Genomic DNA, 72089 nt, shown 5'->3' on the forward strand with positions numbered 1-72089 from the left:
TCTATTAGGCATAGTGCTGCTTTAAATTAAATATATTCCAAGGCCTTTTGAGAGAGCATCCTTGCGTATCTTGTAAATAAAAAGATCCCGAGCTGACCCTTCGAGTAATTTTATAAGGTCCTTCCCACCGAGCTTCCAATTTTCCAATATCCCCAACAGGGTTGACTTTTTTCATGAGTAGATCCCCCACTTGGAAGTCTCGGATTCGGACCTTCTTGTTATATGATTTCATGATCCGACCTCGGTATGCTTCCATTCGAATCATTGCTCGATCTCTTCTTTCCTCCACCAAATCCAATTCCATGGCCCGACTTTGAACATTACTGTCCGGGTAAGATTCTACCCGGGAAGAAGTTTGTCCGATCTCAACTGGTAAGACTGCTTCAGCACCATATACCAAGTTGAAAGGAGTTTCTTGAGTAGGTGCTCGAGGAGTAGTTCTGTATGCCCAGAGAACACTGGGTAATTCTTCCACCCAATATTTTCCTTTGCTTTGTAACCTGGTTTTCAATGCTTGTACAATAATTCTATTGACAACTTCTGTTTGACCATTAGCTTGAGGGTAGGCAACGGAAGTAAAAGACTGAGTGATTTTCATTTCCCGGCACCAAGATGTAATCTCCCTTCCCTGGAATTGTCGTCCATTATCTGAAATCAGCCTTCTGGGTATTCCAAATTGGCATACTATGTTTTTCCACAAAACCTTTAACATTTTTTCTTCAGTGATCCTGGACAATGGCTCGGCTTCTACCCATTTGGAAAAGTAATCCACAGCCACCAGTAAGAATTTCTTTTGAGCCCGGGCAGTCGGGAAAGGGCCCACAATATCTATACCCCATTGATCAAAAGGGCAAGATGCCCAGATAGGCTTCATAGGAGTGGCCGGGCTATGCCGAAAGTTTGAATGATGTTGACATCCCTCACAAGCCTGGACCACTCGAGCAGAATCTTGGCTAAGAGTTGGCCACCAGAACCCGACAAGCATTGTCTTCCAGGTCAAAGCTATTCCCCCGAGATGCTCAGCGCAACATCCTTCATGAATCTCCCGGAGGACATAATCCACTTCTCCCTTAGATAAGAATTTTAATAAAGGTCCCTGGAATGATCTTCTGTACAAGATATTATTTAAAAGAACAAACCTGGGAGCTTGTCTCTTGATTTTTTGAGCCCGAATTTTTTCTTCAGGTAATTCATTTGTTGCAATGAATTTAATCAATGGCATCATCCAGGAGTCCTCGGGCACTGGTAACATTTCTTCCTCGGTGGAAAGGACCAACCGGGAAACATGCAAGATTTCCCGGGTTCTGACTTCTGATAATGAAGCAGCCATTTTTGCCAGAGCGTCCGCCTCTCCATTCTCCTCCCGGGGTATTTGTTCGATACTCCAATCCACAAAGATTGCTGCCTGGGTTTTTATGAGCTGTAAATATTTGAGCATCCTGTCATCCTTAGCTTCATAAGCACCTTTTATCTGCTGAGTGATTAATTGTGAATCAGAATACAAAATAACACGAGAAGCTCCAATCTCTTGAGCAGCTCGGATTCCGGCAAGGACAGCTTTATACTCGGCTTCATTGTTAGTCACCTGAGAATCAATCCTTAAAGCTAATTTAATCTTCTCTCCTCGAGGAGATATTATTACAACCCCTACCCCACACCCCGCAAGGCTAGATGCCCCGTCCACAAACACCCTCCATACTTCCTCTTCATCAGGCTGCACCATCTCGGATAGAAAGTCTGATAAGGCTTGTGCTTTGATGGCCACCCGGGGTTTGTACTCGATATCATACTCTCCTAATTCCACTGCCCATTTGATCATTCGCCCAGATACTTCAGAATGAGTCATGATCCTACCTAGAGGACTATTAGTAAGGACAATTATTCGATGCGACAGGAAGTAAGGCCTTAGCTTCTGGGCAGTCATGATCAAGGCCAAAGCAATCTTCTCCACTTCACTGTACCGGAGCTCAGGTCCTCTCAGAGCATGGCTGACATAATAAACAGGCTTTTGATCGGATCCTTCTTCTTTTATTAGAACCGAGCTGACACCATACTCTGTGGTGGATAGATAAACAAATAATTTCTCCCCGGGCTCTGGTTTTACCAACACAGGGAGCTCTGCAAGATGGAGCTTCAAGTCCTGAAAGGCCTGTTCACATTTATCATCTCATCCAAATTGCTGGGCCTTCCTCAAGACTTGAAAGAAAGGATAACTCCTGTGTGCTGATCAGGAAATAAATCGAGAGAGGGAAGCAATCCTCCTGGTCAGCTTCTGTACCTCTTTGACAGATCGAGGAGATGGCATGCACAACACGGATTGACTTTCTCTTGATTCACCTCAAACCCCCGATCTGTCACTATGAATCCCAAGAATTTGCCACTCTTTACGCCAAAAATGCACTTGGCCGGGTTAAGTTTGATTCCGTAATGCACGAGAGTGGCAAAGGTTTCTTCTAGATCAACAATAAAGCTTGCAACCTCCCGGGTCTTGCCCAGGATATCATCCACATAAACTTCCACGTTTCGTCCCAGCTGCTTCTCGAAGACTTTGTTCATCAAACGCTATTAAGTAGCTCCTGCGTTCTTTAACCCGAAAGGCATTACAATATAACAAAATGTACCTCCCGAGGTGATGAAGCTGGCTTTATCCTGATCACTCTTGGCCAGGGAGATTTGATGATACCTCTGGTATGCGTCCATGAAACTCAGTAATTCGAAGCCCGAGGTGGAATCTACCAATTGATCAATACGGGGCAGAGGATAATGATCCCTGGGACAAACCTTATTGAGATCGCGGAAGTCTACACACATGCGCAACTTCCCGGTAGATTTGGGCACTAATACCACATTCGAGAGCCATGTAGGGAATTGAATTTCCCGAATGTGGCCGGCTTTCAAAAGCTCTTTTACTTGCTCATCAATAACTTTGTCCTTTTCAGGACCAAAGTGTCTCTTTTTTTGCTTTATCGGGTGAGATCCCGAGAGAATATTCAGTTGGTGCTCCGATATCAGGGGAGAGATCCCCTTCAACTCCTGTTGGGACCAAGCAAAAACATGAATATTAGCTTTCAAACAGTTAAGTAAACTGACCCGGTTGGGTACATTGAGATCCCGGACCACCCGGATCTGCTGGCCTGGTCCAATCTCCACAACTTCCTGCTCTTCTTCTGCCACGAAATGCACTTCTCCCTTCTCAACTGATCTTTCACCTACTTCATCAGTTCGGGCCTTCTTCCCTTCCTTATTAGCTTTGCTCTGATCTACCCGGACAGCTTCTACATAACATTTTCGGTAGGAAGGTTGGTCTCCCCGGACTTCACCCACTCGGGCTACCACAGGAAACTTTATCTTTTGGTGATAGATAGATGCCACAGCCCTCAGCACATTCATGGCCGGCCTACCTAGTATGATGTTATAAGATGATGGGGAGTCCACCACAGTGAAAGAAGTCATCACCGTTTTCTTGAGATCCTGGGAGCCCATGGTTAGTAGTAAGACAATTTCCCCTTCCGGGTAGACCACATGGCCAGCAAAGCCAAAGAGGACAGTTTCCACAGCTTCCTAACCCTGAAAGTCCATCTGCACGAAGGCATCTTTAAAAATTACATTTACAGAGCTGCACGAGTAAACAAAGACATAATTTGCCACCCGGACTTGGATAACCAGGGCATCATTGTGGGGTAGATTCACCCCCTTCAAATCCTCTGGGCCAAAATTGACGACCGCCTCGCTCATTCTCTCTACCTCCATACACTCCCTCCTACTCCTCGATTTCCTCGCCCGGTTGGAGTCTCCATCAGTAGAGCCTCCTGATATCATTTTTATCAACCCCGTAGCAGGGGGTGAATTCTTTTTTGTCTCAAGCTCGTGCTCTCTTCTCCTCCCGGGATCCCCTCTCGGTACATTCCTCATACCTCCTCCCCGGGCGCTGGACCCTCGCTGTGGAGATGTCTATGGCAATCTCGGCCTCTTATTGGCTTGACTTTGTTCCGGGGCGGCAGGGGAGGAATAGTTTCCCTTCAATGTTTTGCAGTCCTCGGTGTTGTGATAACACACCTTATGGAGCGTACAAAATCCTCTTTTCTCAGGCCGGGATAATTGATGGTCCGGGGCCAGATCCCTACTGCACTCCTGGACCTCTCTGTCCCGGGCAATCTTAAGAGGCACATGGTGAGAGAAGTGTCCTGGATTATTCCTTCTCTGTCCTTTCTCCTCGGGCCTCGCTACCCGATCTCCTCTTTCTTTCCTTACAGCTTCCCTCTTTTGCTTCTGGGCTTCCTCCATGTTGATGTATTTTTCTGCCCGGGATAATAAGTCCTCGAAATCCCCGGGCACTTTTTTGGTCAACGACTTGAAAAATTCACCCTCTCTCAAGCCTGGTGTGAATGCCCTAGTTTTTGTTTCAGTGGCACAGGTGGAGACATGCAAAGCCACTCTGTTGAATCTTCTGATATAAGCCCTTAAGCTCTCTTCCAGGCTCTGCTTGACTTCGAAAAAACTGAAAGCAATCTTTTTGTACTTTTTGCTGCTGCTAAAATGATGTGAGAACACCTTTTGAAAGTCCTTGAAGGAATGTATGCTTTGAGGGGACAATTCTTCTAACCATCTCTGGGCTGAATCTACCAGCGTTGTTAGGAACACTTTACACTTTATGCTGTCAGTGTAACAGTGCAGCATGGCCATGTTCTCGAATCTGGCCAAATGTTCTTCAGGGTCTGCGTTGCCATCGTAATCTTTTACTTTGGCGGATTTGAAGTTTCCGAGAAGAGGTTCCCGGACGATGATATCAGCAAATGGGCAACCCTTAGCAATAGCTCGAGAAATACTACGACTCTCCAACTGTCCTTCCAGAACCTTCATTTTCTTCCTTAGTTCCAACAATTCCTCAGCCACAGTAGGCGATTTGGATCCAGCACTGGACTCCTCATCCTCTCCTCCTACCTCCTCTTCCCTCCTCACTTCTTGCTCTTGCTCCTGCTCTCGCTCCTGTCTGTTCCCAGGTGGGGTAACATGCTGAGAAACTTCTTTCATGGCCATAGCTTGCTTTACGGCATCTGATGCAATCTTCGTCAACCCTTCCGGGGTCATGGTGATGAGATTTGGCCCAGTATTATTAACTTCAACTTGTCTCGAAGTTTGCCCTCCATCTCCCTGGGCCCGAGAATTATCTTGGTTAGTTCTTCTGCTACGAGCCATATCAACGTCTTGAACTCAAGTTTCCCACAGACGACGCCAATGATGTGATATCGTTGAAATAGATGAGCCGGGTAAGGAGCTCCAACGGGTCAAATCAATAATTTATAATGTTTGGGGAATTTGAGTGAAAGAATGACTGTAACAATCACCTGCAAACAAGAAAGGAGCTCGTGAATGGGCGCCGGAGGAGTATCCGGCGTAGCCACTCCGATGCTAAAGTCAGCAGGTTTTTAGATGAATACAAGCAATATTTGAGAGAAAAGATGTAAATGCTTAAAAGTTCAAAGATTTCAGAATCTGTAAATGTCATTAATACCTGCTATTTATAGTAGAAAATGAGGTAGGTACCTTGATTCCAGTGCCACCTACTAAGTATGGCAAGTCGGTTGCCCATACCCTAGCTTCTGATGACTTCTAGGACACTCCAAGCCCAATTTGTTCTGACAGATTAGACGGCCTGTATCAATCATACTCGAGTGTGGTTCAATTCTCGAGGTGGCTCGGGTGGTCGGTTACCCGGGTGCTTGTATAAGAGCCCGGACTACGATAACTGCCCGGGAAGAGGAGAAGTGTCCGGGAAGAAGTGAAATGCCCGGGAAGCTGACCTCTATTCTGGGCTTTCCAATTGGGCCCAGGCCTTTACAGGGGTATCAGATCATTTAATACTAATTTTTTTAAAAACAAAAAAATTAACAACTCGAATGATCTGTGTAAATGTCATGTGTACCAAAATAAACCGTGGTTTTGAGCTATTGGCATCAACGTCCCAATAATCTCAAGTTGCAATGCTAGTTTCCAAATTTTTTTTTAAAAAAATAATAATAAACTGTAATAAGAAAAATAAGAGGAAATTAAAGAAAAAACAATAATACTGTAATAAGAAAAATAAGAGGAAATTAAAGAAAAAGGAAAAAAATGAAATGCGAGATATTCGTTTGTGCAGCGAAGAATTGGCGTACGTAGACCACTCCGTTTCCATGGAGATGACTTCTTACTCTCGCCCCCCCTGTTTTCTTATATNTAGCAGCGCATAGACATGAATTTCTGATGAAACCGAGGAAGACGACTGTGAGCTAGAGTTGAAGATTGAGTTATTCCCTGGTATGAACCCTTTCTTTACCAAACTCAAAAAGGAGATATGAATTTTGGAGATTGTGGTTATAGGAAAAGGATCTTTGTTGGGTCATGCTTAGTTGGTTGCTGCGTTTTTCTCGATTGCTTCCTTTTTTTTTATTTCAACACCTGAAGTATATATTTAACCATTCGACCAGAAGTAGTAGTGGATCGTTGCCGTTAAAATGGGGATAGCCAAGGACTATGTTTTATTATCCATACTAAAGTTACTATAAAACTTGGTTCTATTAGTTTTCTCTGTATTCCAAGCTTATGGCAACGGCAGAGATTTCAGCTTATATATATTTTTTGTCATCAATATTCTAGGAAAATGGCTGGACAAGTTGCTAATCGACCAGCATCTCCATTTGATTTTGAGATTATTGAAGGAGATCCCGGTGACAGCAGTACCGTCATAAGATCATCTAACAGGATAAATCCATGGATTGACCCTGCCAAAATCAAACTCGGGCACAGGATTGGTAGAGGGCCTTTTGGTGATGTTTGGCTGGCAACTCATCATCGTTCATCAGAGGACTATGAAGAGTATCATGAAGTTGCTGTTAAAATGTTACGGCCCATCAAGAAAGATAGCATCGGAGATGCCTTGAACAAGTTGGATTATCTGATGTCCAAATGCCAAGGACTCGAAACAGTTTGTTGGCTTTATGGACTTTCTGTTATAAATAAGAAAGTGAGTTTGTTGATCGAATTTGCATTATAATGCCTAGAATCTGGTTAGTCACGATATAATGTTCAGTGTGTTAATTTCTTCTAGATATGCATCGTAATGAAATTTTACGAGGGCTCACTTGGAGACAAAATGGCTCGACTTAAAGGGGGAAAGCTGTCATTAAGTGATGTTTTGAGGTTATATCTATATTATTAGGAAATAATCTTTTAATAGTGTTGCATGATAGTGTTTTGAAACTTTTCCGTCTTTCCCCGTTATTATTTCTATAGATATGGAGCAGATCTTGCTCAAGGAGTAATGGACCTGCACACTAAAGGGGTTATTATTCTGAATCTTAAACCTTGTAATTTCCTTTTAAATGGGAATGACCAGGCCATTGTTGGGGATGTTGGTATACCATATGCGCTGTTAGGGATATCATTGCCAAGTTCAGACATGGCTCGAAGACTTGGTACTTCCAATTACATGGCTCCAGAACAATGGGAGCCGGAAGTAAGAGGTCCTATATCTGTTGAAACTGATTCATGGGGATTTGGTTGTAGCATATTGGAGATGCTAACTGGAGTTCCACCTTGGAATGGCAAATCTGTTAATGAAATGTACAAATTGGTTGTAAACAAGCAAGAAAAACCTCCTATTCCCAGTGGGCTTCCTCCTGCAGTTGAGAATGTCATTATAGGTTGCTTTGAGTATGATTTCAGGGGTCGCCCTGTAATGGCAGATATTTTGCATGCATTTAAAAGGTATCTTCTGTTATTGTTGTTTTGCAATTAATCTAACGAAAGAAAATATTCCTCTAGGGCTTTCAAAGTACCTTACATGTGCTAAGATAATTATCAATCTCTTTTATACAACATTGAAGTGCCACTCATGCAAGGAGTCTGGTAGTAGAGTTTTAATGTCAAGTAAATCTGTAGGACCTTTTTTTTTATTAACTTTCAGATTCATGTACTTGCGTGAGCCGATCTCTGCTAAATTTTTTTCTCTTTCTGGTGATTTTTTGAGACCAACTTCTATTTTGCTGAATTAACAGCTCACAGAATGCAGTCTATCAGGATGGAGTCTGGACAGGAATTGGAAGTAGAATGATTAGGGATAAACCAGGTGGTGTTGGTTATACTGAATGGTTTCTTGCGAAGGATCACCTTCAAGTGCTTGACACCGTTCGATCTAGGAAATCACCTAACTCCCACGACCTGGTTAATATGAATATCCCAGAGGGGTCTGTAGTTGGTCTGGAACATGACAGTGACCAAGATGGTTATGTTTTAGTGAGGGTGCATGGCATCCATGACCCGATAAGAGTTCATGTTTCCACATTAGAAAGGGTCACATTTGGACTGGCTGCTGGAGATTGGGTTCGATTGAAGAAAGAAGATAAGAAGCATTTACGTGTGGGTGTTCTTCATTCCATCAACCGTGATGGAAGAGTAGACGTTGCATTTATAGGATTAGAGACTCTTTGGAAGGGTAACTACTCGGAATTACAGATGGCAAAACCTTATTGCGTGGGGCAGTTTGTGAAGCTGAAATCCAGTGTGTTTAGCCCTCGGTTTGAATGGCCTCGAAAAAGAGGTGGGGAGTGGGCAACAGGGAGAATTTGTCGAGTGCTTCCGAATGGCTGCCTCATAGTCAAGTTTCCTGGTAGATTGACAATCGGTGATGAGAAGAGCAGTTTCTTGGCTGATCCAGCTGAAGCAGAACTAATTTCATTTGACACTTGCCCCACCGTGGTTAAGAAGTATCAACATCTAGAAGATTTTCACTGGGCTATCAGGCCTATACTGATTGCATTAGGTCTATTTACTGCAATGAAGTTCGGCTTTTTCGTTGGTAAGAAAGTGGGGAGATCAAAGGCAAAGAAAGAAAAAGCTGGGGTTCAAAATGAGAATCAAACTCTGGATGGACAGAATTCCAGCAACACTGCATGGCGTCCTCCAAAGGTTGCTAACATTTTCAGATAAGGTGTCACCATATCTGAAAAACGTCACTTATTGTACAGTTCTTATATATTTTTACAATGAACCTTCTCTGCTTCCGACCCCGGTTCCCTTTTCTCTGCGGTTCTTTACTTTGGACTGGAGTGGTCGAAATAGTGAAGTTGTAAATTGAATATGTGTGTTTCCTTTACCTCTACTATGTCAGCTTGTGGTAGTTCGTGTGCGCCTTTTTCGATTTCCTGTTAGTTACTGTCAGCTTTATTATACACGTACACGACTAAAATAAACGAATTACAGTATGTATTCGGACGTTTTGGAGCCCAATATACAATAGCTTCTGTAAAAATTAAGTCAATAGATTTTCATATGCATGTAATCTCATTTCCCTCGAGATTCTTATGTCGAGGATATTATTGCGTATACTGACACATGGAGTAATTGCCTATTTGGTTTTCAATGTTTAGGAAATTTTCAGTTTAGGCCTTTTCTTTCGCAGTGTTCTAATTTAGTCCTTTCCGTTCCCAGTTATGTCCAAATTCTCATTTTACTCTTTGTTTTTATTTTTTAAATTTTAGTACGTGACGTTACACTTATCGAACATGTCCAAAAGCATAAGACTACGTAAAGTTTTCAACTTATATATTACGGAGCTTTATGATACATCATGCTTCTAAAGATAAAATAAATTTTGTACTTTTTTAACCAAAATGTTATTGGGTCGTGTCTACCGGGTTTTACAGGCGGTTTCTCACAGTCCTACCACATAGTCGCAACTGATGGTTCTTGATGCAGATTCTTTCAACAACATCTAGCACAACCTTGTTTCGTTTCGTACCTCAAAGTGTATGATAATGAAATTAATTTTTAAAATAATATGAGGGGGTAAAAAGTTTGGTAATTTTATTCGGATATATTAATATTATTAAAATAGTAACCTCATATAAAAAGAGAGAAACTTGTTTAGTTATTTATCGGACAAAGAGAAATACTACACATTTATTTGGAAGAAATGAAGAAATGGCCAGGAACTTCAACTTCTTTATGCCTTCATTTATAGAAGTTCCATCGGATTTGAAATTCAGACTTCAAATTTGTGAATATTTTTTTGAATTATTGATGCAATTTGTGGCCGACAATATCTTGTAGTGAGCATACCACTTAGTTAGTGGTTCATCCACCATTTAGTGGAGTTGTTGGCTCATATGTCACCTTTAACTTTGTTGAGGAGTCTTTTGCTTTGTTGTGGTCATTGAGGAAAGTGTAACTTATGTGGTTCCTCACTATTTGGATTTGTATCCGTATTATGTTTTCGGTCTAATCTGGACCGAAAACCCTTCCCAAATTCTGGCTTTTTTGGTTCGGGCATTATAGGCAGATTATTTTTGTTCATCTTCCCACATCAGTAATGTTACATAATTTCCAGCGATTTTTTTCTCTACGCGACAGCTTGCTATTCCACAGAAGATTATTTTCTTTTCATATATATATTATGCAAAATTTGTAGTCTTACTATCATAATATTCAAATTTTGATAAAACTTTATTCAAATTTTGATAAAACTTAGATGGAAACTTGACTTTGTCAATTTCAGTGAGGCAGACTCATAATCCTCATACTCTTCTAGTGGAGATTTCGTCTTTAGTGAGTGGTGAAGCAAGATATGTTTCATTCTCTGGAGGACTTTTGATGAAATTCTGAATATTCGTGTATGTTCTACTTATCTTGATGAAGTGCAAAGCTTCATGTGAGCCTTTTCTCGCGGATTCTAGTGCTGCCTAAAAAAATAGAGTTCCAGAATATCTCATCTGGACAAATAATCATTATTTGCCCATATTTCATAACAACTTCCAGAATCCACTTACATAGTGCATATATTTATGGAGAAACTGGGTGATGTGGTATAGAGTGAGGTAAGAGCTCCAAATTCATACCATAGATTGCCCTCCTTAGCATATGAATTTGTTTTCATCCATACCCTCATATGTTTTCCTGCTATATCAACCCAAATTTTGGTTGTGTTGATTTCTATTCTGATTTTTAATTTCTCTCAGTTCTGCTGATATGTTTGAAATGGAGAAACTGAAAACTCATTTGTATTAACCTTAGATTTTTCCTCGTCTATTTGAGGTCTAAGGTTGATCTCTCTCTCTTCAATCCCGAGGTGAAGGATTGACCGAAAGCTCAAGATAAGGATCCGAAGATTCAATTCTTCCTCGAGCCGACTTATCTAAGGATGATCCCGACTTAAAACTTATGCAAGGGGTACTTGAATTCCCTGCTCCTGTAATATAACTCTGTACTAGAAAACTCTTTTTTTTAGAAGCCAATGATTTATGTAAACATGTAATTCGATCAGAGATAGTGCTCTTACCAACTTGTTGTAGCCTACCTGCAACTTCTGCATTTATGAAAAGCTTATTAAACTCGTTTTGGCATACTTAGTAAGCTACGTGAGTAGCTTCATAGTCAATCCAGGGTCAGATCATTGGCATGATCTTAAATGGATATTTTGATATCTCAAGGGCTCTCTTAATCTTGGTCTCGGATTTAAAGACATGAATGATGAATCAAGAACAATCACTGCTTTATTGACTCAGACTTTGCCGACATTATTGATTAAAGAAAATATCTTATTGGATATATCTTTACATTGAATGATACCGCCGTTAGTCAGAAAGCCATGTCGCAACCGGTTGTAGCACTATCGACTACATAGACATAATATATAGTCGTCATTGAGGCAATTAAAGAAGAAATATGGTTTAAGAGGTTCATGAAGGATCTGGGACTAAATGAGGATAATAATGATATTCATTGTGACAATTAAAGTGTTGTCCATCTATCAAATAACCATAAATAATACTAGAATGAAATGTTAAGCCTCATTGTATATGCACGCAAATAATTGTGTAAAGCGTAGAAGAGAAAACAAGATTTTACTCGTAAAGCAATTAAAGCAACAAACTTTGTACTAAAGTATAAATAGTGAAATAAAAAGAAAAAAAAGAGAGAGAATAATTGTTGACTCTACTCTCATATCTTCTTTGTTCTTCTTCCAAAATTATCTACTCCCACTGTGAAGTCTTTTTCCTTATCGTGTTAACCGCTCGAGATCGAATCAACTGAAGTGGTGCTCTAAGATTGGTGCTCTCGTCTTCAATGGCGGAACGAACTAGGATTGCTCGATTGGAGGAAAATCTAGGGAAGCTCGCTGCACTTCAGGAATCGTAGGCGATTCTTATTGAAAAACAGAATTTGAGTCTCGATTCATTGACGACTTCGGTGAAGGAGCTTATAGTTGGATTACATGCACTCGACGGTAAGGTTGAGAAACAATGGAGATGACATCCTTCGATGTCGATGTAGACTCCACAACCACCTCCTTAGTCCCGATCGGACATTGCTCATGAGTTTCCACAATTCTATAAGTCGATGAGTGCGGATATTCGGCGGTTTTCTTGAGAAAATCCCTCAGCTTGGGTTGCGTGAATCCAGAGGTACTTTGGTTACTACCAAACACCCGTACCTCAACGCTTAATTGTTTCTTATTTTCATTTGGATGGGGATTCTTTGTATTAGTTTGATTGGATGAGTCGAAATGGTTTGGTCCACGGATGTTCGGAATTTTTAGTTGCGATCACCACTTTTGGTCCGTCCGAGTATGAGGATCATTTCGAGAAGCTTAGTAAGCTCACACAAAAAAGAACTTTGGCTACCTATCAACATCAATTCGAACAACTTGCTAACAATATTCTAGGAGTGCCAGAATATGTATTGATTAGTTGTTTTTGTTGGAAAATTTTGATGCTTAGTGAATGAAAATTAAGCAAATTAATCAATGCGTTTGATTGAAAAAATTCGAAATGAAGAACGAAGCTTAATGAACGAATATTAAGTTCGATGGTTCTGAATTAAACTCGAAACAAGTTCATCGAATGTTGAAAAAACTTCAGATGAGTAGTCGGAACACGTAAGGGACAAAAAAAATCGATTGTGAACAGTAGCAGGCGCGCATGTGCGCGCGCGCGCGCATGCCAGTGGCAGGCGCGCGGAGCTCAGGGATCTTGGCAGGCGCTGCCAAGAGAGCTCGGCAGCGCGCGCGCAGGGGTGCCTGCACGCACCCCTTCGTGCTGTTTCGTGTCCCTTCGGATTTTTCAGCCATGTTTTCATTTCCTTGGCATTTTTTGATGATTATGGTCAGTTACAATGGTCAAGGGTCACCAATATGAATGAAAGACCATGTCTTTTCACATGTAAAACATTAAATATTGGTTTATTGAAAATCAAAAACACATATAACATCATTTTGCATCTTCTTCCTTCTTCAACAAGAGAGAGTTCATTCATTTCCTTGTGATAGAACTTGAATATTTGAGTGCTCATTATTCAAGTATTGTAGTTATATCTTGGTAGAAGATTGCCACCAACTCTAGCACATTGTGAGGGAAAATTCTTCTTAAGGTGAAAGTGTTCAACACTTGCATCTACAAAGCCATTTTCTTTGTTTTCTTCTTGCTTTCCTCTCAAATTTGAATACCAAAAACAACAATCTTAAGAAGAATTTTGGATTTTTATTCATTTGCAAGAAGAATCTCAATGGCATCATCATCTACAACATCACATGCAACCGTTGCACCAGGAGAGAAACCGGAAAAGTTTTCTGGTGCGGATTTCAAAATATGGCAACAAAAGATGCTCTTCTATCTCACAACCTTGAGTTTGTCAAGGTTCTTGAAGGAGGATCATCCCACCGTTGCTGAAAACGAGACAGACACCAATAAGAGGGCCGCTTTGGATGCTCGGAACCAAAGTGATTTTTTGTGCAAGAGCTACATCCTTAATGGACTTGACAATGCATTGTACAATGTGTATTGTCAAGTCATGACCGTCAAAGAACTTTGAGATATGCTTGACAAGAAATACAGGGCGAAGAATGCGGATTTGAAGAAGTTCATTGTTGAGAGATTTTTGGATTCAAGATGGTGGACTCAAAATCTGTGATGAGTCAAGTGCCAGAATTGCAACTTATCTTGCACGAGATTAATGCGGAAGCAATGAGTCTAAGCGAGTCCTTCCAAGTTGCTGCTTTGATCGAGAAACTCCCTCCGTTGTGGAAGGATTTCAAGAATTATTTGAAGCACAAAAGAAAGGAGATGAGATTGGAGGATCTCATTGTGAGATTGAAGATAAAAGAGGAGAACACGAACCCCGAGGCCAAGGCAAGTAAAATGGCACCAAGGGTGAACATTGTTGAAGCAAGTTTCAAAGGAAAGAAAATGAAGTTTGAGAAGCAACCACAACAAGGCCAACAACCACCAAATAAGAAGAAGTTCAAAGGCACATGTTATAACTGCGGAAAACCGAATCACATGGCTAAGGATTGTAGGAAGCCAAAGAAGGAAAATCCTTAAGCCAACGTAGTTCAAGAAAGGTCGGTACCATTTGAATTTTCTCAACTTGATTTATCTGCAATTATTTTAGAAGCAAATTTGGTGGAAAACCAAAATGAATGGAGGGTTGATACTGGAACAACTCGACGCATATGCTCCAACAAGGGGATGTTCTCCACATACACTCCATCGATCGGGAGAAAACTATACATGGGGAACTCCGCTACATCTGAGGTGGTGGGCACCGGAAATGTGGTACTGAAGATGACATCGAGTTGGGAAGTAACTCTTGTTGATGCACTTCATGTACCAGACATAAGAAAGAACCTCGTGTCGGGGTCTCTGTTGGTCAAACACGGGTTTAGACTAGTATTTGAGTCTAACAAGGTTGTATTGACCAAGAATGGTCATTTTATTGGAAAAGGATAACTCGATGAGAACCTTTTCAAGTTGAATGTAATGGCTATACGCTAAAATGTTGTTGAAAGTAATAAAGACAAAAGTTCTATTTACTTACTTGAGTGTTCTCATTTATGGCATGTTCGTTTAAGACACGTAAATTTTAATACCTTGCAACGTTTAATGAAACTGGAATTATTACCTAAATACAACGTCAATCCAACACACAAATACGAAATATTTGTTGAAGAAAAAATGACCAAAGCGCCTTACCACTCGATTGAAAGAAGTACAACTCCTCTAGAACTAATACACACCGATCTTGGTGATTTAAAGTGTGGACAAACTAGAGGAGGGAATAGATACTACGTGACATTCATTGATGATCATACGAGGTACTGTTACGTATATCTTGTGAGGTCTAAAGATGAAGCTCTTGAAGCATTCAAAGGTTATAAGACCGAAGTTGAGAATCAACTAGGCAAACAAATAAAGAGGGTTCGAAGCGATAGAAGGAGCCAATACGGAGCACCGTTTGATGAATTCTGCACATATGTGGGTATAATTCATGAAACGACTGCTCTTTATTCTCCACAATAAAATGGCATTGCCGAAAGAAAGAATCGAACTCTGAAAGATATGATGAATGCTACGTTAATAAGTTCAGGATTACCCCAAAACTTGTGGGGGAAGCAATACTATCGGCTAATCACATCCAGAACAAGATACCCCATAAGAAAAATGACGAGTCACCTTATGAATTGTGGAAAGGTCACAAACCATACTACAAGTACCTTAAAGTGTGGGGGTGTCTAGCTAAGGTTGAAATACCAAAGCCTAAACAAGAGCGAATTGGACCAAAGACGGTCGACTGCATATTCATCGGGTATGCACATAATAGTAGTGCCTATAGGTTTATAGTGCAAAAATCTGAAAATGCAGAAATGAATAAGGGTATGACACTTGAGTCAAGAAATGCAGTATTTTTTGAAAATATATTTCCTTGTAAAGAAAGGAAAGAAAATGGTTCTAGCAAGCGAAAACTTGAGATGGAGCATGCAGGTCAAGTACCTACACATGATCCAACTCTAAATGAAAATGCTATACCATTGGAAGGCTCTTCAAAGGAGCAACGACCAAGAAGAAGCAAAAGGACTAGAATCTCAAAGTCCTTTGGTCCAGAATTCCATACTTTTATGTTGGAGAATGAACCGAAGGACATACAAGATGCTCTGGCTAGCCCTGAAGCTCCCTATTGGAAAGAAGCCATCAACTCTGAAATGGATTCCATATTGCAAAACCATACATGGGAACTAGTGGATCTTCCACCAGGTAACAAGCCATTGGGATGCAAATGGATATTGAGAAAGAAAATGAGAGTTGATGGAAGTATTGAAAAATACAAAGCCAGGCTTGTGGCCAAAGGCTATAGACAAAGAGAAGGTCATGATTTCTTCGACACATATTCACCATTTTCAAGAATAACATCCATTCGTGTGCTCATTGCTATTGCAGCTTTGCATAACCTTGAGATACATCAAATGGATGTCAAAACGGCATTCTTAAATGATGAACTTGAAGAAGAAATATATATGGAGCAACCTGAAGGGTTCATTGTTAAAGGACAAGAAAGATAGGTCTGTCGTTTATTTAAGTCACTGTACGGACTTAAACAAGTGCCCAAGCAGTGGCACGAAAAAATTGACAATGTAGTATTGTCAAATGAATTTAAGATTAATGAGTGTGACAAATGTGTTTACATTAAAGGCACTCGAGAATCTTATGTGATAGTATATCTATATGTGGATGACATACTAATAATGGGGAATAGCCAAGAGTTGATTAAGGGCACAAAGAAAATGTTAACAAAACATTTTGATATGAAAGATATGGGTATTGCTGATGTAATTCTAGGGATTAAAATCTTTAGAACTCCAAAAGCAATAGTCTTATCTCAGTCTCATTATGTAGAAACAGTATTGAAGAAATTTAATGCTTACGACTCTACCCCAGTAAAAACGCCTTTAGACGTAAATGTCCATTTGGCGAAGAATCGTGGAGAACCAGTTTCACAATTGGAATACTCCAGAATTATTGGAAGCCTTATGTACATCACTAACTGTACTAGACCTGACATCGCTTGTGCGGCTTACAAGTAATCCTAGTGATGCACACTGGAAGGCGTTGACAAGGGTGCTTAGATATTTAAAGCACACCTCAGAATATGGACTGAATTACATAAGGTATCCTGCAGTACTTGAAGGATACTGTGATGCAAATTGGATTTCTGACACCAAGGACTCCAAATCCACCAGCGGCTATGTATTTAGTATTGGTGGAGGAGCATTCTCTTAGAGGTCATCGAAACAAACTTGCATTGCTAGATATACTATGGAATCGGAGTTCATAGCGCTAGATAAAGATGCAAAAGAAGCTGAATGGCTTTGCAACTTTCTAGAGTACATTCCATGTTGGACAAGTCCAGTGCCAGCAATCTTGATACATTGCGACAGTCAGTCGGCAATTGCAAGGGCACAAAACAGTATGTACAATGGCAAGTCTCGACACATTCGTCGAAGGCATAATACTATACGACAGTTGATCTCTAATGGAGTTATATCAAATTATTATATTAAATCAAAGGATAATTTAGCAGATCCGCTTACAAAAGCATTAAATAGAGATCAAATGTACTGTCTGTCAAGAGGAATCGGTTTAAAACCTACCAAATAAAGTTTTCATAGTGACAACCCAACCTTGTTGATTGGAAATCCCAAGATCTTGGTTCAATGGGACAACTAAATTATGAGAACTTGAGGAATCACTCCTCATTCCTAAGACGATGAGTGAAGTTGCCTACAAAGGTAGTGAAGTTAAGTATTGTACTTTTAATGATTCCGTATCTTGCAAAAGCGGGGTAAGTAGGATACCCTTTACAAGGAGATCACCTATGTACGTGTGAAGATGGGCCGCCTCAATGAAACATGTATGAAGCCAAGATGTGTTCCATGGCCAAAATGGACACAACCGATAAAACAAAATGGAAATGGAAGAAAAGTTATCATGTGGGTACAGTTGCCTGGGTTTACATGAACAGCCAAGAAGTTCAAGACATCAAGTTCACTTTGTGGCCTAGTAAATCCGATTGTATTCCACTAGGGGAGGTTCAAAGCCAAAAGCCACCTCTCCTGATGTGATAATTTTTTGTATATACTCTCTCTTATGCATCACGAGCATTCATGCATTAATTTCATTAATGTGGGGGATTGTTGGAAAATTTTGATGCTTAATGAATGAATATTAAACAAATTAATCAATGCGTTTGATTGGAAAAATTTGAAATATTCGAAATGAAGAACGAAGCTTAATGAACGAATATTAAGTTCGGTGGTTCTGAATTAAACTCGAAACAAGTTCATCGAATGTTGAAAGAACTTCAAACGAGTAGTCGGAACATGTAAGGGACGAAAAAAAATCGATCGTGAACAGTAGCAGGCGCGCACGTGCACGCGGACTGGCATGCGCTCACCCCTTCGTGCTATTTCGTGTCCCTTCGGATTTTTCAGCCATTTTTTCATTTCCTTGGCATTGTTTGATGATTGTGGTCAGTTATAATGGTCAAAGGTCACCACTATGAATGAAAGATCATGTCTTTTCACATGTAAAACATTAAATATTGGTTTTTTGAAAATCAAAAACACATATAACATCATTTTGCATCTTCTTCTTCTTCATTCTTCAACAAGAGAGAGTTCATTCATTTCCTTGTGATAGAACTTGAATATTCGAGTGCTCATTATTCAAGTGTTGTAGTTGTATCTTGGGAGAAGATTGCCACCAACTCTAGCACATTGTGATGGCAAACTCTTCTTAAGGAGAAAGTGTTCAACACTTGCCTCTACAAAGCCATTTTCTTTGTTTTCTTCTTGCTTTCCTCTCAAATTTGAATACCACAAACAACAGTTTTGTCTCGGGGTTACATGGTGATATTCGGAAGGAACCCCAAGTTTATAGGCTACAATCATTAATTCAGGCTATGGGGTTGGTCAAGTTGTATGATGACAAGTTTTCTGGTTCCACTCTGTATTTTCCTAGCAGGTGTGATAAGGCACCAACTGTTGTTCACCGTTCCGTGTCAACACCAGCTATGCTGCCCCCGTTACTTCCCAATCCACTGGGCCCAAAGAAACCTTACGCCATAAAAAACTTTACACCATTATCAAGTAAGAAATTCATAAGCATGTTTTTCAGCTCTTCGTCTACTGAGATCGGGTCATTGTCCAAATCCTTTCTTGCATCAGAGGCAGAAGCAGGATAATCACTATCTTCTGTTAATTGTTGAACCTAGTCAATATTAAGAAAACAAGATTAATAAATTGAAATTGGCGTTGGCAATGGCAAGGGGAAAAGGGCAGGCATTAGTTCAACCAAAGAGCGACATCACAATTGGCAATAATCTACCTACGAGATACAATAATTACAAATGAATCAATCCCAATGTTCCTTGTTGTTGTCCCCTACTAAAATGTTGATTATGAAGAAAAATGTCATACTGCCACTCCATCAACCAAAACACTCAGCAAAAAAGTACAAAATACATCTCCGAATACTACGTGACAATAGAAGTATGTTCCTGTGTAGTGACTTCTGGCTGCATATTTGTTTGTACCACACGAAAGTAAATGATATAAATACTAACAGAAAAAAAGTGTGCTGAACACGACCGAAATATGCTAATGCGTGTAAATGAAGCTCAATTTATAAGTGGATATGTTAACGTGTGTACACGAAGCTCAATTTATAAGTGGGAACAATATCGGCCAAACCTAAATTTCCCTTTCGCACATATTTTTTTCTCATCTTCCAATGATTATTATTGATTCACTGATTGAGTAAAGCAAGAACCATAATTACATTGCTACAACAATTCCTATTAAAGCATAGTCCACTGCTGGGTGGACTGATAAATGACACCATAGAGTGCATGCTCTAATACCAAAGCATATAAACTATACCTCTGCCTTGATTTTTTCTGTTAGTAATTGATCAAGTTGCTACTTTAGTCTTGCCTGAGAACTTCTGAGAGATTTAACTTCTTTTACAAGAACTTTGATATCAGACTTGAATTTCACTTCCAGTTGTTGATGTTGTTTTAGGAAGTCCTCATACTGCAGCTTAGCCGATTCCAACTCCTGCAGTAAATTTTTTTGCTGATTTCTAGGTGTTCTGATAGAATACATATATACTCTTCCGGACTGGAAAAAAATTAGCATCAATCTGGCATTGTTCTAACACAAGTAGAAAAATAATGGAAAACACAAGAAAACATATGCAGACCCCTAGAGATTTCAACTTCAGTGTCATTTCCATCGAAGTCCGTCGAAGTTCTTGCATATCCCACTCCATTTGAGTGACTCTTTCCCTTTCAATTAGTAAATCTTGACACTACAGTAAGATGATGCAGCTGCCACACAAAAATTGGATTTCATTACCTTTGTAGCAAGATAATCCTTAACAGAAATTTCTTGATTCAACCTTGATATAAGATCCTCCATGTCAGTTTTGGCTGTCACCATCCTCCTCTGCATTGTTGTAAGTACTCTATTCAATTTCTGGCGTTGATCCAACGGAATAATCAACTGTACATCATTTGGGAGTTGAAAATTTGAAGCTCCAGAGGTTCTGGCTGTTTTCAAGCTCTCGAAACCACTTCCGAAATAAACATTTCCACACCCATTTGACTCAGAAAATGCTAGATTTGACAATTCACTGTTTCTTTGAGAAAACATGTCACTTTCAATGCTCTCATACGAGATATTCCTCACATGGGGAGCTACTGCCCCATTATCTCTCTCTGACAGAAGTTTCACTCTGTGAAAAATATTGGAAGAAAATGATTTTCTTTCCCTTGATCTTATTTACTATTGAATTACACAGTATATATTTATACAGAGGAGTTCTCAAAATTGCAAAATGTTATATTTAGACAAAATAATAAATAAAGAAACTCATAATTATGGTTGAGATTTGACAGCACTAATTCTTCCATTAATTTTTCCATTGATGCTTCCAGAATTTGAGCCACGGCTAATGTGTCCAATCCCTTTTGATTGTAGAGTTTCCTTAACATGCCCCCTCAAAGTGGGCTGTGGAGGTAACGAGACACCCAATTTGTAGCGAAAAGTGCTGAATAGGTTCTTAAGCAGAGGCTTCGTGAATATGTCAGCTGGCTGAGACGAAGAAGCAATGTATCGAGTGATCAAGGTCCCCATAGCAACCTTTTCCCGGACAAAATGATAATCGATTTCAATGTGTTTAGTTCTAGCATGAAAAATAGGATTTATGGACATATTAAGAGCGCTGATGTTGTCACAAAATAATTGAGGTGGTTGAGGAAGAGAAATGCCAATGTCACGCAATAATGAAACCAACCATGTTAACTCAGCTAAGGTGACTGCCATCGAGCGATATTCAGCCTCCGAACTTGATCTCGAAACAGTTGGTTGTTTCTTAGAGCACCAAGAAACACAGTTTGCACCAAGAAACACACAAAAACCAGTTGTGCTTCTTCTAGTTGTAGGACAACCACCCCAATCAGCATCACTAAATCCACAGAGTGAAATCGGGCTTTGAAAGAGATAACGGATACCAAGAGATTGAGTTCCTTTGAGGTACCTTAATATGCGTTTTACAGCCTTGAAATCAGCCATATTTGGATGACTAAAACTTTGACAAACATGGTTGACAGAATGAATAATGTCAGGCCTTGTGAATGTAAGATATTGAAGCGCACCAACTATACTGCGATATGTAAAAGCATCTATTGGTTCATCATCTTGAGTGGTTGGCCGATCTTTGAGCACCATTGGCGTTTTGTTCGGAGAGCTGTCAAGCATTTTGGTTCGTTGAAGTAAATCCTTAATATACTTTGTTTGTGACAAAAACAGACCACCAGGGAAAGGCTTGACCTCAATGCCGAGAAAATAATGTAAAGGACCTAAATCCTTTATCGCAAATTCATGTGCCAATTGACTAATTAACATTTGTATAAGAGAGCTATCATTTCCGGCGACAAGAACATCATCAACATAAATAAGAAGAATGATTGTAACTGTGGCAGAGTGGAGTATGAATAAAGATGAATCAGATTTGCTGCAAGAAAATCCAAGATGGAGAAGGAACTGCGACAAGCGATCAAACCAAGCACGAGATGCTTGTTTGAGTCCATATAAGGACTTTTTCAGCAAGCATACATGATGTGGGTGCTGCGCATCAAGAAAACCTGGCGGTTGTTCCATGTAAACTGTCTCCTTAAGATGTCCATGTAGAAAAGCATTTTTTACATCATGTTGTCTCATGTCCCATCTGAGAGAGATAGAAAGAGCAATAACAAGTCGAATTGTGGTTGGTTTAACCACCGGACTAAAAGTTTCAGTGAAATCAATTCCATCCATTTGTATGAATCCTTTTGCTACTAATCTAGCTTTATAGCGATCAATCAACCCGTCGTCATGATATTTGATGCGAAAGACCCACTTTGAGCCAACAACATTAGCATTTGGTGGTCGAGGGACAAGCTGCCAAGTTTCATTTGAATATAAGGCTTGCAACTCCTCATTCATGGCAGCAACCAATTTTGGATCTTTGAGCGCCTTTTTGAGAGTTTTGGTTCAGAGTCTTGACTGGTAGCTAGAAGAACATAATCTTTTAGATGACTTGGCAGACATCGATCACGCAGCGGTCGTGTAGAAGTAGCATTGTTTGATGATGAAGGATGTATCACAATCTGCTCATCATGAGGCATAGAAGATAAAGGGTTAGAAATTGATTCGGGTTGAGATGTGTCATTTCTTGAACATGAGACTTCAAGAGAACTGATTTCATCATTTTGGCATTTATCGAATAAGTTGTTGTCAAGAGATTGTGATTCTATATTTGTTGCACAAGAATTATCAGATTGAGATGCTCCTGCAAGAAAAATAGGATCATAACAATCTATATTTGTAATAGGCAGAGTACTTTCTGAAATTGATTTTGGAATATTGGTTTCTGGTAGTTCCTTTTGATCAACTCCAATCCATTCATCCATAGAAGGAAATTCAGATAAAACAAGCTCCGAAGAAGTAGGTGAAGAACTGGAAGGCTTGTAAGGAAACACTTCTTCATTAAAAATCACATGTCGTGATATAAAAACTTGTCGAGTCCGAGTATCTAAACAACGATAACCTTTATGAATGGAGCTGTAACCAACAAAGACACAAAGATAAGTCTTCTTGGTAAATTTTGATCCACCCCGATATCGAAGTGATGGGAAACATTGGCATCCTAACACCCGCAAGCTGCTATAATTTGGATGCTGCTTGTAAATTTTGTAGTATGGAGTGTCATTTTGCAAGACTGGAGATGGCAATCGATTGATTAAATAAACTGCTGCAAGAAAAGCTTCAACCCAAAGAGAAAGAGTCATGTTGGCATGAAACATCATTGTTAGACCCATCTCAACAATGTGACGATGTTTACGTTCGGTGACTCCATTTTGTTCAGGAGTTCCAGGACAGGAGACATGAATATCAATTCCACAATCATATAGAGAAGCTATAAACTTTTTAGAGCTAAATTCACCTCCACCATCACATTGAAAGACTTTAATTTTTCTGTCAAATTGGTTTTCAACCAATTTCTTGAACCTCATGAAGCAATCAAAAAACTCTGATTTCTTCTTTAAAGGATAAAGCCATGTAAATCGTGAGAAATCATCCACAAAGATCACGTAATAACGACAACTTTGATTAGAAGATAAAGGTGCAGGACCCCATAAATCACAATGAATCTTCTCAAGATGATATGTCAAGGTTTTATTTAATTTTTGAAACGGCAATTTACAACTCTTTCCCATTTGACAACTAACACATATTGTAGGTTTAGATATCCAATGGACAATATCTATAATTTTCTTTTCTTTCAGGATATGTAAAACTTTAGAGCCGGGGTGTCCAAGACGTTGATGCCATATACTAGTAGAAGAGCCGCTTACTTAAAGCCTCTTGAGAAGTTTCTTCCAAAGCATAGAGTTGCCTTTTCTTATGCCCTCTCGGTATTGTTCTTTGGAATTGGTCCTTAACAACAAAATCAGATGCAGTGAATTCAAGAGTACACAAATTATCTGAAGCAAGTTTGCCAACCGATAATAAATTCTTTTTCAATTCAGGGACAACTAGAACTTCTTTCAAATTTAAGCTGCCCATCTTAGTATTGAGACATATGTTTCATGTATGAGTAATAGGTAAACTTTCTCCATTTCCAACATAAATGACGTCACTTCCTCTATATGATTTTGCAAATAAGAGTTTACCTGGATCATTGGTCATATGAGAAGTGGCACCTGAGTCAACATAAAAGGTTTCGTCATTTGATCCATTAACAGCTAAAGCTGCTAGTGCTTGTGGAAGATCATCAGATTGATAGGAGTAATCAAATCGATGCCAACAATCAATTGCAACATGGTTGGATCTGCCACAAATCTGACATGGTTCTCTTTCATTGTGGTTGGAGTTATTTGAAAGTTGTGTTGACTGTCCGATTTGATTTTTATCCTTGGCTTGAGAATGGTTGAAGTGCCCTATTTGTTTTTGGTTGTTGTTTCGTCTATCTTGTGGATTGTAGCGACCAGCTGGAGTAAAGCCCCTTCCTTTGGAGTCGAATTGACCTCTACCACCTCTACCATTTTTTCCTCGTCCACGTTGGCTAAAGTAGGCTTGGGCATGTTCAAGAAATACTTTTTCTTCTTCCTTTTGAGCAGCCAAGGCTTATTCATGTCCCTGAAGTGCTAGCACAAACTGACCAAAGGACGGGTAAGGTGGTTTAGAAAGCATGGCTAAGCGAAAGTTCTCATACCTTGGCCCCAAGCCTCTAGCAAATTGAAAAACTTTGTCAATGTCACTAACAGGTTTCTTGATCACAGCAAGCATGTCACATATTGCTTTGAATTCTCTCAGATACTCATCTACTGCTTGTGACCCTTTCTTTAGCGTCATTAGTAGATGTTTTAGATGTCCTTCCTTTTCAATAGTTACCGGCAGCAAGTGTTCTTCAAGAGAAGACCATAGCTCATACACGGTTTCAGCGTCAAGATTTAGTCCAAGGGTATCTTCTCTCATTGTGCCAAGAAGCCAAGATAGAAGAAAACCATCATTGACAATCCATGGAGAATAGTTCGGATTTATTACTGTATTTCCTTCGTCATTTTCAAGTTCAGCGGATGGTTTTTCATCAGAGTGAAGATGATGAAGTATTCCTAAGCTGCGAACAAGAGGGATGATTTGAAAACGCCATAGCAAATAATTGTTGGAGGTTAATTTTGCTGATACCAAGCTAGAGCATTGGTGAAATGCTTGGATGCTCAATTGTGGCTCCTGAGTTTTAACTAAGCTAGACATTTTTGGTTTGGTTGAATGATATCACAGCTTGCAGGTATATGGCTCTGATACCATGAAAAATATTGGAAGAAAATGATTTTCTTTCCCTTGATCTTATTTACTACTGAATTACACAGTATATATTTATACAGAGGAGTTCTCGAAATTGCAAAATGTTATATTTAGACAAAAGAATAAATAAAGAAAGTCATAATTATGGTTGAGATTTGACAGCACTAATTCTTCCATTAATTTTTCCATTGATGCTTCCAGAATTTGAGTCACGGCTAATGTGTCCAATCCCTTCTGATTGTAGAGTTTCCTTAACACTCTGTACGCTGAGGGACTTCGGAAGAGCTTCCATTACTCAAGTTGTTAAGTGACTTAATATGAATCTCCCTAGCATGCAGTTTGTGTTTAGGAAAGCCTTCAAGATGCTCTAAAATAACCTGCCCCATAGACAAACCCTCATCAATATTTGACATGCCATACTTGACAAACTTATCTATTGGACTTGTCAAGTCCTCATCTAACAACAAATCTTCTGTCCGAGCTTCAGAGTTGTTGTCCCTTCCTAGGCTTGGAGTACCAATTTCAGATGTCTCATAAGCTCTATCACTACCATTTTCTGATCTCAGTTATGAACTGCCAGCTAAAGCAGAAGTGTTTGAATTTGGATGTGTTTGAAATGAAGAGAAGATGGTATTTATAGAATTGTGTGACTTGGGACTTCCCTGGCCTTCATCTTGGAATGCTGCAAAAAACTATAGCCGTGAAAAAGTATAACTTGGATGAACTGTGAGACGATGATAATGGGATTAAATGCTAAAAGCCCTCATGTAAAATCAAAATCAATTAAACAAGACCAATTTAAAAAAAAAAGTATGGAGCGAATACAAAACAAATAACGGCCAAGGTTGGTACACACATGACCGAGCAGCAGCTTCCAGTTCAAGAAAGGTTGCAACTGCAATGCTCTTTGATAAGTCAAGGTCCGATAACAACTTTGACATCCATTCTTCTAAAGAACTCCTTCTCTGCAACAGTGATTATAAAATCTTTTATAATCTTAAAAACATAATGGATGCTAGATAAGAAAAATATGGCCACAAGTACTTAAGTTCCAATGCAATTAAATGTGATTATAGACTTTTTTTTAAGCATAACCTCAACTTCAAAGCAGCATACGGCCAAATTAATGAAAAATTTTCAAGAATATCCAGAAAAGTTAAATATTTGGAATTTAAAGGATGATCATGTTAACATATTGCTAAGATCAAATTGCCCGTCCAAAGTATTGTCAATATCCACAATTAAGCTAGTATAGGTGTAAACAAATCAAGAGTAACATGATATAGAGAAACACATGATTTCCCTCATATTTTTAAGAAATAAGCATATTTTGGAAACACCAAACTAAATTCAAGACCTCAATCCGTAGTATGATACCAATTAACTAAAATTGAAAAAAAAAATCATTACCCCTTCCAACATTGCTCTAGTTCTCATCGTCAAGAGCCCCTTTGGGGGAGTTGGTGGAATACTTTTCCGAGGAAATGCTCATTTAAGTTGGAAGATTAAGTAGACAACAATATTAGCAACCCTTACGACATCTTCCATGGGTCGAAAAATTTACAAGCTCAAGAAATAGTCAATAGGTACTACTGCGTAAACTCTTTAATCCTCTCAAAATCTCTCCAAAGCATATAAGAGTCGAGAAATCTTTAAAGTAAACATAAATAATAAACTTAGTTTTTTTTTTGCGGAAACTAGCGGCGATCCTCGGGTTGTGTGCACCTTCAGTCCAGCTAGTTCATTCATCATGTCCTCCATTAACATCAACACCATGCTCATCTGCATCGATCATACCTAGTGATTTTATTGACTCAGCAAACCTTAACCATGATAACAAATAATACATATACAATCACATGCAACATTGAAAATACTTTTAATAAAATAACTTTCCATGAATATGCATAAACTTAAATATTTTTACTTTCATCATATCATATCATATTTTCTTTCATCATATACGTATACTTTTTCCTTTTATTGAATTCAGATCCTCAATTGTGACTTTCGTATTAGCTGAAGGTCGATGGATCCATCTGCGTATAAACACAGTACTGGGCGACGGGGACATTAGTGACACTCTCACCTGTCAACTGAGCCTTGGCCTTACATTTCATCATATCATGTCGATGGAAATACGATCGTCAGGCTCCCTCTGGGGCCTTCTCTCGTAAACGGGCTCTTTCTAAGGCCTTTTCCCTCACGATATTCCCAATTATATCATCGTATCATTGTATCATCGGATTAGTCACAATCAATTCACCTCCTACAATTTTTCATATTTCCATCACTTATAAAAATTCATGCATATATAAATCATTTTTCTTTTAAATCAAGCATGCAACATGTCTTTCAGCATTTACGTTTCATCATAAAATTTCATAAACATATATAATAAACGTTTTAACATGTATTACACCATTTCCAAACTTAACCTCTTATCTTAAAACACTCCCTTAAATATTACTTAGGCTTAAAATTTAGCTTTTCGATAATTTTCTCGATTCGTTTTTAAACTTAGACGTATATCCCGGTTTTGACTCGTATAGACTCGAAACTTAACCAAAACTTACTAAACTTGGACCAAAGCTTAAGAACACATAACTAATCTTTTTTCAATCCAAACTAAGCCGATTTAGGCCCGTGAACAGCCTAGGATACCTACTAATAACTTCTGTACAAACCCTAGCCCTTATTTGGTTCGATCTGAAGCTAACCTCGACTCCAGCCCCTTATCCACATGTCCAGACCTTAGTTGACCCTTCCTAGGACCATGAATAACACTTTAGGACTCTACTGGACCAGCCTCTATAGCCCATAAAAGGCCAGCCCCCAATCCCGTAACTTCAAGCCAAGCGTGAATCCTCTTCATGTGCGGTTCCTCCATAGCCTTCACTCCAGCCCTCATGCGATCAGCCTAGGACCTGGACTAGCCTCTCTTAGGACCCTTGAACGTACCCATAACAGCAACTCACAGCCGCACTCACCTAGGAAGCAAGCCGCCCCCTAGCCGAACCCTTACTCATGCATGACCAATGTTTTTGGTTCGAGCCATCAGTCCTTCACACCTAGCATTGTACAGCCCCTGTTGAACTACACTACAGCCCCTTTAGGTCTCCTTGACACACCTTATCAGCAGATAGTAGCCGTGACCCTCAAAGAGTCCTAGTCGAAGAGTCCTAGCCCTTAAGGAGTCTATTTAATTTCGTTCTTATTCCTTCTCTATCTTGTCCAGCCCTTAAACACACACTTAAGTGCCCTTAAACGTGTGGAAAAACATCCCTTCCCATAGCCTTATGATGGCAGTCCCTTTATGCATCATTAACACAAGTTTTAGAACATAAAAACATGAGTTTTAGGCAAACCATGGCATAAAAACGAAAATACAAAGTATTGTATCATATTTTTCATGCAAACATGCATCAAACATATAATATGATGTGTTAGATAAGAAAAAAGAGAATTAAGGCGTGTTTTTGCGTTTATTACGCACGAAAAACAACTTGCGATGCGAGAAACGTTGACGGAGATGGACCCTTGCTGATTTTATTCAAGAAAACGTGACTTTCCTCTTCAATTTCACATGTGGTGTGTGTTGCTTGGATGATGGAAGAGTCCTTGTGATTTATAGGTGAAGGGGGCATGTGGTTATGGGTGTGGTTGGGGAGGATTTCGGCTTTTTATTTTAATTAAAACTCATGGTGCAAGCTTGTACCCATTAGTCAAGTATCATAGGTCTATTAAGCCCATTAGTTATTATTTAAAATATTTTGTTTAGGAAAGTTTGTGAAAATAATAGACAAGTTCTCGAAAAATTTACATTTTCGTCAAAAATCGAATACCATTTAAAAATACGACTCGGCGTACAAAAACACCTCGTTTTCGAAAATTCCATTTAAAATACACCATTCATTCAACAATTAAAGATATTTATTTAATAAAAATATTTTTCCTTATATGGTCATCGGTCTCCGTTCTTCGATCGCGTCTCGAATAACTTTTAAAACACAATTTTATGCATTATAATAGAAAAGTGCATTTTAAATATGTAAACATGCACACCATATTTTATTCATGCAATTAAAACCATTTAATTAAATTACATAAGAAATTTGATAACTTGCATGCATGTGGTTCGCATGGACCTTCAAATTTTCGGGACGTTACAACTACATTAAGTCTGTTTGGAATTTTAGTTTTTCAACCTATTGTCGTATAAAGAAATCAAATATATTCTTAGTAAATTTTACTATAAGTTGTACGATACAGTAAAACTAATATTAATCTATCATATTCCAATTTTATATTAACAAACAAATTATACAATTTAATTAGTTAGATCAAATGCAAAGATGTTAACAACATCAATCAATTAATTGAATTAAAAACTAAAAATCAAATTAAATTCAAACCATAAAAAATAACTTGTCTCAGTTATATCGTAATCTCAGTTTACAAAAGTCTACTCCATTAATTTGAATAAAAAAACGAAGACAAAAACAATTGTTTAAATTCATAGACGTAACAATGAAATTCGTATTCGTCCAAAAAGATTTTGATAGGGAGAGTCAAACCCACTATCATTGGTCAAATGTTCATGTGGTTCACCAATTTAAATACCCTATATACTTTAATATAGTTAGGGTCGAGCTAATATTCTTCCTCGGGCTTGAGAAATTAATTACTTTGGATTTTTTTGTAAAAAAAATAGTTAGATGTACCTTTTTTTTTAAAAAAAATGATATTTAATTGTTGTTCTACTTTTTTAAAAAAAAATAAGGAAAACATGTATAATTACAAATATAAATGTGACGAACTGTGTCATAAAATACTACTATTTTAATATTTGCTGAAAATTTTGAAATTTTCTAATTAAATAATTTATTATAAATATAACTCGTAAAATAAATCATTGTCACAACTCGTACTAAAAATAAAGTTAATATTAAATCTCCATCATTTGAAAATCACAACCAAAATCCAAATAATAAACATCCATCATAATATGAAAAAGTATAACATAATATAAACATTCAACATATTAGTCACCAAAATCAGTGCGATAAAAGCAAAGTAAATAGTTTTAACATGTGCATAATAAAAACTCGTGAACTACAAGATCTTCGGGTTTGCATTGCCACTGGCCCGAGCTTGCTCACTGGTCACCGCCTCCCGTTTCTTCAAATACATCATCTGCATCGATCAAGTCTAGTGAGCATGAAGACTCAGCATGCATAAACCGTGAATAACAAGTAATACGTAATAAAAATCTATGCATTTTTAACATAGTTCGTACATAGCATAATATAAGCATAAATATGTATAAAACAACTTTCCTACGTAAACATTTTCATAAAATCATATTTTCATGCTCGTCATAATAATTGTAATCGTAAATCATTTTGCGTAGAGTTCTATTCAAGCAAGTGGCCCATATAACATAATCGTTTGATCAAAGTAAACCACAGTACTGGGCCGGCAGGGATCACCACAACCCTTGGACTGGATGTCCACTCCCTAACATAACATAATTCCTCCGAAGAGGTTAGAGAGGTCCCCGTACACTTTCTCCAGCTTCCAAACCCGTAAAATAATTTGACCACAAGACAAATCGCATACCTCAAAAATAATTATTTTGCACGTCATACATACTTACGAACATCATGATCCTCGTTAGATCGTCCTTGGACATGCTGCCCTAACATACTAAAATTTATACCCAAAACTGCCCCTAAGGCGCATTTGGACACATACGACTCCCGAATTAAATAGAATCACTTAGGACATACCACTCGACTCGGGACTCGACCCATACATAAAATACATCCTACCTACTGCCCAAGGCCCTAGACCAGCCCCGAACCATGCCCGAACCCCGTACCATGCACAACAAACCAAATAGATACAAGCTGCCCAAAGAGTGACACTATGGCACTTATGCGTTTCGTACAACTTCGTATCGATTCTAACTCTAACCAAGCCCTAGACTCGACACTTAGAAACCTCATAAGCCTCTTGTCCAGCCTGTTCCAGCCCATAACGCACCATAGCTCCTTAAACAACCCAAAACCGTAACCCTAAATCGCGAACAACACCCCATGGGCGCAAGCTTATAACTTACGGCTCCAGCAGCTATTTCCACCCAACTGGACCCTAACCAAACATTACTAGACCTACCTCGGGACCCTAAGACCCGCTTGTACCATAGCCTTGCACCCTTGTCTAGCCTACAAGCCGCGACTCCATTGCCGCACGCGATCCCCCTCCTTGGCGCTTATCTCACCTTCTGCTGTACCAGCAGTCCTTTGCCCCTTCATGGACCATCTAATGACATCTAAACATATCTCTTAACATGACCATACATAGTAGCAAGCCACAAGATCGGTCTAGCGAAGACGACGATTAAAAAATCGAGGAAACGAAGAAGTTCATGCATAATATGTATCAGAACGAATTTTAATCAAGTTCTAGCATACTTATAATCAAACCAATGTATTTTCATGCATATTTTATATCCAAAATACATTATTTAACATGATCGATGCATAAAAAAAATGTTTAGACATGTCTTTGCGTTAAAACACACTAAATATCGATAAACGAACGTGTGGGAAAACGGAGGCCGAACGGAGGCGTATTGCTGCGTTTAATGGCTTCAAAAGTGACTAAATTAACCAAGGATTGTGGTGTGGTGGTCGGCTTAAGCTTGTTGATAGAAGAAAAATTGAAAAAATTCCAATTCCTAAGCTTGGAAGTCCCGGCCAACTAGTGTGTGTAGTGTGTGTTTTGTGTGTGTTGTAAGTGTGCGTGATTTTCATGTGGAATTAGGGTAGGACTACTCATATATATAATAGAACATTAGCTAGGTGTTTAGGTTATTTAATCAAGATTTAAATTACTAATTAAGCTCTCAAATTTTAAATTATTAATTAAGCCTTTCAATTTTAAATCAACAGTCCTGCAATTTTAAATTCTATTAATAAATAAATACTAACTAATTTAATGAATTAAGTCGTAAAAATAATTATTAAAATATTTTATTTCGGGTGGACATATTTAAATCTTTTATTTCCGAATTTCGCTAATTAAAAATGCTTAGCGTTTTTTATTTCACTCGATAAATTAAATTTAACCCTAAATATGTTAAAATTTATAAATCTTTTAAAATATTATTTTCTTGACTTAAAATAAAATTATAACTTAAATTTTTAACATCTTAATCGTCTGCGATCTCTTTTTCCAGTTCGACATCGAATATTCGTTTGAAAATTAAAACTCATGAAAATATTTTAAATTGTATAATAAAATAAATATATATAATTTTAATATAATTTAAGACATAACATGTATTGCTTAAATTATTAAATAAATAAATTAATTAATTCAATCATGTATAAATTTACGTGTACTAGTTTTTGGATATTACAATTAAAAAGACACTTATAATTATAATTATAATTATAATTCATAAAATAGCCAACTGTGTCCACCCCCACTCTCCAATCCATCGAACAGCCATGAAACACCATTACCACCTCCAAAACGACGTAGCCGTCTCATCGTCCGAAGCTTCAGCCTCCGTCGCCACACCGGCGATTGCGCCGTCATCTTCCATTCATGCGTCGGAGAAGTCTTCCATGTCGGTGGAGGATCCTTCGAGAGATGCCTCATCCGTTGCCTTAAACACCACCACCGCTGCCGAATCGGTAATGGTGGACCGGCGGGGGAAATATTCGGCCCTCTGCAAGTGGACAATCGTCAATTTCCAGAAACTCAAATCCCGTGCACTCTGGAGTAAGTATTTTGAAGTTGGGGGTTTTGATTGCCGTTTGCTCATTTACCCGAAGGGCGACTCGCAGGCGCTGCCTGGATACCTATCCATCTATTTGCAAATAATGGACCCTCGGAATACCACTTCTTCTAAGTGGGATTGTTTTGCGAGCTATCGTCTTTCCATTGACAATTTATCAGACTCATCAAAATCCGTGCACCGTGACAGCTGGCACAGGTTTTCTTCGAAGAAGAAATCTCACGGGTGGTGCGATTTTGCTTCTCTCAATCATCTCTTAGATCCCAAGTTTGGATTCTTGCATTCGGCCAACGATTCCATACTCATCATCGCTGATATATTGATACTTCACGAGTCCTTTTCATTCTCACGAGATAATTATGATTTGCAGGCAACTAATTTCTCCAATACGGGCGGGGGAGCGATGATTGGGGATGTTTTGAGCGGAAAGTTTACATGGAAAGTGCATAATTTTAGTCTATTCAAGGATATGATCAAGACACAGAAAATAATGAGCCCTGTTTTTCCTGCAGGGGAGTGTAATTTGCGAATCAGTGTTTATCAGAGTGTGGTAAACGGGGTGGAGTATTTGTCTATGTGTTTGGAAAGCAAGGATACAGAGAAGAACTCGATGGTTTCAGATAGGAGTTGCTGGTGTTTGTTTAGGATGTCAGTGTTGAATCAGAAAGTGGGTGGTGGAACCAACCATGTTCATCGGGATAGTTACGGTCGGTTTGCAGCCGATAATAAGAGTGGGGATAACACGAGTTTGGGGTGGAATGATTATACGAAGATGGAAAATTTCTTGGGGCCTGAATCAGGGTTCTTGGTGGAAGACACAGCAGTTTTTAGTACCTCATTCCACGTTATTAAGGAGTTAAGTAGTTTCTCTAAGTGTGGGACATTGATTGGTGGGAAAAATGGCGCTAATACTAGGAAATCAGATGGGTTTGTAGGAAAATTTACATGGAGGATTGAGAATTTTACCAGATTGAAGGACCTTTTAAAAAAGAGGAAGATTACTGGTCTTTGTATTAAAAGTAGGAGGTTTCAGATTGGGAATAGGGACTGTCGGCTGATTGTATACCCCAGAGGTATGCCATGTAACTATATTAGAGTTGAATGTCAGTTGTGTATGATGATGCTTGTTTTTTCAGTACGCATTGAAGGTTAGGGTGATATGAGACGGTGCTTGAGGTTCCTGCCTTGGCGATTGTTTTCTTTTACAGTTGTTGTAATATGTATTTTGATTTAATCAGCTCTACCTATAGTTTCTACAGATGGATCGGAATGATACCTTATCAATCAATTGAACATTTCGATATATATATTTATAAAAAACAATAGATGAGACATTAGGTAATGGTAATTTCTATTTGCTGTTGCCTTTGTTATTTTAATATGTGGCATGCTATTAATTGAGCTGATAATACTGATAATATGTGGTAAACTTTGGGCTGGTTGGTTAAAGCAGTGTTAACTCTTTACGGAATTTTAGAAGCTGAAATAGAGCAAGCAATATCTAGATGCTAAAATTTACAACTTTCAATCCAGTTCAGAATGGAGATGCATTTATTGTTTTTAAATTCATCATGAGTTGCACTATTAAGCTGAAAAGATTGTATTCTTATACTGAAACTCCGCTGTTATGCTCTATAAGTGAATACTTTTTAAAAGTGAATGGATTGCTTGTGTGAGTAAATTTGTAGTGCTTTATAGGCATTGTAATATATTTTTGCAATTTATGGCCAGCGCCTATTTCTAAGATTGCATCGAATATGAATAAAGTGGGGATACTAACATCGTGATTCTGGAGGCTACAGACGTTAAGTGTCTCAAATAATGTTTTTAGCTTATTCGATATAGCTTGAATCTCACCTCAGGCTTTTAATCTTATAAATACTCATTTGTATATATGTTATCAGGACAGTCACAGCCTCCGTGCTACCTTTCAGTTTTTCTTGAAGTTACAGATTCACGGAATGTTACCAGTGATTGCAGCTGTTTTGTGAGCCACCGATTGTCAGTTGTGAACCAAAAAATAGAAGAGAAGTCTGTTACAAAGGAATCTCAGAATCGCTATTCAAAGGCTGCTAAGGACTGGGGCTGGCGCGAGTTTGTGACACTCACTAGTCTCTTTGATCAAGATTCTGGATTTCTTGTCCAGGATACTGTTATCTTTTCAGCTGAGGTTCTTATATTGAAAGAAACATCTATGATGCAGGAATTCACAGATCAAGAAAACGACTCAGGACATGTCCCTTCTCAGTTAGAGAATGTTGGGAAAAGAGGGTCATTCACATGGAAGGTGGAGAACTTCTTGTCCTTCAAGGAAATAATGGAAACAAGAAAATTTTTTAGCAAATTCTTTCAAGCTGGTGGATGTGAGCTTCGTATTGGTTGGTGGCTCTGTTTAAGATTGCTTGGTTTTACAAACCAATTTATTGTTGATACTACTAGCATTCTCGTTTATGATTGATCGTATATGTTTTTTGCTTTCTGTTTTGTTTGCAGGAGTTTATGAGTCCTTCGACACCATTTGCATATATTTGGAGAGTGACCAATCCGTAGGTTGTGACCCTGACAAAAACTTTTGGGTTAAATACAGAATGGCTATTGTGAACCAGAAATATGCATCCAAAACAGTTTGGAAGGAGTCATCCATATGTACGAAGACTTGGAACAATTCCGTTCTTCAATTTATGAAGGTATCTGACATGTTAGAAGCTGATGCTGGTTTTCTGCTGCGTGACACTGTTGTGTTTGTTTGTGAGATATTGGACTGCTGCCCGTGGTTCGAATTTTCAGATTTGGAGGTCAGTATATCTGCTAATTCTTGGCTATTACCCCCCAAAACATGTTCCATGTCATCTTGAAATACTCATGCCATTGAGTAATGACAATTATGCCAGTAGGCACTCTCTTTCTCAGCTATTATTGGGGTATGTCCAATGCTTGGTGCCACTGTAACGTGGTAGATTGTCTTTCCAGGTTTTAGCTTCTGATGACGATCAAGACGCCCTAACAACTGACCCTGACGAACTGGTTGATTCTGATGATAGCGAATGTTTGAGTGGGGATGAAGAAGAAATTTTCAGTAATCTTCTGTCCACGGCGGGGTTTCGCCTTTCTTATGGAGATAATCCCTCCCAACCACAGGTCACTTTGAGAGAGAAACTTCTCATGGATGCTGGAGCAATAGCTGGTTTCCTGACCGGACTTCGAGTGTATCTTGATGACCCGGCTAAAGTAAAGAGATTGCTTCTTCCTACGAAGATATCTGGTGGTAATGATGAGAAACACATGAATTTGAATGCCAATTCTTCTCCTAGTTTGATGAATTTGTTGATGGGAGTCAAAGTTTTGCAGCAAGCGATTATTGATTTACTTTTAGATATAATGGTAGAGTGTTGCCACCCTTCAGAGGGAAGTTGTAGTGGCAATTTCGCAGAAGCTAGTTTGAAATCTTCCCCAGTTGCCAGTGGAGCAATCAGTCCACTGGAATCTGAAGGAGAGAATGGAGTGACAGAATCCACTCAGATTTTGATCAACAAGAGATTAGAATTGGGGACTTGTGAAACTATAAACGTGTCTGCTGTACAAAGCTCTGGGATTAATCTGATTAATAAATGTGCAAAAGCTGCCCTTGGACGGTCAAAATACCCACCAGAGACATCCCCATCTAGTTCATCTGAAGTTCCCCTTCTTCAGCCCAATGTATGGTTGCTTAAGTTTCTGAACTAATTAACATCTTTCTAATTTATTTGTTGACGGATACAAGGACCTTTGTTGCAGACTACATGGCCGCAGCAGTCGGAGGAGCTTCTGGGGTTGATTGTAAATTCCTTAAGAGCACTTGATGGAGCTGTCCCACAAGGTTGTCCAGAACCAAGAAGAAGGCCACAGTCTGCTCGAAAGATCACACTTGTATTGGATAAAGCTCCTAAGCATCTGCAGCCAGATCTAGTTGCTTTAGTTCCAAAATTGGTTGAGCATTCAGAACATCCACTTGCTGCTTCTGCACTTTTAGATAGGCTCAAGAAGCCTGATGCGGAACCTGGATTACGCCTTCCAGTAAGATAAAAGGGGGTACTACGTACCTGATCGGCTTTGCTTTAGTTGCATTGAAACTTTATGGGCTGAGTTCAGTATCTTCTTTTTAAAATCGACATAGCTGATGTTTGAAAATCCTTGTTCACAGGTTTTTGAGGCACTTAGTCAGTTGGAGTGTAGCAGTGAAGTATGGGAACGTGCTCTTTTTGAGTCACTGGATCTTTTACCTGGTTGTAACGATGAACCTCTTGCAGTAACAGTGGACTTCATATTTAAAGCTGCATTGCATTGTCAACATCTGCCTGAAGCAGTGAGAAAAATTTGTCCTGTTTAATTTGTTCTGAGTTCTCTTCTTCTCCAACCTTAACTCTTGTCTGTCTCCTCTGTAGGTCAAGTCTGTACGAACCAGACTAAAGACATTGGGCACTGAAGTCTCGACATGCGTCTTAGATTATTTAAGTCGAACTGTAAATAGCTGTGCAGATATTTCTGAATCAATCCTTCGAGATATTGATTGTGATGATGACTTTGATCATAATTATTTGCCCAGTGAACTTCTCATATTTGGGGGAAGTGGACCTAATCCTGCAAAACAAACTTCTGGGGAAGAGCATGTTTTCCGTGGTAGCTGTCATTTTTCTGATATTTACCTTCTAATTGAGATGTTATCCATTCCTTGCCTTGCAATTGATGCTGCCAGCACTTTTGAGAGAGCTGTAGCTCGTGGGGCCTTTGTTTCAAAGTCTGTTGTTGCTGTTTTGGAAAGATGCCTTGCGCTACGATTGAATTTGACTTCACAAAATATTGCTGAAAATATTCAGCAGGCTGATGTAGTCACAGAGGGGGGAGCCATTGAACAACTGAGTGCCCCGCGGGACGATTTCACATTGCTTCTTGGTCTTGCAGAGACATTGGCACTTTCTAAGCACCCTCTGGTGAAAGAATTTGTAAAATTTCTGTATACGATGTTATTCAAATGGTATGCAGATGAGTTTTACAGATTAAGGATGCTAAAGAGGCTTATCGATAGTGCTATGACTTCTGTAGATGATAGATCTGAAATAGAGTTAGGTTTGGAGATTTTGGTGATCTTAATTTGTCAGGAGCAGGAAATAGTAAGACCTGTTCTGAGTATATTGCGGGAGGCTGTTGAACTTGCAAATGCTGATCGAGCTGCTCTTTGGCATCAGTTATGTGTAAATGAAGAAGAAATTCTTCGTATTCGTGAAGAAAGTAATGCTGAAGTTGCCTGTATATCTGAAGAAAAATGTGTTATATCTCAAAGGCTTAGTGAATCTGAGGCTTCTAATAGCTGTCTTAAGGTAATTAATTTCATCTGGTAACACTTTTTCTGAAGATAATTTTATTTGCTGATGTTTCAATGGAATGACAGACTGAAATGAGGGATGAGATGGATCGCTTTGCTCGGGAGAGAAAAGACGTGACAGAACAGATGTATGAAGTTCAGAGTCAACTTGAGTGGGCTCGCTCAGAAAGGGATGATGAAGTAAAGAAGCTTGTGACTGAAAAGAAAATTCTTCAGGACCGTCTCTATGATGCAGAAACGCAACTATCTCAACTGAAATCTCGAAAACGTGATGACTTAAAGGTCTGAAATTTTATTAGCCTGTTGGACCGCTTTTGTAGTTTCTAGTTATCTTTTACCGTTAGCAGCCAAATAAAAGAATATCATAGTGTATCTTTTTAGGGAGTTGTGAATATAATGCATTTGAAAATTGAAATTATTATTTCCGATTTCTTATGAAGTAGACATAGTTTCTTAATTTCTTTTATATGGTTGCTGGAATGCTTTTGTGTTTTACTTTTCTGTTTTTCCTAAAAAAATATGTGAAACTGATGATTGCAAATAAATGGCATCTAGAAATTTAACTTTCTAGCTGAAATGTCAAGCTGTGCTGTGCTGGTTTACCATTTTTTTCCCTGGTTTTCAAACGTGATAGCTTAGGGAGCTGACTGGCATTTGTTGATGTTGCAGAGGGTCATGAAAGAAAAGAATGCTCTAACTGAGAGGTTAAAGAGTGCTGAAGCAGCACGAAAAAGATTCGGTGAAGAGTTGAAAAGATTTGCCACTGAAAATGTGACTCGAGAAGAGATTCGCCAGTCACTTGAGGATGAAGTTCGTAGGCTAACACAAACAGTCGGGCAAACGAAAGGGGAGAAGCGTAAGAAAGAGGAACAGGTTGCTCAATGTGAAACATATATTGATGGGTTGGAATCCAAATTGCAGGCTTGCGAGGTCTTTGCTCAAAAGCTTCTCTTATTTGACAATTGTTTTGATTAACACCGGATTTTATAGGATGCAATAGTTTTCTGGGGAAGGCTATGCCAGATTTGTGGCTTAACATTTTTTTTTGGGTGGGTTAGAGAGTGACTAGTGACCTAGAACATGTATAGCTTATATTTGCGTTGATGGGCTTTGGTCTGAATTCTGACCTCCTATGCACCAGTGGATAATTTTGCATCAGTCCCAAAAGGTTGTCAGTTTACCCTTGATGATATAAAGAACTAATAGACCTAGACTGAGCTGTTGTAAATTGCTAAATCTAATATTGTTCTCAACAGTATCGTGGTGATATGATTGTTCTATAGTACAAATTGTGATTCTGTCATTTCTGTTTGGTTGCCATGGGGGAAATAGCACACATTTGTTCGACATTAGAACCTGAACTGCTGATAATTTAATTACTTGCTGCTGCTGCTGATACCCTGCCCTTTTCTGCCAGCAATACATCCATCATCTTGAGACTCAAGTTAAGGAAGAAATGTCCCGGCATGCTCCTCTATATGGTGCTGGATTAGAAGCTTTATCAATGAAAGAGCTTGATACAATATCACGCATTCATGAAGAAGGGCTGAGGCAGATTCATGCCATTCAACAGTGCAAAGGAAATCAAGCCAGCACTCCACTTGTAAGTCCGCACACCCTTTCTCATACTCCTCAAGTTGCAGTTGGGTTGCCTCCGCTTTTCATTCCAAATGGTGTTGGGATCCATAACAATGGTAACTTGAATGGTGGGGTCCGACCCTGGTTCAATCAGTAGATAGGGATTTAAGTTGAGGCATGGTTGGGATTTATATAGCACAATACAACTTTACTAGAAGCTTTTAGACCTGATGAAGAGGTCATCTCCTCCTTTTCGAGTTTTCTTGTCATTTTAACCGGTAGGAATGTTGGAATGATTTGAGAAAGTTCACGCATTTAATAATAAGAGCTGTTGCAGAGACTGTGCTGCTAAACCAATTTAATTTAATAGCTCTAACAGTTGTAAATGTCATACTTGAGTTTCCCGCTTCTTCCACGTGTGAAAAACTAATAGAAATTTCTGTTTATTTGTCGGGCTAATTTTGCATTTCTTACTTTTTCATTCAATTTATTTTGATTTCGTAACTTACTGCCCCTCACTCATCAATTGTGATGTTTACCTGGAGTATATACTGGCTTTAGAATATTTCCAATTTTCTTGTACATATTCATCATCTGCATAAACACGGTCTAAGCATGTTGTATGCTGTCATCTCTGATTCTGATCATATAATGCATAATCTCAAAGACACCTTCCACCATTTAACAAACCCTTTAGCATCCTAATCCATAAAATTATATGCAGTTGGCTGATACAAATTAAAGTGCTTCCGTACATCTCTCAACCCATTGTTTCAATCTCACATATTTCTTCTGTGAAACTGGGTATCTCCGTTAACTGCGAGATCTCGGTAAATGGATGCATTCGGTATAATTCTTTGACCAGCCACCTCATATCCACTCAGAGATTGGCAAAACTTGGACCGTTGCATGTAATCATATTAATCTTGATCTTTGGGCAGGCATCTGTAGTCTTGGGGGTCTCCCTACCAGTAGTGGAGAAGGATCGACGTAATGCCACAGACCAGATAAGGTGTTGCCGTACCAACTTCTATAGAAAAAATTAACATGTAAAAGCTAACGGATAGGACTGTAATGCAATGCTGGTGATTAATGTTGTCATGAAGTCAGAGGTGAATATCGACTCATTGTGAGGAATTCGCAATGCACAAAACACAATTTTATGTGTTGTAAATAAATGGATTTTTGGGTGAGAACAGTGAAGAGTCCAAAGAAACCAATTGTCAATGAGAAGAACATAGCCCTAGGAACATATCTAGATGATCATAAATTTTATATATAGATAGATAAATATATGGATTAAATATTTACAAAATGAGGCAGCTAAATAAACTATGTCCACCTAGTTATGGTCCCATGGCAAGAAAAATATGCAACAGTCAAGCTTCCTTGGTTCATTGGAGATAGCATCATTTTTTAATGGACTCATGCACAAGTGGTGCATCATCCTCTTCATGAGATTTAGATATCCATTGTAAAAATTCTCCAATAAATAAGATATTGTTGTGAAAAAGTAAAAATTTACGGTAAAAAATAAAAATCTCAAACTCTCAAAATTATCACACTACACACTTTATAATATTTTTCTCTCAATTTAATTGTGATTTTCTTCACAAATTAGAGATCTATTTATAGAAAATCTTTACAAATAATCCAAAAATAAAATCATCATTACCTACATCATCACACACTAATTTTCAATATTTACAACTCTTATTTTCAACATTCAAATATTCAACATACACATTTTAAATATTAATTTTCAACATTCCCCTTTGTGATGATGATCATGATACGATGATGTCTTCATTACGTGTTTTTGTACTGCCTCATTAAAAACCTTACTAGGAAAAACCCATTGGGATAAAAACCATAGTAAGGGAAAAAGAGTGCAGTCACGTAAACTCCCCCTCATGTTGATACGAACAATTCTTCACAAATTTCGTAGATTGCGCATCCCAATATTATATATGTGCTTTCTGAATATTGTCGTAGGAAGTGCCTTTGTGAAGAGATCTGATGAGTTTTCACTTGATTGAATGTGACGAACATCAATACATTTATTCTTCTCAAGCTCTTTGGTGAATGCGAAGAACTTAGGAGGAATATGTTTAGTTATGTCGCTTTTTATGTATCCTTCTTTCATTTGAGCAACACATGCAGCATTATCTTCATATAGTATCACAGGCTTCTCGTCGAATGATAATCCGCATGAGATTTGGATATGTTGAGTCATTGATTTTAACCACACACATTCACGGCTTGCTTCATGTAGTGCAATAATCTCGGCATGATTTGATGAAGTTGTTACAAGTGTTTGTTTCTGTGAACGCCAAGAAATTGCAGTGCCTCCACGAGTAAATACATATCCAGTTTGAGAACGTGCTTTGTGTGGATCAGATAAGTATCCAGCATCGGCATAACCAATTATACTTGGATTAGCATCTTTTGAATACAAAAGTCCCAAGTCTGTCGTTCCTCGTAGATAACGGAATATATGTTTAATTCCGTTCCAATGTCTCTTTGTTGGATATGTGCTAAATCTTGCCAATAAATTTACGGCAAAAGATATATCAGGCCTTGTACAATTTGTAAGATACATAAGGGCACCGATAGCACTTAGATATGGTACTTCTGGACCAAGAATATCTTCATCATCTTCACATGGACGGAATGGATCCTTTTCTATGTTTAATGATCTAACAACCATTGGAGTACTTAAAGGATTTGATTTGTCCATATTAAAACGTTTAAGGATCTTTTCTGTATAATTTGTCTGGTGAACAAATATTCCACATTCTTTTTGTTCAATTTGTAAACCCAGACAATACTTGGTTTTTCCAAGATCCTTCATTTCAAATTCTTCTTTCAAGTATGACACAACTTCTTGAATTTCCTTATTTGTTCCAATGATGTTTAAATCATCAACATATACAGCAATAATTACGCATCCGGATGTTGTTTTCTTAATGAAAACACAAGGGCATATTGAATTATTTACATATCCCTTTTTCATCAAATGATCATTTAGCCGATTATTCCACATTCGGCCAGATTGCTTTAACCCATATAATGATCTTTGTAATTTCACAGAATAATATTCTCTGGGTTTTGAACTTTGTGCTTCAGGCATCTTAAATCCTTCAGGGATTTTCATATATATATTACTATCAAGTGATCCATATAAGTAAGCTGTAACAACATCCATAAGACGCATTTCTAAATTTTCAGATACTGCCAAGCTAATCAAATACCGAAACGTAATTGCATCCATCACAGGAGAATACGTTTCTTCATAATCAATTCCAGGCCTTTGAGAAAAACCTTGTGCAACAAGTCGAGCTTTATATCTTACTATTTCATTTTTCTCATTTCGCTTTCGAATAAAAACCCATTTGTATCCAACAGGTTTTACACCTTCAGGTGTAAGGACTATAGGTCCAAAAACATTACGTTTATTTAGCGAATCCAATTCAACCTGGATGGCATCTTTCCATTTTATCCAATCCTGCCGATTTTTACATTCACCAAAAGATTTTGGTTCATGATCTTCATTATCATTTATGATGTCGATTGCCACATTATAAGAAAATATATCATCAATTTCTTCTATATCTTTTCGGTTCCATATTTTTCCAGTATTAATATAATTGATAGAGATTTCATGATTCTCGTCAGTTTGTGGTTCTGAGAGAACATTTTCATCATCACGTGTTTCTTCAGGAACAACATTCTCTATTTTGTGATCATCATGTGTTTCTTCAGGAACATCATTCTCTATTTTGTGATCATTGTGTTTCTCTATGAATTTTCTTTTTCGAGGATTTTTATCCTTGGAACCCACTGGCCTTCCACGCTTCAGGCGTTTTACGACATCATGACTTTGTTCAATTTGTTTCTTTGGAATTTCAATTCGAGCAGGAGCATTTTACAACATGTATATATGATTTAGTTACTCTTTTTGCATCTGTAAATCCATCTGGTATTTGATTTGCTATTCTTTGCAAGTGCGCAATTTGCTGTACATCTTTTTCACATTGTTGTGTTCTTTGATCCAGATGTAACAATGATGATACATACCATGTAATTTCTTTTTCTGTATGTTTCTTGTCTCCCCCTAACATTGTGAAGATTTCCTCATTAAAATGACAATCAGCAAAACGTGCTGTGAACACGTCGCCTATCTGAGGTTCAAGATATCGAATGATTGATGGACTATCATAACCGATATAAATTCCAATCTTTCTTTGAGATCCCATTTTCTTTCGTTGAGGTGGTGCCATAGGCACATACACCATATATCCAAAAATTCTCAGATGAGAAATGTCTGATTCTTTACCAAATGCAAGCTGCAATGGGGAGTATTTATGATATGCACTTGGTCTGATGCGAATTAATGAAGCAGCATGTAAAATTGCATGTCCCCATATAGAAATAGGAAGCTTTGTTTTCATAATCATTGGTCTAGCAATCATTTGCAGACGTTTAATCAATGATTCAGCCAATCCATTCTGTGTATGTACATGAGCAACATGATGCTCAACAATGATTCCCATAGACATACAATAATCATTGAAAGTTTGGGAAGTAAATTCACCAGCATTATCAAGTCTAATTTTCTTGATTGTATAATCGGGAAATTGATTCCTCAATTTTATTATTTGAGCAAGTAATCTTGCAAATGCAACATTTCGAGTTGACAATAAACATACATGTGACCATCTGCTGGAGGCATCAATCAATACCATAAAGTATCTGAATGGTCCACATGGTGGATGGATTGGTCCACAAATATCACCCTGAATACGTTCAAGAAACATTGGTGATTCAGTTTGGATTTTGGCTGGTGATGGTCTTATAATAAGTTTTCCAAGAGAACATGCTTTACATTGAAACTTATTATTCTGAAAGATCTTCTGGTCTTTCAATGGATGACCATGTGTATTTTCTATAATTCTTCGCATCATTGTTGAACCAGGATGTCCTAATCGATCATGCCAATTGGTTAATATTGAAGAATTATCAATTACCATGTTTGATTCAATGGGACGTATATGTGTATAATGCAATCCAGTAGGGAGCATTGGTAGTTTTTCAATCACATATTTCTTTCCTGATTTATATGTGGTAAGACACATATATTTCTCATTCCCTTCATTCATTGTTTGAGTATCATACCCATGGGAATATATATCATTAAAACTCAACAAATTTCTTTTCGATTGTGGTGAATATAAAGCATCATTGATCAAAAATTTTGTACCATTAGGTAACAAAAATTGTGCTTTACCACATCCTTTAATCAAGTCTACAGGACCTGATATTGTATTCACCGTTGTTTTTGTTGGTTTTAGTTCCAAGAAATATCTTTTATCTCGGAGGATAGTGTGCGTTGTACCACTATCAGGTATGCAAACTTCAGCTTGGTTCGTAGCATTTTCCATATTTGAACTTCAAAAAAATATGCAATGAAATAAAATTATTGACAATAAAATACAATACAATATAACACACTATAAAACATTATCATACGAATACATAAAAAATAAAATATTTTACATATTTATTCCACCATCAAATTGATCATTATCTGAGAAATCAATCAGAAAATCTCCAGCATCAAAATGAGTTGAACCACTCAAAGGTTCACTGTGTTCAGTAAAGTTGGTCTCCTTTTCTTTCCCCTTTATTGATTCTTTATAAAGTTTACAAAGGTGCTCAGGGGCTCGACAAATACGGGACCAATGTCCTGGAGTACCACATCTGAAACAAGAACTTTCAAATCTTTTTGAGTGATTCTCATTAACACTCATATTCTCTTGATGCCTTTTCGGTGGGTGGTTTGGGACGTTCTTTTGAGATGAGTTATAGAAATAACTATCTCGATTATTTTCAAAACCACGGCCGCGTCCACGACCACGACCACTTCNTAGGCGATTAGTTCAGAATATCTCGAAAATCTACGCACTCTATATTGTTGTTGTAGAGTTATATTCGATGCGTGAAAAGTGGAAAATGTTTTTTCAGGCATTTCCAATTCAGTAATCTCATGCCCACAAAATTTCAGTTGCGAGATTATTCGATACATCGCCGAGTTGTAATCACTGACTTTCTTAAAATCTTGGAATCTCAACGTATTCCATTCATCCCGGGCGGTCGGAAGTATAACTTCCCTTATATGTTCAAATCTTTCTTTTAATCCTTTCCACAGAGCCATGTGATCTTTTTCGATGAGATATTCACATTTCAAACTTTCATCAAGATGTCGGCGCAAAAATATTATAGCTTTTGCTTTTTCTTGTGATGAAGATATACCATTTTCTTTAATAGTCTCGCTTAGACCTAATGACTCAAGATGCATTTCTACATCGAGAGTCCATGGCAATAATTTTTCCCCGTAATGTCGAGTGCAACAAATTCGAGCTTTGTCAAGTTTGACATGGTGGTACTAAAAATATTATGATGCATTTTATTAGTTAATGAATATTGCAATACAAAGTAATGGATAAACAATAAATACAAGTATTCGTAAAAATAAAGAAAACACATGATGAGGATATTCTCCGATAAATACAAGACTCGTGAGTATGATAACCAAAATAATTAAAAATAACCTTGAGAAAACCATCTTCTTTTTTCTTCGAAAAATTTGATGAAGAATAATTTTTAGAGAAGAAGAGAAAGTTGGAGTGATTGAATGTGTTTGTGAGATCATATTTATAGAGCAAAAACTAGCCGTTTTGTTACCGTTTATGACTGTTGGTGTACAAGAAAATAAATTTATGTATTTGTATAATTTTATGGTAATAATATGGTGTATATAATATTAGTAATGTTTTAAATAATTATGTATATCATATCACAATATTATAATGAGGTGTCATAAGATATTTTGTTTAAAAACCTTATAGACTTTTATACTTGTCGTATCCCTTACCGGGAGTGTGGGATGTCGTCTTAACATCCTCCCAGTATTTATAACAATTTTTTGAAAAATTTATTTTATTATAACATTATATTATATTAAGTATATACACAATAAATAAATAAACAGTAAAATAAATATTATTACTTTTGTTACCTTTTTCTTCTGTTTTGGAGCTTGGAAAAATATGGAGGACTTTTAGAGCTTCGTGCTGATAACGTGTTGTGAAAAAATAAAAATTTACAGTAAAAAGTAAAAATCTCAAACTTTCAAAATTATCACACTACACACTTTATAATATTTTTCTCTCAACTCAATTGTGATTTTCTTCACAAATGAGAGATCTATTTATAGAAAATCTTTACAAATAATCCAAAAATAAAATCATCATTACCTATATCATCACACACTAATTTTCAATATTTACAACTCTTATTTTCAACATTCAAATATTCAACATTCAAATATTCAACATACACATTTTAAATATTAATTTTCAACATATATTATTTTTATGCTATTTGTCTTTGCATGATCCATCGTGTAATTGTTATTTGTCACTATCCATCACATTTATTACGTTGCCTAAATTTATTAATTACTAAAAATTTTTTTCTTTGGTAGTTTATTTTTTTCTTCAAGAATTCCACATATGAAATCAGAAGAAAAGTTGAAATACATCACCAAACGCTATTATTCTACATCCCAACTTACATGCTTGGGGTTTTATGGATAATTATTTTAATGTTTTTTTTAAATTTTAGTTTTATATATAGAATTATATTATTTTTTCCAAAATAACTATGAATTTTAGACATTATATTTTTTTTAAATTTTAGTTTAATATATAGAATTATATAATATATAAAGAATGGTCACTACAAGAAAAACACAGATTAGAGACCGTCGAATAGGTTCTAATCGGTCTCTACTCCAAAATAGAGACCGATTAGCGACTGATTTGATTGGTATCAATAACTTTGATCGCTAATTGTGATGGTCCGGTACCATGAACCGGTATTTAAATTAGCAACTACATTTACGTTGTCGGTCTCTAAAATAGAGATCGTTTTTTTAAAAAAATTGTTTATACTTTAAATACAGAATAATTAAAATCAGTCTCTAATTTTGAGACCGATTCATGAGTCGGTCGCTAAATGAGAGACTGATGCCAAACAATCAGTCTCCAAGTTAGAGATTGAATTTATGAAATCAGTCTCTAAATTAGAGATCATTTTTCCACCTTCATTTTTTTTTGTTAATTACATCAATTCAAACAATCACAACACAATTAATATGCATAATAAATCAATATAATCATCCAAAAAGCACAACACATTATTAACATCAATACAACTACTCTAAGCCACAACTTATCAATCAACACCAAAATCAATACAAATATTTATACCAACTATTCAAGTGCGAAATATCCCAAAACAATTGTCAATTCATTCCACAAAATGTTCAACCACTTCCAAACATTTCCAAGTGAATCCATTTGAAGCTCAAACTTTAACTACTGGGATGGTGTCTAAGGGGCTTGAGTCTCATCAGAATCTATAATGGTTGAAAAAAGTCTTGAAAGCAGAAAGACGGTCTAGTGTTTGAGAAAATACCATACGAGCTATAAATTCACACATCTTTTCCTCCAATTCAGTAACTCGAGTCCTTAAATCTGTGTTAACTGCCCTCAACTCTTGTATCGCAACAGATGAGTTACTTGGACGAACCCTTCGTGTAGAAGCAGACATCGCATGAGGAAAGACAACTTTTGCTTGGGAGCCAAGTCCATAAATGCATATTTTCTTTATCTCTCCAACTACCTCGTAATATATGTCGTTTATGGCATCCTGTGATGGAGTATGTGGCTCTTCCCCCTATATAATAGCTTGAAATATCTCGGAAATTCTTGTAGTCATGTTATCTTATGTAAAAGAAAAAACATTTCAGTATGTAATATACCAAGTATTGATCAACTTAACATTAAATTTTAGATTTAATGAAGAAAAATATATATTATTTATGTTAAATCTATTGTTTTTGCTGATCAAACTCGTGAAAACTCAATTATCTCAAAAGCTTACACCAAAATAACATTATGAAATATGAATAGAGATATAATATTCATATTCCCCACAAACTTTATAAAATGCACTATTTTGCGTTGAAGACCATTGAGAGTTGTTTCCTTTATAAAAAAAGTAAAACGGTTAACAACCGACATTACTAACTTGGATTCGATTACAAATTCTATTGTAATGTGTGTAGTGTGGCGAAGTACTCTGCACCCGCCCAGCCCTTAACTGTACATGCAGATAAGAAGCTCAGCTATTGTTATTCTCCCATCCGCGGTTTACCCTTCCCCACTCTCACTGGATCAATCTATCGAACAGCTATGAAACACCATCACCATCCCAAGAACGACGTCGCCGTCTCCTCCTCCGAAGTTGCCGCCTCGTCGCTGCACCACCCAATGCGCTGTCGTCCTCCCATTGCGCATCGGAGAAGCCATCTATGGCTGTGGAGGATTCTTCAAGAGACTGCTCATCGTTGCCTTAGCCACAACCACCGCCGCCGAATCGGTGATGGTGGAGCGGCGGGGGGACTACTCCAACCTCTGTAAGTGGACAATCTCCAATTTACCTAAACTCAAATCCCGTGAACTCTCTGGAGTAAGTATTTTGAAGTCGGGGTTTTGATTGCCGTCTGCTAATTTACCCCAAGGGCGACGCGCAGATGCTTCCTGGATACATGTCCATCTTTTTTCAAATAATGGACCCTCGGAATACTGCTTCTTCTAAGTGGGATTGTTTTGCGAGCTATCGTCTCTCCGTCGACAATTTATCAGACTCGTCAAAATCAGTGCACCGTGACAGCTGGCACAGGTTTTCTTCGAAGAAGAAATCTCACGGGTGGTGCGACTTTTCTTCGCTCAATCCTCTCTTAGATCCTAAGCTTGGATTCTTGCATCCGGCCAACGATTGCATACTCATCACTGCTGATATATTGATACTTAACGAGTCCGTTTCATTCTCGTGGGATAATTATGATTTGCAGGCAGCTAATATGTCCAGCACAGGCGGGGGAGGGACGATTGGGCCGGTGGTTGGGGACTTTTTGAGCGGAAAGTTTACCTGGAAAGTGCATAATTTTAGTCTTTTCAAGGATATGATCAAGACGCAGAAAATAATGAGCCCTCTTTTTCCATCAGGGGAGTGTAATTTGTGAATCAGTGTTTATCAGTGTGTGTAAATGGGGTGGACTATTTGTCTATGTGTCTGGAAAGCATGGACACGGAGAAGAACTTATTGGTTTCAGATAGGAGTTGCTGGTGTTTGTTTAGGATGTCAGTGTTGAATCAGAAGGTGGGTGGGAGAACCAACCATATCCATCGGGATAGTTATGGTCGGTTTGCAGCGGATAATAAGAGTGGGGATAACACGAGTTTGGGATGGAATGATTATATAAAATTGGAGGATTTTATGCGGCCCGAGTCAGGGTTCTTGGTTGAAGGCACTGCTGTAATATGTAGTTTGTTTGCATGACATAATTAGAACAAAAAATTTATGGGAAATGAGGTTTATTTGTGATTAGGCATTGTATTCCTTTTGGAACTTTAGAACCTGAATGCACTTTTCATCAGCGCTTGAAACAGAGCAATCAATGCCAGAGATGCTGAAGACTACTATGTTTTACCTCATGCTATGTAGCTCGGACACCTTAAAAAAAATTCCGAAGAATTGTACATGGATACGATACGGACACGGATACGACACGCGATCATAAGGCAAAATCCATGTCGTTGACTTTTTTAAGGTTGACCGGTCGGATACGGCGAAGGCACGCCGCAGACACGTTTCGGCAAAAAAAAAGATTTTTTTTAGCTTTTTCTTTTTAGATCACTACTCTAAATATATACATTGTATATATTTACATAAATACATTTCTACAATATATTTANCTTATATTTTTTAAATTTGTTGTATCGTCATATCCGTATCATATTCGATACGATACTTGTACCCGTATCCATGCAACATTGACCTCATGTTAGGATGGAATAGTGCATTTGAGATTTATTGGTTTAAAATTTACTTCATGTTGAACTTTCAAATTGTAAATGCTATAACCTGTCATTTAACTGAATCTCCCTGTGATGTGTTTTCACCAAACCTTTTTGAAAGTTAAACTGATCTTTTACCAGGAGTTAAGGATTTGTGTTGCCCTCTAGACATGGTGTGTTTGGACTTAACCTGTTAACATCTATTAAGAGGTAATATAGGAAATGAAGTGCGAATCGACATTAGCATTCTGGAGTCTATCTATCTTGAACATCTAATTATGGAAAATATATTTTTTTTTAGCTTATTCGATATTGTTTGCATCTCACAGTTGGCTTCTAAACTGATAAATCCTCGATTGTGCTTCCGTTATCAGGGCAGTCTCAGCCTCCATGCCACCTTTCAGTTTTTCTTGAAGTTACTGATTCGCGAAATACTGCTAGTGATTGGAGCTGTTTTGTGAGCCATCGTTTGTCTCTCGTGAATCAAAGAATAGAAGAGAAGTCTGTTGCAAAGGAATCTCAGAATCGCTACTCGAAGGCTGCTAAGGGCTGAGGCTGGCGTGAGTTCGTGACACTCACTAGTCTCTTTGATCAAGATTCTGGATTTCTAGTCCAGGATGCTGTTATCTTTTCAGCCGAGGTTCTTCTATTGAAAGAAACATCTATGATGCAGGAATTCACAAATAAGGAAAATGACTCAGGACATCCCCTTCTCAGTTAGAGAATGTTGGGAACAGAGGGTCATTCACATGGAAGGTGGAGAACTTCTTGTCCTTCAAGGAAATAATGGAGACAAGAAATTTTTTTAGCAGATTCTTTCAAGCTGGTGAATGTGAGCTTCGTATTGGTGGGCGGCTCTTTCTTAGCTTGCTTGTTTTGCCAACTCTGTCTAAGCTTACTTGCTTTACCAACTCTTCTAAGCTTGCTTGTTTTGCCAGCTCTGTCTAAGCTTACGTTTTTTGCCAACCAACTCTGGACGTTATTGGCATTCTGGTCTGTGACTGATTATATTTTTTCTTTGCTGTCGTAATCTGTTATGCAAGAGTTTATGAGTTTTTTGACACCATTTGTATATATTTGGAGAGTGACCAATCAGTGGGCTGTGACCCTGATAAAAACTTTTGGGTCAAATACAGGATGGCAATCGTGAACCAGAAAGATCCATCCAAAACAGTTTGGAAGGAGTCATCAATATGCACAAAGAGATGGAACAATTCCGTCCTTCAATTTATGAAGGTATCTGACATGTTAGAAGCCGATACAGGTTTTCTGCTGCGTGACACTGTTGTGTTTGTTTGTGAGATATTGGATTGCTGCCCATGGTTCGACTTTCAGACCTGGAGGTCAGTTTTAGGTCACTTTTAATTTCAGTATCTGCTAATTCCCGCGAATTACCCCCAAAACATATTCTATGTCATCTTGAAATGGTCTTGATGGACCTGAGCATTAACAGAGATGATTATGAGCTTCAAAATTGGAGGAATTTAATGGATGCCATTGAGAAGTGGCAGTTATGCTACTTGGCACCCTCTTTTTCAGTCATGTGTCCAATGCTTGGTGCCCTGTAACCTGGTTTGCCTTGTCAGGTTTTAACTTCTGAAGATGATCAAGATGCCCTGACAACTGACCCTGATGAACTGGTTGATTCTGATGATAGTGAATGTTTGAGTGGAGATGAGGAAGAGATCTTTAGAAATCTCCTGTCCACGGCTGGATTTCACCTTTCTTATGGAGTTAATCCTTCCCAACCTCAGGTCAATCTGAGAGAGAAACTTCTCATCGATGCTGGAGCAATAGCTGGTTTCCTGACTGGACTTCGGGTGTATCTTGATGACCGAGCTAAAGTGAAGAGATTGCTTCTCCCTACAAAGATATGAGGTGGTAATGACGTTAAACAAATGAATAAGAATGACAATTCTTCCCCTAGTTGGACAAATTTGTTGATGGGAGTCAAAGTTCTGCAGCAGGCAATCATTGATTTACTGTTAGATATAATGGTAGAATGTTGCCAGCCTTCAGAGGGAAGTCCTTGCGTCGTTTCCTCTGATGTTAGTTCAAAATCTTCTTCCGTGGGCAGTGGCGCAATTGGTTCACTGGAATCTGATGGAGATAATCGAGTGTCAGAATCCCCTAAAACTGTGGCGGAGAAGAGATTCGAGTCGGGTACTGCTGAAATCATAAATGTATCTGTTGTACAAAGCTCTGGCATTGATCTGATTAAGGCACATGAAAAAATCATCCCTGGACAGTCTACGTGTCCACCAGAGACAGCTGCTGATAGTTCATCTGATTTTCCCCTTCGTCAACCCCAGGTACTGTTGCTTCATCTTCTAAACTATTTAAATTTTTTCTTGTTACTGATTGAAGGGACTTCGATGCAGACCAAGTGGCCACAACAGTCAGAGGAGCTTCTGGGGTTGATTGTGAATTCTTTGAGAGCACTTGATGGATCTGTCCCACAAGGTTTTCTAGAACCAAGGAGACGGCCGCAGTCTGCTGAAAAGATTACATTTGTATTGGATAAAGCTCCCAAACATTTACAGCTAGACATAGTTGCTTTAGTTCCAGAATTAGTTGAACCTTCAGAACATCCACTTGCTGCCTCTGCACTTTTAGATCGGCTCCAGAATCCTGATGCAGAACCTGCATTACGAATGCCGGTAAGATAAGGGGTAGTGGTACCTGTATCTGTGCTTCTTTAATTGCATGCGAACTTGTATTTAGGTGATTCCAAAGATTAAGTTCTATATCAGTTTTTATTGTTTCTACTTGGCGCGACTGATCTATTAAAATCCTTTTTCACAGATTTTTGGGGCCCTTAGCCAGTTGGAGTGTAGCAGTGAAGTATGGGAACATGTTCTTTTTCGGTCACTGGATGTTTTGGCTGATTGTAATGATGAACCTCTTGCAGCCACAATGGAATTCATATTTAAAGCTGCGCTGCATTGCCAACATCTGCCTGAAGCAGTAAGCATTGATCGGAGAATTTTTATCCTGTTTAATTTGCTTGTTATGATTTCTTTTCTTTCCATATTATTATTTCTTTGTTCATGCCTCACACTTGTCGGTCTCCCTCTCTAGGTCAGATCCATACGAGCCAGACTAAAGACTTTGGGCACTGAAGTCTCTGCATGCGTCCTGGATTATTTAAGTCGAACTGTAAATAGTTGTGCAGATATTGTTGTGTCTATTCTTAAAGATATTGATTGCGGTAATGACTTTGGTGATAATTACTTACCAAGTGAACTTCTCATGTTTGGGGAAAGTGAACCTACTCCTGGAAGGTTAACTTCTGGGGAAGAGCATGTTTTCCATGGTAGCTGTCATTTTTCTGATATTTACATTTTAATTGAGATGTTATCTATTCATTGCCTTGCGATTGAATCAGCCCGTACTTTTGAGAGAGCTGTAGTTCGTGGGACCTTTGTTTCTCAGTTTGTAGCTGCTGTTTTGGAAAGATGCCTTGCTCTGCAACTGAATATGACTTCACAAAGCATGGCTGAAAATATTCAGCACCCTGATGTAGTAATGGATGGGGAAGCCATTGAACAACTGAGAACCCCACGAGATGATTTTATATTGGTTCTTGGTCTTGCAGAGACATTGGCACTTTCTGAGCACACAGTGGTGAAAGAATTCTTTATATTATGTTATGCAAATGGTATGCGGATGAATCTCACAGACTTAGAATGCCAAAGAGGCTTGTTGATAGTGCAACAAATTCTGTTGTTGCTAGCGGTGAAATAGAGTTAGTTTTGGAAATTTTGGTGATCTTAATTTGGGAGGATCAGGAAATAGTAAGACCTGCTCTGAGTATGAAGCGGGAGGCTGCCGAACTCGCAAATGCTGACCGAGCTGCTCTTTGGCATCAGTTATGTGCCAGTGAAGACGCAGTCCTTCGTATTTGTGAAGAAAGTAATGCTGAAACCGTTTGTATATCTAAAGAAAAATCTGTTATATCTCAAGGCTCAATGAGTCAGAGGCCTCTAATAGCCGTCTTAAGGTAATTACTTTCATCTAGTAATAATTTTTCATGACAGTCATTTCTGTTACTGATTCTTGAATGGAATGGCAGTCTGAAATGAGGGCTGAGATGGATCGCGTTGCTCGGGAAAGAAAAGAACTGACAGAGCAGATGCATGAAGTTCAGAATCAACTAGAGTGGGTTCGCTCAGAAAGGGATGATGAAGTAATGAAGCTTGTGACCGAGAAGAAAATTCTTCATGAAAGGTCTGATATTTTGAGGAAGGCTATGTTAGATTCATAATTTTTCTTGTCTCACTATGCTAGATGGTGACCAGTGACCTGACCTAGGGAATGAAAATGTTGTGCAAATCTGTCATTTCTGTGTGGTTGTTAGAGTAGGTGTCTGTTTGGCAAGCCGACTTGTGGCTAGGGTTTTTATTGACTCTAATGTAAAACAATTTTTATTTAATAATATTTTACGATTTTATTCGATTATGAAATTATACTTTGTTGGAACATTTTATGTTCGCAATCTTTACTTGATTTTGATGTTAACAAAACTTGTTATTGTTTTTCTAATAATCTACCTTAAGTGCGCAGAAAACTTGAACTGAAATAATCAGTTGACAGTCCAAACTGAAGACTATCGGATAGGCCAACTGATCTTATAAATTGAACAAATTCAACTGATGTATCTTAAATCAGTTCAACTGACTAACCAGATGAAAGGTAGTTCAGCAGGAAACCTTCAGAAGCCCGACCAGCTAATGAAGTGTTCAACTGATGAAGATCCCAGCTGATCAGTTCAACTGAATCAGTGAAATCAGTTCAGCTGACGAGCCAACTGATTTCGCCTCTTCAACTGCAGACCAGTTCAACTAACCAGTTCAGAAATTCAGTTAGGAGCAATCAGTTGCGGAACACGACAGTCAACATTATTGGAATCCAGCTGTGTGCAAAGGTACATAAGTTTTTGTCCAGTCAAAGGACAATAATGGACCGAACAGCAAAGCTTAACGACAAATTGTTCCAGAAGAGATGTCGGAAAAAGACGAGACACAAACTTCAAGGAATGCATTCAAGCTGCAACGATCACATGCGCTGAGTCTTGGTATACGGTCGTCTTGCTGCTATAAATACAGGCCAAGACCTTCAGCAAAGAAAAAACAGAGAGAATGTGAAAAACAAGAAGGGCACGCTTATTATTCATCAGCTTTCAAGAAGCATTACGCCAAGTTATATCAGCTTAGTATAGAAGCTATTTTCCCTAAGTGTGTGAGAACACCTTTCTGGTGTATTCATTGTTCAGTTCTCACACACACACACACATCACCACTCAAATACAGTCTTGCACAAAGACAATAAACTTTTGTATGTGGTCTTTAACACATAGAAGTTAAAGAAGTGTTGGCTGGAAGGTGTTGTTGTCAGTCTAGAGTAGGAGTTCAGTTAGGCAGTAGTGTAAGTCCTAAGCTGTGTAGGATTTATACAATCAGTTGTATAAATCTAAATCTTCTAGTGTATCATACCCGTGGAGGTAGAATGGGTGACGTAGGAGCAGTTGAAGTCTCCGAACATTCATAAACATATCTTGTGTATTTAACTGATCAACTGTTGTTTTCAAACTAACTGGATTAGCAAGGGCATTCATCAGTTCAGTTGTCATCATAACTGAATTGGTGAATGCAAAAACTAATCTACCCTTTAATCAGTTATTCAGTTGCACAACATATAAAATATGTCAGTTTCTTTAACGAAGGATTACTTCGAGTGTTTTTCTCTTGGTTTCTAACCAAAATCGGTTTAATTCATCGGCGTAAACATTCTTAGAACACGAGCTATTGCATCTCTTGGAGAATATTGTATTTGAAGCACCTTTGGTGCCTAGCACACGATCCAACAAGTGGTATCAGAGCTGGTTGTTCTAAGAAGGACATTTGAAAACTGATATTTTAAAATGTGTTTTAAATTGGTGTTTAAAATGGATTTCAAAATCCTCTTAAAAATTTTATATGAGTTTACTGGGAGTAAAGAGAAGGTCTTGGCTGAACAACAATCGTTATGGCCACTTCTCTAAACTCCTTAACTTGAGTTTCTTAGCTGCTTGCAGGGTTTTGAGGTCTACTGACAGCAGTTCAGCTAAACTGCTCTGCGTACAAGATCTCAGCTGCCTTTCTATCAGTCCAGCTGATCAACAGACGAACCCAACTACCGGCTGAAACTGATGATTTAAGTGGAGCTTAATCATCAATAGTATCGCCGCTTAACTGCTTTATCAGATCAAAGTAGATGATCAATGCGGTTCAGCATCAGTTGAGTCCAGTTATGAGTCAGCTCGATCAGTTAGACTGCACAAAGATCAAGTTCAAGTCAAATTAACTGCTCTTCTGGCAAAGAGACTCAAAATCGCTGCAGCATTCAAAGCATTCAAGGCGACCAATTGTTAGTATATTCAGTTCTAATATGTGTAAACTAACTAATATTTGATGCTATTGATAGTCTGCTATTGTAGTAGCAATTTCCCTTACATTTGCTGGTGTACGTAAATGTATGATACAAGAGATGCTTATTTGATTAAATAAACATCATGTTCATCCAGTTAGCCTTCTTATAACTGAACTTTTATTTTAAGATTTTTTGTCTAAACTGCTTGAGTGTTGCTAAAACTTCTTTAATCACGTAATCGATTATATTTTTAAGGAGGAGTTTTTAAATCAGTTTCTGAGGGGGAGCTTCTTCTTAAAATCATCCATCGAACTGAAAATATGTTACTAAAATTTTCTTTAATTCAATTGTTGAGGGGGAGTTTTTTCTTTTCGTTAAATTGATTTTAACCTGTTATCCCTCAAACTGAAAGTTTCTGTTATTTTTTATTTTGATTCTCACAAAGGAGGAGAATCAGTTATGTTTTAAAATTCAGTTGTATATTTTAGTTTGCTTTAAACTGTTCATGTTTTGTGAGCATAAAAAAAAGAGAGATTGTTGGAACATTTTATAAAATAATCTACCCTTTAATCAGCAAGGGTATTCATCAGTTCAGTTGTCACCATAACTATATTGGTGAATGCAAAAACTAATCTACCCTTTAATCAGTTATTCAATTGCACATCATATAAAATATATCAGTTTCCTTAACGAAAGATTACTTCGAGTGTTTTCCGCTTGGTTTCTAACCAAAGTCTATATAATCCATCGATGTACACATTCTTAGAACACGAGCTATTGCAGTTCTTGGAGAATATTGTGTTTGAAGCACCTTTGGTGCCCAGCACACGATCCAACATACTTTATCTGTATACCCATGCAAGCTGCATAGATAAAGTCTCTGAATATACAATAGGTACCATGAGGTCTGCGTCACATCGTAAGATCATGAAACTCATTAAGAAGTGTACCGTATATTCTAAGCAGGTTCCTAGTCGAATCAGCCATCTAAAACAAGGATAAAGGCCGCTCGAGCTTGAGACTAGCATCTGTGATGTAAACGTCATGTTTCATTGGCAAGGACATGGAGGAGTCCATTCACACAGATGGGTGATCATATGATGATGCACTGAACAACTCTCCCTCGGACTATCCAAGTGGTTCCCACTTATCGAGTGGAATAGTCCGAAGTTATGGTTGTACACCATTAGTCCTTTGACTCGGGACAATGTACGGGCAATACGTACTAGCATGCACTTTAATCCGTTTACTGACTCCATCGAGGGTCATTAGGTGGCGAGGTTGGGTATGGTTTTGAAATACGTAGGAGCAAATGCATTTTAGTCGGGGATTCACCGTTCGCCTATAGGTGAAGATATCCTATGTGATCTGATTAGTTAATAGTGCAAAGAATCTCTGGCCAGAGCAAGAAATTTGCTTTAGGAAAATGTGTTTTCCTAGTTGTACATACCATGCCACTATTCGTAATCAAAGATAAATCGCATCATTATCGAATTCATATGCAACTCTTGATATACCAATGGTTGCAGATTTGATCGGGATATATGTGTTGAAAAGACCGTACTGTACGCTAACCATGACTAAAGATTCTTGCAGGCACTATCAGTGATACCTGGGGGATCATGGGGCGATGCTACTAGACGCTCTTACCATGATTCGATGGGTGCAATCAGAAATGAGTTCTGACATTATTGATCAAGGAGTTGATGAAAAGAATGGTGTTAACTAGGGTAAAACCGAATAAGAATAAATGTTATTCTGAATCATATGAAGATGTGAACCCACGTCTAGCTGTATCCCTGAACCATTGAGAGTCACACAAGTATCAGATTCTGTGTTCCCGTTGAGATAGTCAAATTTCAAAGAGTTGGAATTTGGCGACTATAGTTTGACGGAGATCAAACAAGAAGCTTATAAACAAGTTTATGAGCTGATTCCATAGGATGGAAGAAATGAAAGTTAGCATGATTGCTAAATAAAGAAAGAGAGTGGAACTGCCTGTTTTGTGAAGGAGTTTACTAAAACCGACAGCTGCCAAATATGGTAACTGCCATATATGATAAGTTCTAAATTTGGTAAGTGAAAATTTTGATCTTCGAAATTTTTGATTTTCATTATACGAACAAGATTTGAATCCTTGGTACATCGGCGCTTTCGGATCGTTGATCGGGGTTATAATGACTTCGGAATCATTTTTTAGTGAATTTGAAATTTACTAATTAAATGATTGTGCTAGTAGTGGTGACTACTAAAATGCACAAATTCTCATAAATATTCTAGAAGAGTCTTGAATTTAAATTAACCAATGAGTTAAGTTTATAAATTAAATAATAGTTATTTAATTTAATATATATTCATATACATGTATATATTTTATATGGTGATATAAAATATTTGTATATGATATTATTATATCATGTATTATTAAAGGTTAATAAATACATTATATATTAATTATATGAGAGTTTATAATATAATGAAATTATTAGAATCCTTATGGGAGAGGACTCCTAATTAGATTAGGAGTCTCACTCTATATATACACCACTAGGACTCATAACTACTAACCTAATTTTTGCACACAAAACAAAACAAAATCTCTCCCTTCCTTGACAAGAAAGACACGGCCACCAAAAGGGTTGGTAAGAAAAATTTTGGCCTACAAAGCAAATTAGATTTTCTTGATTATTGATTAAATATCAATAATTATTGGTTAATGGTTGATTAAGAATCCATTAGCACAAAATCATGATTAACAATCATGAAACCCACGGCCATCTCACAAATTTTGGTGAAGAAATTTCGGCCCTTTGGTATCCTTCCACCGCCGCACCGCCATCACTGTACCGTCTCCGGATTTTGGAAATTCGGAGGCTACAGTCTCAACGCATAAATCGTTTGGATTTTCTAGTGCAAGTCAAACGAGGAAAACAGTCTTCGATCGTGGACCTAATTAGGCGAACAAATTTGAAGAGCCGTTCATAGGGATTTACAAGAAGAACTATCTCCGTGAAAAATGTGAATAGTTTGGAGTCCAAGCGTTGAGAATGCAAATGTATAACTCTAAACACCCTATGAATGTTTTTAAACACACGACGCCCAAGAACAAAATTTTAAAACTTTCGATGCGTTTTGGGTGCGAGAAAACGATGCACCAACAATTTCCACGAGTGTAACTAATATCGTACTTATGCTTGTTTGTAGAATTTGAATCGCAGATACAATTATTTGTTGCCGGCACTGACATCTTGCTCTTTTTCTTGCAGCAATACAGCCAGAATCTGGAGTCTCAACTTCAGGAAGAAATGTCCCGACACGCTCCTCTATATGGTGCTGGATTAGAAGTTTTATCGTTGAAGGAGCTTGATACCGTATCACGCATTCATGAAGAAGGGCTGAGGCAAATTCGTGCCATCCAACAGTGCAAAGGAAGTCCAGCTGACAGTCCACTTGTAAATCCGCAGACCCTTTCTCACCCTCCTCGAGTAGCTGTTGGATTTCCTCCTCCTTTCATCCCAAATGGTGTTGGGATCCATAACAATGGGCACGTGAATGATGTGATTCGACCCTGGTTCAATAACTAGAATAGAGATATAATGCCCTTGACATAGGTAGATAGATGGTTGGACAGTTTATATGAAAAAATAAATTTTATGAGGAGCTTCTAAACCACAAGATGAAGAATTCTTCTCCTGTCATATAAATTGGTATGCCCATTGAAATGGCTTGAGAAGTTCGTTCTGATATTAGTAAGAGGTTGCAGGTAAAGTATGTACTCTTATGCATGCCATATGGGTATGCCAATTTATTATCTCGGAAGGTTACAAATGCCATATTTGAGTTTGCAACCCTCTTCAACGGGCTAAATAATAATGGAAATTTTGTTTACTCGAAATTTGATCAAGTAATGCATTTATTAGTTTATGAAAGTATTATGACCTGGCCACGTACGATTGGCATCTAGAAAATCCCGATCCTTAACCTAGGAAACCCGGACCCGATTAACCATCGGGTCAGGCTCGGTTCAACCTTTAACTTGTTAAAAAAAAAAAAAAGAAGTTGGAATTTGTAGGCTTGATGAATGAAAATTAAACATAAGAAAAACTTGAAATGATAGCACTAGAGTGTGAACTCGGACTCAAAGTGCGAAAAGGAACTGCTTGGAAAGTCCAGGCAACGTGGGCCACATTAAGGTGGCTATTTTTGGCAAACTAGAGCGTGGTACACTGCCTGGATTTTGGCCGCCCTAGCATCCGACACACTGTTTTGTGAACAGTATGGTAATATTCTAGTTTTCGAGACATCATCATCATAGCACATTCTCATTAATTGCGGTGTCAGCTACATGAATATTAGTTTTCCAAACTAAGCGATTTTCTCATATATTATCTTCTAAGATATCTTAACACAATGTATCCAAGTTTTCAATTGCATACCCTTCATTCTACTTCTTTCATTAACATGTCAATCTAAGATATGTCGGATTGGGGACGTGTTTGGTCTCCCCTTCACATGATCAAACCATGTTAGATGTCTTTCATCAATCTTATCCTCTATAAGGATACACCTAAATAATTCATAAGCATTTCATTCATAAGTCTATCATTGCGTGTTTTGTCACACATCCATATTAATATATGCATATCAACTATCGTCATCTTATGCATATGTAGTCATGTAGCGGCCCAACATTCCAAACCATAAATCATAGTTGGTCGAACAATAGTCTTATAACATGTTTATTTCAATCTCGCAGGCATCCTTCTATTGCTTAAAACTTCTGATGTCGTCCATCATTTCATCCAGCCTCCTTTAATTATATGGTCTATATCATCTTTAGTGTCCCTAGTCTTTTGAATAATATATCATAAATAACAAAAATCTTAAAACTTTGAGACTTCTCGACCTCGAATATCAATTGGGCTATTCATTCGTGTAGATTCAGGATCAAAGTTACAAGTTAAATATTTCGTTTTGAGTGACCAATTCTAAAACATTGACTCTCAAGAGCTTCACGTGAGAATAAAATCATCTGCAAACAACATCTACCAAGATACCTCATCTTGAATATCCCCTTAGCTCATCCATAACCAAAAGAAAGAGGCAAGGGCTTAAAGTCGATCATTAATGAATTTTTACTGCTACAAGAAATTCACATGACATCCCACAACAAACCTAACACTAACTACGACGCCCTCATACATATCTTTAATGATTTTGATGTAGCATTTAGGTACATGTTTCCTTCTAAGTACTACCAGATTAATTCTATAGACACTCTATCATATGCTCTCTGATATCACTCGCTTCTATAACTTCTTTTATTTCGTCAAATGCAGCAACTTTCCATTTCGGGTCATTTAGTGCTTCTTTAATTTGATTGAATATGAACCAATTCCAAATGTGTGATAATGTACAGTATGTAGGGGAAATACGTTCAAATGAGACAAAGTTGTCTATGAGATGTTGTATACAAGTCAAAGTACTTTTCCTAATGGGTCTATCATCAAGCTCATTAATTTCTATTACGAGTTGTACCTTGATCGAATTTACATGAATCTGGCAGGGGAGAATTGTCTTGGACAAGATTATTTTGTACAAGTTCATGCAAGCTCCTTCGATGAGATTGTTTTTGTCGAGAATAAACCTGAAGTTAAGAGAGTGTGTGTTCTCTTTAGAAACACAATTAGTGGTTGTACATCATAAAATATTATAGTGGAATTCTTTTCATCTTACCCATAATTTTTACCCTAATAATTTTAGAGATTTTCTAGGTAAATCTCAGTGTCTAGTTTTATTCGTTATTTTCATATTTATTATCTCAAATTTTCGCACGTGGAACCAATAAGTGGTATCAGAGCCTTGGTTTAAAATTTCTTAAAATTTTGAGTATGTTTTGTGGTGACGGCTTAGACTGATCTTCCACATCAGAAAAATTTTTCTGAGATTTTTTTATTAAGACGGGATTATTTTGTCCAGTCTACTTAATTGTTGTAGACATAATGTTGTGCACGTACAAGATAACAAAGTTCAATGGAAGCAATTTTATGTTGTGGAAAAAAAACGATACAAACAGTTTTAAGAAAGCAGAATTGTTTGGCGGCTATTAGAGTTAGACTAGTGGAAATGACAGACGATGAAAAGTGGGATGAGATGAAAGATAATGATGTTGCTAATTTACATTTGGTTATAGCAAAAGAAGTACTATCAATTATGTCTGAGATAAGAATAACAAAAGTTATCTAGGATACTCTGACAAAGATGTACGAGGTCAAATCACTACACAACAAGATTTTCCTAAAGAGAATGATTTATACTCTTCGGATGACGGAATCCGAATCGATGACCGTCCATATCAATACACTAAATACTCTATTTTCCCAACTCACTTCTATGGAGCATGAAATAGAGGAAAATGAACGTACAGAGCTGATACTTCAATGTCTACCAGATTCATATGATCAACTTATCATCAACTTAACCAACAACATTCCTATGGGCTCTCTAAAATTCGACGATGTCCTAACTACGTTTTTCGAATAAGAAATCCGGCACAAAAATAAGGAAGATATGTTGGTAACTTTGAAGTAGGCAGAGGCTTTATCGATGATAAAGGGAATATTTATGGACAATGACTCTAGTGGAAGGCAAAGATGAGGTAGATCAAAGTCGAGAAGTAAGAATAAAAATATTTACTGCTTTAAATGTGGCGATACAAGTTACTTCAAGAAAGAGTGTACGAGTATCGAGAAGAGTTCTCAAGGAAATGTAGCTAGTAGTTTAGGCGGTGGTGAAATATTATTCAGCGAAGCGGCATCAGATGCAAAAGGCAGGAACAAATTTTGTGACACATGAATTATGGATTCAGGAGTGATGTGGCACATGACGTATCAAAAGAATGGTTTGATCATTATGAACCTGTTTCAGGAGGATCTGTATTCATGAAAAATGATCATTCTTCAGAAATCGCTGAGGTCGGTACTATCAAAATAAAAATATTTGACGGCACCATTCGCACCATACAGAAGGTACGATTTTTGAAGGGACTGAGAAAAAATCTTTTTGTCCTTGAGGAAATTGGATGATATTAGGTGTAAAACCTGTATCACGAACATGATTATGAAAATTATTAAGAGTGCGCTTGTGGTTATGAAGGCATAAAAAGTTACTATAAATCTGTATGTACTTTTGGGAGAAACACACAAAGAGGAGGAACTAGCCGTTACATCAATTGGTTCATGAGAAGAATTAACAGTGTTATGGCATAGAAACTCGGGTATATGTCAGAACAATGGTTGAAAATTTTTTAAGAACGAAAGCCGCTGCCGGAACTTACAAAAGTGTCACTACCCTTTTGTGAGCATTGTGTTACCAGTCAACAACACAGATTAAATTTTGTCACTTTTTTGGAAACGAAATTCCGGCGTTTGACAAAATATGAACTTAACTCTAAATTCTGGAGTTTGACAAACTGATCAACCAACTGATACGCGCAATTATATTCAGCAAATTGACTTAACAACTGAAATCAGCAGATCTAATAAAGAAAACTGATCAGTTGTTGTTGGAAACGAAATTCCGGCGTTTGACAAAATATGAACCAAACTCTAAATTCTGATACGCGCAATTATATTCAGCAACTGGACTTAACAACTGAAATCAACAGATCTAATAAAGAAAACTGATCAGTTGGAAACCGATCAGTTGATATATTCAGCCGTATGCTTCCTTCAACTAAACATGTCTCGGGAAAGAACATTCAACCGACAATGAGACATAGCAGATTGCAACTGAATATGAAACGCCGCACTTCAATCAATACAGCCTAGAACAATGCATTTCCGCTAAAGCAATTAAGACGCCGCATTACAATAAATGAAGCAAACAATGCCCAAGGAATGATGAAGTGGCAATCAACGGATATAAAGATTCAAACATATCTCAAGTTACCGTTGGAAGGGAAGCTTATAAATATGACAGAAGAACAGCTGAAAAAAGAAGAAGAAAATAGACACAGATCACTCTATTCAAAGCTTGCTGTTACTCTGTCAAAATCTTAGCTCACCCTTACTTGATTTATTCGTAGCAGTCAAGGCTACAATTTGAGCTCACTAGCTGTGAGGCCCGGGGCCGAAAAGGGCGGGAGGTGATCGCCGGTGCCATGAGGTTGCACGGACAATGAACGGCTCTTGGCAGGCTTCTAGGCGGAGAGAACGTGAATGAACCGATCTTACACCGGAAGGAGAGGGATTCCGATACTGTTCAATGTAATGGACTGTACAGTTGAAGAGTACTTAAAAGATTTGATATGTACTACTCATACCACGAAAGTGCATCTTCTTTTCGGTAGCTCATCACATAAGAACTCCAAAGTTAAGCGTGCTTGACTTGGGGCAATTGTGGGATGGGTGACCTTCTAGGAAGTTTTTTAGGGTGCGTGTGAGTGAGGACATAAGCACGCTTGAAAGACTCGTCTAGGTACAGTGAGGACAGTCGTCGAATCTGGGGCGTTACACTAGAACTTTGTAATAATCGTTAAAATTTGATAGTGCTAAGATCAGTTACGCACTGAGAACATTTTGTAATACTAAGAGTTTCAGCTTTTGGCAGTGATAAATCCAAACTGAAGTGGGTCAGTACAAATCTTGTATTCGTTCGAAGTCTTTTAGTGGAAATCCTATTCTTCAGATAGAAGGGGTGACGTAGGAGTAATTGAAATCTCCGAACATCCAGAAGCAGTCCTTGTGTATTTTATTTCAGTTTTGTATTCTACCTTTCAGTCAGTTAATTTCCGCAACTACTTTAGTTTAACTTATTGTCATTGACCAGCAAGATTCCGCGAATCAGTTTCTCACCAAACTGAACTCAAAACTCGAAAAGATCAGTTTTAATTGTGAGTGTTTATTCAACCCCCCTTTCTAAACAATCTTGCTACGTTAATCGATCCTATCAAGTGGTATCAGAGCGGTTGAATCTTGTTCTTGAATACTTTTGATCTATAAAACTTGCTAGCATGACTTCATTCAACAAAATTCCTATGTTCTCCAGAGAAGAATTTGATGATTGAAAAATCAGAATGCAAGCTCATTTAGCTGCACAAGATGATGACATGTGGTATGTCATAACTAATGGACCCATGAAGATTCTAAAAATAAATACATCAGTTGCCATAACAGAAGGAGCACCACAAAGAATAGAAAAGCCCAGAGATGAATGGACAACTGAAGATAAAAGAAAAGCAAATCTTGATAATGTGGCTAAAGACATTCTGTACAAAATCATATGATAAGAAGTCCTTTAGAAAGAAACATGAGGTACTCTTAGCTGAAGAAAAAAAATCTAAATGGGCAGAAACTGACAGTGAGGAGTCAGAACCAGAAAGCTCATGCAGCTCTAGTGATGATGAGGAAGTCAAGTGCTTAATGGCTAATGATGCAGAAGAAGAATCATCTAGCCAACAGGTATTTGATGTCAGCTCAACTGATTTCACACGACAAGAACTCATTCTAACACTACATGACATTGTAAATGAGTATCAAAAGCTTGCATCATCATTTGAAAAAATCAAAGCAAAGCAAACTGATCCCACAGACAATAAAACCAAAACTGATGAATCAGTTGGTGGGTTGAGTCTAAAAAGGGAAATTGTTGAGTTAAAAGCAGAGAGAAACAAAAATCAGTCATTAATCTAGAAATTGATTCTTGAAAACTCAAAACAGACTGAGCTCATTCAGTCTTGGAACAAGTCATCTACTGCACTGAATGAGATGCAGAATTCATAAAAATCAGTTTCTGATAAAACTTGTTTAAGGTTCAACACTCAAGGAGAAATATATCCAAATGATACTCAACCGAAGCCAAAAATAGACAAAGGGAAATACATTCATTTTGTCAAAACAGCAGTGATACAAGAACAAATTGAGCTCAGTAAACTGATTGAGCAACCTACTGAGAATATGAACAGGGCTAGAAGATATGTGATTGGTTAAAGTAAAAAATTCTCAACTTATTCACAAAGTCAGTCATCAAAGAGGTCTCACAAAAACTATTCGAATAGCTATTTCAATTACTATAACTGCAAGCCAGTTCAGAAGAGATAGAGACTGAACAATCAGTTGAATAAATCTAAAACAAATATTGTATCATCTGTACACTACACACCAAGCACACAAAAGCCGAGAAAAACCATTTGGAATACATCTACTGGAAAGTCTGTTAGACTAATCCAAGTGTGGATTCCTAATGGACTAATCAGTTCAGGACCCAAATAGATATGGGTACCAAGTTATATTATATGTGTGATTATAGGTAACAGGTACAAACAAGAACTCAATATGGTATTTGGACAACGGATGCTCGCGACATATGACAGGAGATGCAAGTGCGTTATCGCAACTGATCAAATACACTGGTCCAAACATCAGTTTCGGAGACAATTCCAAAGGTAGAACTGTAGGTAAGGGTAAGCTTATCCATGGTAACTTTACTTTTAAAGATGTTCTATTAGTAGAAAACCTGAAGTATAACTTGATTAGCATCAGTCAGTTATGCGACAGTGGATTCTCAGTACAATTTGACAAAAACTCATGTTTAGTCAAAACTTCAACTGATGAAATCATACTAACTGGCAAACATTGTGGAAACACATATAAAGTCAGTTGGAATGATCAAACTTATGCACCAGTTTGTTTTATTGCTTCCAAATCATCTAAAAACTGGTTGTGGCATAAGAGACTAAATCATTTAAACTTTAAATCCATTGCCTATCTGAGTAAACATGAACTTGTAACTGGTTTGCCCAAAATAGACTTTTTAAAAGAAAAACTTTGCTCAGAATGTCAGTATGGTAAACAAGTACGATCCTCTTTTAAAAATAAGGGATGTAAATCTTCATCCCGATGCTTAGAACTGTTGCTCATGGATCTCTTTGGTCCTATACCAGTCATGAGCTTAGGAGGAATGAAATACACCTTGGTAGTGGTAGATGATTTTTCAAGATTTATTTTTCTCAAATCTAAAGACCGTACTGCTTCGCAACTAATAAAGCTCTTCAAAAGACTTTTAAATGAAAAATCAGTTGGAATTGATCGAATCAGATCTGATCGAGGAACTGAATTCATCAATCAATCTCTTTCAAATTTCCTAGAAAATGCTGGAATTAAGCATGAGCTCTCAGCAGCCAGAACTCCTCAGCAGAATGGTGTAGCTGAGAGAAGAAATCAGACTCTTAAAGAAGCTGTCAGAACAATGCTTGTTGATTCTTGTATTTCTCAAAGATTTTGGGCAGAAGCAGTAAACACTGCGTGTTATACTCAGAACAGATCAATGATTAATAAGAATCATATGAAAACACCATATGAGATCTGTCATTGAAGAAAAAGTATAATTACTTATTTCAAAATATTCGGCTGCAGATGTATTATTCTTGATAATGGTAAAAATTATTTAAAAGCGTTTGATGCTAAATCTGCAGAAGAAATATTTCTTTGATACTCATCAGTTAGTATAGCCTATAGAGTCTTCAACAAGAAAACCCTAAATGTTGAAGAATCTGCTCATGTTGATTTCGATGAAACTGAGCTAACTAATAAGCCAAATGATTAAGTTGAGCTAGTTGATCGATTTTCAGATATCAGTTTGGAAGATGATGACAAAAATGAAAGTCATGGCTATCAAAACATACTTCAAACACCTGAACCAGAAGTACTGGACCAATCAGATGTGCAGGAAGTCGTTGATGATAAACAGTTGACAGAGCATAATGATAACATTCAAATACCAGTTGACGAAGCACCAACTGAGACTGAAAACTGTGTTCAGTTACCAACTGAAGAAATTGCTGATACAACAAATACTGAGTACAGATGGAGAAAATCACATCCACCTGAACTGGTAATAGGAAATCCATCTGATCCAGTAAGAACTCGCAATCAAATACTAAATTTATTTATCTATTCAGGTTTTGTTTCACAACTAGAACCGAAGAAAACTGATGAAGCTCTTGCTGATCCTAACTGGGTAAGTGCAATGCAAGAAGAGCTAAATCAGTTCACTTATAACAATGTCTGGAACTTAGTTCCAAGACCAATTTCAAAAACTATTATAGGTACAAAGTGGGTATACAGAAATAAACTGAACGAGGATGGTTCAGTTGTACGCAACAAAGCATGATTATTGGCACAAGGATATAGGCAAGAAGAAAGAATTGACTATGATAAGACGTATGCTCCAGTTGCAAGACTGGAAGCAATCAGAATTTTTCTTGCTTATGCATCACACAAGAAATTCAAGGTATATCAGATGGACGTAAAGAGTGCATTTCTGAACGGTCAACTACAAGAGGAAGTATATGTTAAACAACCCCCAAGTTTTGTAAATCACAACTTTCCTGATCATGTATATCATTTGAACAAAGCCTTATATGGCCTTAAACAAGCTCCCAGAGCTTGGTACGAAACTCTTTCAAAATTTCTAACTGATCATGATTTTTCTGTTGGATCAGTTGATAAGACCTTGTTCAAATTTTCTAAGAATGATCACATTTTATTAGTTCAAATTTATGTCGATGATATCATATTTGGGTCAACTAACCCCAAATTATGCGAAAAGTTTGCTAAGCTAATGCAGAATAAGTTTGAAATAAGCATGATGGGTGAACTGACATTCTTTCTTGGACTGCAAGTGAAGCAACTGGAGACTGGTATATTCATCAGTCAAACTAAATATACAAAAGAGCTGCTGAAGAAATTTGGCATGGAATCATGTTCAGCTGCAAATACTCCCACGAGCTCATCAGTAAAATTGGACACTGATCAAGAGGGAATATCAGTTGAGGCGACATTATATCGAGGTTTAATAGGTTCATTGTTGTACATAACTGCCAGTCATCCTGATATTGTATTTGCTGTCTGTATGTGTGCTAGGTTTCAAGCAAATACTAAGCAATCACATTTCTGAGCTGTTAAAAGAATTTTGAAATATCTTAAGGGTACATAAAATGTTGGGTTATGGTATTCTAAAGACTCTACTTTTAATTTAGTTGGATATTTAGATGCAGATTATGCAGGATGTAAGCTTGATCGCAAAAGTACAAGTGGATCTTGTCAGTTTCCAGGAGACAGACTGATCTCTTGGTTCAGCAAAAAGCAGACATCCATACCTACCTCAACAACTGAAGCAGAATACCTTGCTGCTGGTAGTTGTTGTGCACAACCGATCTGGATCCAGCAACAACTGAAAGATTATGGAGTAATCACAAATGAATCGCCCATATTTTGTGACAATACGGGCACAATTGCCATCACCTATAATCCAGTTCTTCACTCAAGGACCAAGCATATAGATGTCAGGCACGACTTCATTAGAGATCATGCTTTGAAGAAGGACATCAGACTGGAGTATATTTCAACTGAGCAACAAGTAGCTGACATCTTCATTAAACCATTACCCGAGACTAAGTTTTCTTACTTTCGCAATATTCTTGGTTTAATTGACTTGTCTTAAAATTATTATTGATGCTATTTTACTAATAAAATTATTTGCAGAAAATAATAACGCAACAACAAATTGGAAATGATACTTTATTAAGAATAAAATCGATTCCACATTACAGAAGATAACTTAGAACCAACTGAATCTTGCCATTCTGTAATCAAATTATTCAACTCATAAATTCGAATTCTAGAAAATGATTCAGTTGTAGAAATCTTCTCAATTACATCACATTCCTTCCATAGCATTGCATGTAATAGAACATTGTCATCAGCAGGGTCTGTAACATGCCTGACTTCAAAATGATCAATGTATTTTCTTGCTGTTGCTGCTTGAGCACGTGAAGGAGCTGCACCACTACTACTTATCCTCTGCAAATCATGAATTTGCACCATGTTGACATCACTTTCGTCAAGACATATTCCTCCATCATTTTCTTCAACTCTTCTAAATAAGGACTTAATTGTTCAGTAACTTGAATATGCGTACTGCTGCATGCATCAGAATTACTTGAATCTGACATATTGAACTGTTATTATCTCACATTTTATCTCTATCGTCTTTTTTTTATAGATAGATGACATTAAATGTTGAAGAAGCTAAAGAGTCACGAGTCAACCGAAGAGTTTTTCTCATTTAGACAGACTTCTTATTTATCAGTTGTTCATTTTCAACTGATATCAGTTTGTCATTTATTACTTAATGCTTAACTGATTTAAGTTCATAGTCAACTGATATAAGTTAGCCTTTCATCAGTCCATCTGTTTAAATTTTGCAATTCATATATATAACAACTTATGAAGTTTATCATTTGCAGGAAAGAGAAAAACAAAGTTAAGCTCATATAAATACTTCATTCAATCATAAACGTTTGCACGGATTACATCATCATACTTTTCCTCTACAACAATTATCCACATTTTCAACCAAGCGGATAAAGGTGCGGTAGATGTCTTGTCAAAGCTCTGAGAAACAGCTATGCGCTTAAGGATTTTCAGTTCCTTTCGAAGCATTAGCTGATAGAGATGACCATCCTTAAAGACGTCCACCCACACAGCTATGTTCAAGTGCTCCCGCAATTTTTTCATCTCTGCCACCAGTTCAGGAGTGGTAGCCTCCCCAGTATTGTACAAGAACTCAAGCTTCTGTAACTTTTCCCAGTAGTGAAGACTCTTATAGAAGACTTCATCTTCTATTACAGCCTTCCTGGCCTCCAGAGCAAACGGC

At 37.8% G+C, this 72089-nt stretch overlaps 3 protein-coding genes and 3 pseudogenes across 4 annotated transcripts; 5 read left to right on the forward strand and 1 right to left on the reverse strand.

Moving 5' to 3' along the window:
• The first annotated feature begins 6204 nt into the window (after nucleotides 1–6204).
• On the forward strand, nucleotides 6205–9084 carry LOC140981105 (protein KINASE OF THE OUTER CHLOROPLAST MEMBRANE 1-like). Its single transcript, XM_073447361.1, has 5 exons — nucleotides 6205–6297; nucleotides 6637–7003; nucleotides 7088–7179; nucleotides 7273–7746; nucleotides 8037–9084. Exons 2-5 carry the CDS (start codon nucleotides 6641–6643, stop codon nucleotides 8965–8967), a joined length of 1860 nt encoding a protein of 619 aa, XP_073303462.1. The 5' UTR covers nucleotides 6205–6297; nucleotides 6637–6640; the 3' UTR covers nucleotides 8968–9084.
• Nucleotides 9085–13922: 4838 nt separating this feature from the next.
• Nucleotides 13923–14762, forward strand: LOC140981559 (uncharacterized). The gene is made up of 2 exons (XM_073447992.1): nucleotides 13923–14280; nucleotides 14425–14762. The coding sequence occupies exons 1-2, from the start codon at nucleotides 13923–13925 to the stop codon at nucleotides 14760–14762; spliced, it is 696 nt and encodes a 231-aa protein (XP_073304093.1).
• Nucleotides 14763–25470: 10708 nt separating this feature from the next.
• LOC140981561 (PX domain-containing protein EREL1-like) lies at nucleotides 25471–26767 on the reverse strand (annotated as a pseudogene).
• A 5930-nt stretch (nucleotides 26768–32697) lies between these two features.
• On the forward strand, nucleotides 32698–40419 carry LOC140981060 (uncharacterized). 2 transcript variants are annotated; one of them, XM_073447296.1, is made up of 11 exons: nucleotides 33124–33260; nucleotides 33403–34105; nucleotides 34937–35410; nucleotides 35526–35827; nucleotides 36003–36728; nucleotides 36807–37085; nucleotides 37213–37374; nucleotides 37454–38386; nucleotides 38458–38673; nucleotides 39061–39321; nucleotides 39809–40419. In XM_073447296.1, exons 2-11 carry the CDS (start codon nucleotides 33436–33438, stop codon nucleotides 40124–40126), a joined length of 4341 nt encoding a protein of 1446 aa, XP_073303397.1. In that variant the 5' UTR covers nucleotides 33124–33260; nucleotides 33403–33435; the 3' UTR covers nucleotides 40127–40419. The 2 variants fall into 2 exon arrangements, with proteins under 2 accessions (XP_073303396.1, XP_073303397.1); XM_073447295.1 differs by having other exon boundaries at nucleotides 32698–34105.
• An 8729-nt stretch (nucleotides 40420–49148) lies between these two features.
• LOC140981062 (uncharacterized) lies at nucleotides 49149–50832 on the forward strand (annotated as a pseudogene).
• A 1130-nt stretch (nucleotides 50833–51962) lies between these two features.
• LOC140981061 (uncharacterized) lies at nucleotides 51963–55358 on the forward strand (annotated as a pseudogene).
• Nucleotides 55359–72089: the final 16731 nt, after the last annotated feature.

Source organism: Primulina huaijiensis, chromosome 7, assembly GCF_012295235.1.
Source record: "Primulina huaijiensis isolate GDHJ02 chromosome 7, ASM1229523v2, whole genome shotgun sequence".
Classification (NCBI taxonomy): Eukaryota; Viridiplantae; Streptophyta; class Magnoliopsida; order Lamiales; family Gesneriaceae; genus Primulina; species Primulina huaijiensis.

Excerpts from the sequence above, each read along its gene's own strand:
- LOC140981105 (XM_073447361.1), top strand. The coding sequence starts at position 6,641 with ATGGCTGGACAAGTTGCTAATCGACCAGCATCTCCATTTGATTTTGAG. Across the intron at positions 7,004-7,087 it reads TTTCTGTTATAAATAAGAAA|ATATGCATCGTAATGAAATT; the intron begins GTGAGTTTGTTG and ends AATTTCTTCTAG. Across the intron at positions 7,180-7,272 it reads TCATTAAGTGATGTTTTGAG|ATATGGAGCAGATCTTGCTC; the intron begins GTTATATCTATA and ends TTATTTCTATAG.
- LOC140981559 (XM_073447992.1), top strand. The coding sequence starts at position 13,923 with ATGGTGGACTCAAAATCTGTGATGAGTCAAGTGCCAGAATTGCAACTT. Across the intron at positions 14,281-14,424 it reads AAATAAGAAGAAGTTCAAAG|AAGCAAATTTGGTGGAAAAC; the intron begins GCACATGTTATA and ends CAATTATTTTAG.
- LOC140981060 (XM_073447295.1), top strand. The coding sequence starts at position 32,740 with ATGAAACACCATTACCACCTCCAAAACGACGTAGCCGTCTCATCGTCC. Across the intron at positions 36,729-36,806 it reads TTCCCCTTCTTCAGCCCAAT|ACTACATGGCCGCAGCAGTC; the intron begins GTATGGTTGCTT and ends CCTTTGTTGCAG. Across the intron at positions 37,086-37,212 it reads AACCTGGATTACGCCTTCCA|GTTTTTGAGGCACTTAGTCA; the intron begins GTAAGATAAAAG and ends CCTTGTTCACAG.